At 41.0% G+C, this 67,342-nt stretch overlaps 14 protein-coding genes and 1 pseudogene across 22 annotated transcripts in view; 8 read left to right on the top strand and 7 right to left on the bottom strand.

Moving 5' to 3' along the window:
* The window catches only part of LOC103991548 (phospho-2-dehydro-3-deoxyheptonate aldolase 2, chloroplastic), a 2,222-nt gene extending 1,146 nt beyond the window's left edge, over positions 1-1,076 (top strand). The window contains exons 3-5 of the mRNA XM_009411043.3: positions 1-220; positions 312-557; positions 642-1,076. The exon at positions 1-220 is cut by the window's left edge and continues 57 nt beyond it. Coding sequence (XP_009409318.2) covers positions 1-220; positions 312-557; positions 642-923 — 748 coding nt within the window. The 3' untranslated portion in view covers positions 924-1,076. The remainder of the gene's footprint in view (positions 221-311; positions 558-641) is intronic.
* A 918-nt stretch (positions 1,077-1,994) lies between these two features.
* LOC103991558 (lysine-specific demethylase JMJ21) lies at positions 1,995-11,212 on the top strand. Its single transcript, XM_009411054.3, has 16 exons — positions 1,995-2,240; positions 2,614-2,721; positions 2,868-2,920; positions 3,022-3,164; positions 3,553-3,750; positions 3,830-4,029; positions 4,595-4,694; positions 4,774-5,364; positions 5,520-5,642; positions 5,948-6,028; positions 6,109-6,413; positions 6,549-6,782; positions 7,443-7,527; positions 7,617-7,839; positions 9,726-9,906; positions 10,724-11,212. The coding sequence occupies exons 1-16, from the start codon at positions 2,110-2,112 to the stop codon at positions 10,860-10,862; spliced, it is 2,895 nt and encodes a 964-aa protein (XP_009409329.2). The 5' UTR covers positions 1,995-2,109; the 3' UTR covers positions 10,863-11,212.
* A 984-nt stretch (positions 11,213-12,196) lies between these two features.
* On the bottom strand, positions 12,197-15,018 carry LOC135587066 (small ribosomal subunit protein eS6-like; annotated as a pseudogene).
* A 148-nt stretch (positions 15,019-15,166) lies between these two features.
* LOC135673388 (serine/threonine-protein kinase SAPK1-like) lies at positions 15,167-19,429 on the bottom strand. The gene is made up of 9 exons (XM_065182332.1): positions 19,124-19,429; positions 18,499-18,573; positions 17,223-17,324; positions 17,071-17,124; positions 16,875-16,967; positions 16,707-16,799; positions 16,448-16,552; positions 15,742-15,840; positions 15,167-15,632 (listed from the first exon to the last, which is right to left on the bottom strand). Exons 1-9 carry the CDS (start codon positions 19,241-19,243, stop codon positions 15,345-15,347), a joined length of 1,029 nt encoding a protein of 342 aa, XP_065038404.1. The 5' UTR covers positions 19,244-19,429; the 3' UTR covers positions 15,167-15,344.
* A 4,452-nt stretch (positions 19,430-23,881) lies between these two features.
* LOC135680620 (histone H3.3-like) lies at positions 23,882-24,577 on the top strand. Its single transcript, XM_065194673.1, has 4 exons — positions 23,882-23,953; positions 24,045-24,121; positions 24,208-24,298; positions 24,391-24,577. The coding sequence occupies exons 1-4, from the start codon at positions 23,882-23,884 to the stop codon at positions 24,559-24,561; spliced, it is 411 nt and encodes a 136-aa protein (XP_065050745.1). The 3' UTR covers positions 24,562-24,577.
* Positions 24,578-29,304: 4,727 nt separating this feature from the next.
* On the bottom strand, positions 29,305-34,425 carry LOC135673370 (homeobox-leucine zipper protein HOX13-like). 6 transcript variants are annotated; one of them, XM_065182288.1, is made up of 5 exons: positions 34,155-34,425; positions 33,874-34,060; positions 30,242-31,982; positions 29,779-30,158; positions 29,305-29,708 (listed from the first exon to the last, which is right to left on the bottom strand). In XM_065182288.1, the coding sequence occupies exons 3-5, from the start codon at positions 30,390-30,392 to the stop codon at positions 29,385-29,387; spliced, it is 855 nt and encodes a 284-aa protein (XP_065038360.1). In that variant the 5' UTR covers positions 30,393-31,982; positions 33,874-34,060; positions 34,155-34,425; the 3' UTR covers positions 29,305-29,384. The 6 variants fall into 6 exon arrangements, with proteins under 6 accessions (XP_065038360.1, XP_065038354.1, XP_065038363.1 ...); XM_065182282.1 differs by having other exon boundaries at positions 33,899-34,060; XM_065182291.1 differs by having other exon boundaries at positions 33,899-34,057.
* Positions 34,426-34,754: 329 nt separating this feature from the next.
* On the top strand, positions 34,755-35,222 carry LOC135679174 (lysine-rich arabinogalactan protein 19-like). The gene has a single exon (XM_065192651.1). It carries the CDS (start codon positions 34,755-34,757, stop codon positions 35,220-35,222), a length of 468 nt encoding a protein of 155 aa, XP_065048723.1.
* Positions 35,223-35,835: 613 nt separating this feature from the next.
* Positions 35,836-37,095, bottom strand: LOC135680617 (uncharacterized). Its single transcript, XM_065194664.1, has 4 exons — positions 36,745-37,095; positions 36,571-36,653; positions 36,287-36,489; positions 35,836-36,009 (listed from the first exon to the last, which is right to left on the bottom strand). The coding sequence occupies exons 1-4, from the start codon at positions 36,978-36,980 to the stop codon at positions 35,929-35,931; spliced, it is 603 nt and encodes a 200-aa protein (XP_065050736.1). The 5' UTR covers positions 36,981-37,095; the 3' UTR covers positions 35,836-35,928.
* A 1,647-nt stretch (positions 37,096-38,742) lies between these two features.
* On the top strand, positions 38,743-39,866 carry LOC135679171 (E3 ubiquitin-protein ligase ATL31-like). The gene has a single exon (XM_065192639.1). It carries the CDS (start codon positions 38,778-38,780, stop codon positions 39,864-39,866), a length of 1,089 nt encoding a protein of 362 aa, XP_065048711.1. The 5' UTR covers positions 38,743-38,777.
* Positions 39,867-42,089: 2,223 nt separating this feature from the next.
* On the top strand, positions 42,090-43,760 carry LOC135680613 (uncharacterized). Its single transcript, XM_065194657.1, has 2 exons — positions 42,090-43,177; positions 43,260-43,760. Exons 1-2 carry the CDS (start codon positions 42,113-42,115, stop codon positions 43,650-43,652), a joined length of 1,458 nt encoding a protein of 485 aa, XP_065050729.1. The 5' UTR covers positions 42,090-42,112; the 3' UTR covers positions 43,653-43,760.
* A 2,236-nt stretch (positions 43,761-45,996) lies between these two features.
* Positions 45,997-48,481, top strand: LOC103995091 (root phototropism protein 3-like). Its single transcript, XM_009415602.3, has 4 exons — positions 45,997-46,430; positions 46,501-46,570; positions 46,654-47,820; positions 47,892-48,481. Exons 1-4 carry the CDS (start codon positions 46,312-46,314, stop codon positions 48,357-48,359), a joined length of 1,824 nt encoding a protein of 607 aa, XP_009413877.3. The 5' UTR covers positions 45,997-46,311; the 3' UTR covers positions 48,360-48,481.
* On the bottom strand, positions 48,414-53,104 carry LOC135673356 (uncharacterized). Of its 4 annotated transcripts, none has more exons than XM_065182251.1 (6): positions 52,499-53,104; positions 50,729-50,819; positions 50,397-50,572; positions 50,055-50,097; positions 49,848-49,956; positions 48,414-48,761 (listed from the first exon to the last, which is right to left on the bottom strand). In XM_065182251.1, exons 1-6 carry the CDS (start codon positions 52,802-52,804, stop codon positions 48,680-48,682), a joined length of 807 nt encoding a protein of 268 aa, XP_065038323.1. In that variant the 5' UTR covers positions 52,805-53,104; the 3' UTR covers positions 48,414-48,679. The 4 variants fall into 4 exon arrangements, with proteins under 4 accessions (XP_065038323.1, XP_065038337.1, XP_065038332.1 ...); XM_065182265.1 differs by having other exon boundaries at positions 50,055-50,082; positions 52,499-52,915; XM_065182260.1 differs by having other exon boundaries at positions 50,397-50,569; positions 52,499-52,915.
* Positions 53,105-54,781: 1,677 nt separating this feature from the next.
* LOC103995101 (uncharacterized) lies at positions 54,782-56,226 on the top strand. The gene has a single exon (XM_009415614.3). The coding sequence runs from the start codon at positions 54,930-54,932 to the stop codon at positions 56,088-56,090; it is 1,161 nt and encodes a 386-aa protein (XP_009413889.2). The 5' UTR covers positions 54,782-54,929; the 3' UTR covers positions 56,091-56,226.
* Positions 56,227-56,936: 710 nt separating this feature from the next.
* LOC103991674 (dolichyl-diphosphooligosaccharide--protein glycosyltransferase subunit 4A) lies at positions 56,937-60,059 on the bottom strand. Its single transcript, XM_009411203.3, has 2 exons — positions 59,928-60,059; positions 56,937-57,221 (listed from the first exon to the last, which is right to left on the bottom strand). The coding sequence occupies exon 2, from the start codon at positions 57,219-57,221 to the stop codon at positions 57,108-57,110; it is 114 nt and encodes a 37-aa protein (XP_009409478.1). The 5' UTR covers positions 59,928-60,059; the 3' UTR covers positions 56,937-57,107.
* A 3,152-nt stretch (positions 60,060-63,211) lies between these two features.
* Positions 63,212-64,849, bottom strand: LOC103991684 (uncharacterized). Its single transcript, XM_009411212.3, has one exon. It carries the CDS (start codon positions 64,725-64,727, stop codon positions 63,450-63,452), a length of 1,278 nt encoding a protein of 425 aa, XP_009409487.2. The 5' UTR covers positions 64,728-64,849; the 3' UTR covers positions 63,212-63,449.
* Between the last annotated feature and the right edge of the window lie 2,493 nt (positions 64,850-67,342).

Below are 67,342 nucleotides of genomic sequence, written 5' to 3'. Positions count from 1 at the left end.
GTTGACGATGGACCACCCCATAATGACCACGACCGAGTTCTGGACCTCCCATGAGTGCCTTCTCCTTCCCTATGAGCAGGCTCTCACTCGACAGGACTCCACCTCTGGCCTCTATTACGACTGCTCCGCCCACTTCCTCTGGGTCGGCGAGCGGACCCGGCAGCTCGACGGTGCCCACGTCGAGTTCCTTCGTGGCGTTGCCAACCCGTTGGGCATCAAGGTAATTAGCAGTTCCTCTCTGCCTTTATCAGATTGGAAACTACGTCGAAGAGGCGAGGTGATGATTCATAAGCTAAGTTGGATGGATGTAGGTGAGCGACAAGATGAATCCTAAGGAGCTGGTGAAGTTGACAGAGATTCTGAATCCCCACAACAAACCTGGAAGGATCACCGTAATCGCACGGATGGGAGCAGAGAACATGAGGGTGAAGCTTCCTCACCTCATCAGGGCTGTTCGCTCTGCAGGTCAGATTGTGACTTGGGTGAGCGATCCCATGCACGGCAACACCATCAAGGCCCCGTGTGGCCTCAAAACTCGGCCTTTTGACGCCATCCGGGTGTGAATCCGTCCTCCGGTCATGTCTCCTACCGCATCGAACTTTGGAACCTCAACATTAACTGCCTTCCTTCTGTGTGGCCAGGCGGAGTTGCGAGCATTCTTCGACGTGCACGAGCAGGAGGGGAGCCACCCGGGCGGCGTGCATCTGGAGATGACGGGGCAGAACGTGACAGAGTGCATCGGCGGGTCTCGCGCCGTCACCTTCGACGACCTCAGCTCGCGGTACCACACCCACTGCGACCCCAGGCTCAACGCATCCCAGTCCCTGGAGCTGGCCTTCATCATCGCCGAGCGCTTGAGGAAGCGGCGCATCCAGTCGCTGCATCGGACCGGCCCGAGCTCTTCGCCACCCGAGCCATTCTGACGGAACGAAATCGGAATCTCTGCTCTCGACCTCAGATCTCCATGAATGTTCCTCCTACATTAAGCCACGAGAGCAGATATCTACTCTGTTTCATCCCTGCTGTGGACAACATGTCTTATGAATGTTACTTTATGGCACATCAACTTTGCCTCTCCTGTTCTCGCCGCCCTTGGTAGGTGTAGCCAGATGCAACGTCGCTTGCTCGACACCCCCTCCATTGACTGTGTTTACTGCTCCCTCGCCTTCTCATCCATGAACGCCGCAAACCTCCGTCGCGTCCACCGCGTTCTTCTCCTTTGTCTCCTCCGCAGCCCCTTTCAAAGAAACCTTCAAGGTCAGGACCGTCAAGGTGGTTGGGCTCCAGCAACCACTCGAATAGCTATTGTTGTTTCCATCGATGACCCTCGCAAGGGTCGTCCGCCCTCTGCAGTCGTCGCCCACGCATGCTCAGATCACTATCGACCGAATCGAAGAGGAGGAAGAACACGAAGTGAGCATTCATGTCCACTTTTAGAAATATTAAATTTTTTTTAATATTCCTAATTATAATCCCTCGATTACGAATAGATATTTTCTTAATAAAATTCAATTTTATTAAATATAAATACTCAATTATCGGTCATATTTTTATATTTTTTAATTAATTTAAAATATGATATCTTTCGGATTAATACCTAATTCCATCGTGATGAGAAAGATATTCCGATAATTAGGAGAAGAAAAGAAGAGTAAGAAGAACGGAAAGCAAAAAAATTGCACAGAAGGAATGGAAATAAGGATTAAAAAAATGCTAAAATTACCGAACTACCCTTCACTAGAATTCTTAATTTAGCTATATATTTGGGATTGAAATAGAAATGTATTTTGCGCGAAAAGTCCAAAACAGAAACATTTTTCTATCGGCAGCTTCCAGAAATGCTTTGCCCGTGCGAAATGTTACCCCCCATGTTTGTGCCAAGTGGCCACGTTGACATGGAATAAGACCGTGTGCGATTCGGCTTCCTACGTGGGGATGACAGCCGCGTGGCTTTCGCGTCGGGGTAACGCGGATAAGTAAACCAGCTTTTTAAATGCTTGCTCCCTTCCCCCAACGCGATCCCGTCACAGCCGCTTCGCAGCGAAAGCGGAGGGTAGAAATCCTCGCCCGTTCAGCCCCCGAGCGTTGATTCTCTACGTGTATCTTTCTATGGAGCCGATGATCGGAGATCGGAGGCCCGACGCCCTTGGCACCCTCCGTGTCCTTCCCGACGAGACCCTTTGCGCCATCCTCGATCTCCTCTCCCCGACCGATCTTGCCCTCCTCTCTTGCGTCAGCAGGTTTTCTTCCGCCTCCCCTCGATTCCTTCTCTTCCTCTTCACTTTTTCTTCTTGAATTCCAAACTTAATTTGTTGAAGATCGTGATATAGACATGTGATAATGGTGAGATTTAAGATTGTGGAAGAATATGGCTTCCATGGATAGGGGTTCTTGATGACCTAGGTCTCTCTTCTTTTATTGAATGAGAAGAATTATAGGTTGGTACTATTGTCAGTGTTATCTTGATTCTAAGAATTAACAAGTGTGAGTCCATGTTATTCCTGTGCGTTGGGGGGGATAGTATGAAGCTTAAATGCTCGATTGACATTCCATGTTTTTTATGCTCCTTTTTTAGTTTGAGTATTAGGTAATTTGACTTGTTGAATCTTATAGTGTTATGTATATACTCTGCAACGAGGAGCCACTGTGGATGAGTCAGTGTCTTAGAGATGGAGGTCTTGTTGAGTACAGAAGCAGTTGGAAGAAGACAACACTACACAGGCAAGTAGATTGGCTTTGTAGCCATGGTACGAACCACACCACCCCCCCCCCCCCCCCCCCTTTTTTTTTGCCTTTCTTGAAGAACTCAGAAACAGCCAAAAGACGCTGCTGACAAACTTTAGTTTTCTTCATTATATATGCTCCAGGCAAAACCTCTATACCAAATCTGAGATTTGTGAAAAACCTCGGCAATTTGATGGTACTAACATTTTCATTCGCAGCTCTTGTTGTTTTAAGCTAGCTATCTTATCAGACAAATAATAGTCATCCATAAATGAAGTGACTGTCCTGCTTCTGCAGGATTCATCTCTTGGTTTTTGTACAAAAGATGGTACAGATGTTTTACCACTTTGACTGCATACTCATTCGACGTTGGAGATATCGAAAGAAAGAAGAGTCTTACCTTGGAGGAGTTTCAGTCTGAGTACGATGGCAAAAGGCCAGTAAGTTTCAGAACAAGGCCTTTTTCAGTTTTGCAAAAATTATGTGTGTAAAATGCAGAGAAATTATTGTCATTTCCATGATTGATATGCAAATCTTGTAGATTCATTTTATGTCTTGAGAAAGTAACTCATAAGATGAGTCTCTAAGTGTAAAATCTTTATAGACAAGGCTTGTTTCTTTGGTCATGATAGTTGGCTAAATTATGTGCATGCACCATTTGATCATCATTTCTGCGTTGTGTAACTATATATGTATTTTTTAACCCTCCTGTATTCTCTCAAGACTGTATTTCGCCTTTCTCATATTTTGTCCATGCTAGCTTTTAACAGTTTTGAATTTTATGTCATTTTAGTTGATATGGGACTTCTAATTATACTTCCTTTTCAGGTTTTGCTTACTGAATTGGCCTATACTTGGCCAGCAAGAACTAAGTGGATGGTTGACCAGCTATCATTGAACTATGGGGATGTTGCATTTAGGATATCTCAAAGGAGTTCTAAGAAGATTACCATGAAATTCAGAGATTATATCTCATACATGGAAGTTCAGCATGATGAAGATCCCCTATACATTTTTGATGAGAAGGTAGCTCCATATTTCTCAGTCTTGTAAAGAGTGCTATGTGGTGCTGATTGAAATTTTTTAAATGACACTGTTTTTCCAGTTTGGGGAAGTTGCACCATCCCTCTTGGATGATTATAGCGTTCCCTATCTCTTCCAAGAAGATTTCTTTGATGTCTTAGATCCAGATAAACGACCTGCATTTAGATGGCTAATTATTGGGCCAGAAAGGTCTGGAGCATCTTGGCATGTTGATCCAGCTTTGACCAGTGCCTGGAACACACTTCTTGTTGGACGAAAAAGGTCAGTTTGCTTCTAGAATAATTTGGGTTATTGGCTTATCTATTGCTGTACTTAAATGCTACCTACTTTGAATATACTTTGAGGAGTTGTTTATAATTAGTAAATCATATACTTCGCTACACTGATTAGTCAACCATCTTATCATCAACTTTCAACCCCTAAAGAAATCATCATATCTTCACCAAAAAGAAAGAAAAATGAATCAATCATCTGGTAGTGTTCCTTCTTTGGTTGCATAATACTCCATGCTAGGTTGCAGGATATGTCAGTATTTTCTAAAAAAATATATTTATATGTAGTTGCACAGCTAACAGAGTATCATGTCTGTGTAGAAAGTTTTTGAAAATTTTGTCATGGCTACTAATGTCATGGACTTCCACAGCTGCATGATTTTAATGAATTTCTCCACATGATACTTCGAGATGTTGACTGATCTCACAGATTTAGTTCTTGGTAGGTGATTTTAGTATTATAGCTGTGCACTTGTACTTGTTTGCTTCAGCATGCTTTCGTCTCTTCTGATGAACTACTCATATATGACTAATACTACATTATTTCTTTACAGATGGGCACTTTATCCGCCAGGTAGAGTGCCTGCAGGTGTTACTGTACATGTGAATGAAGAAGATGGTGATATTAATATTGAAACCCCAACATCCTTGCAGGTAACTAGAATTATTGTCTGTGAAACCAGTATATTATAACCATGTTTCACTCATGTAAAAATAAGTTTGCATTCTGCAGTGGTGGCTGGATGTCTATCCTCAGCTTGCTGATCATGATAAGCCATTAGAATGTACTCAGTTGCCTGGTGAGACTATATTCTTGCCCAGTGGTTGGTGGCATTGCGTGCTAAATTTAGAAACAACTGTTGCTATCACACAAAACTTTGTGAATAAAACAAACTTCGAGTTTGTATGTCTGGATATGGCTCCTGGTCATCGTCATAAAGGAGTATGTCGTGCTGGATTTCTGGCTGTCGAAAATAATTTTCTTAGAAGTGTAGAAAGTGATGGGTTTCCTAAAACAAGTTCATTGGACGACCCTGATATGCCTAGGAAAGAAAAAAGACTCAAAGGTTCTGGTCTTGGGAGCAAACCATTTCAATTCAATGACAGTTGGCGTGCTGAAAATGCACTGTCCCCGCTCCATAGTAAGATCCAGAATGAGAGTTTCTCTTATGACATAAGCTTTTTATCTACATTTTTGGAGGAAAATAGAGACCACTATAATTCTGTTTGGAGCCCTAGCAACTCCATTGGGCAAAGAGAAATGCGAGAATGGTTATACAAGCTCTGGATTTCAAAACCAGCAATAAGAGAATTAATATGGAAGGTATTATTTATTGATATCTTTTTTGATATTGACAGAACAAAGTATATGGTGGAGAAAATGGAACTTCTATGGTTTATTTTTAAATTTGTGGATATTTAAATTGTCAACTTGTTCTCTCTCACAATTTTTAGAAATGTGTGTTCTGTTGCTTCTAGGGAGCACAAATAGCTTTAGACATCGACAAATGGTATGCACGCTTGATAGAAGTTTGTACATGCCATAATCTGCCCCCGCCTTTGGATGATGAGAAGTTTCCTGTTGGCACAGGTAGCAATCCTGTAAGTAGTTTCTTTATAATCTTTCTTGGAACATGCATAAACAAGCTTTATGGTAGTTTGCTTTTCCTGACAAGACTTTGCAACATATATTAGTATCAGATAGGTATCAGATTGATTCACTGAGTTCTTTGTTGCTTCTAGAAATTTTAGTTTATGAACATTTAGATTTGGTCCTGAACCTTTTAAATTTGGTAAATGTTTCAGGCTTGGGATATTATGTGAATCTGCTTTTTCTCTTGTTAATTTAGAATGATCCCAGGCGTAATCTGCTTTGTTTACATGGACAAATTATTCTGCTTTTGCAGGTTTATCTTGTTTCTGACTATGTAATAAAACTCTTTGCTGAAGGGGGTCTGAATTCTTCTATTCACAGTTTGGGCACTGAGGTATCACTTCTTGCATTGTTCTGTTATTATGCTACTCTTTTGTAATCTTTCGTCAATTTCTGTTTCTTCTGCTTTGCCAGCTTCAGTTCTACCATCTTCTTCAACATACCAACTCATCTCTGAAAGATCATGTTCCTGAAGTTTTTGCAAGTGGGCTTCTCTCCGAAGAAAATGGCTTTCTTAAAATATTTCCATGGGATGGAAAAGGGGTCCCTGATGTGATTGCCAATTGCAAACTTATAGGAGATTGCATGAAGGATAGTTTTCCCTTTGGTATATGGAGCAAGAAAAAGATCGAACTTGCTGATGCAGGATCCATTCCATGCACAAAGATGTGGCCTTACATAGTAACTAAAAGATGCAAAGGGGATATTTTTGCTAATTTGTAAGTTTTTCAATAGTCAGAAGTTTTAATAGGTGATCATTCTACTTACTAACTGCTGAATATATGCCTCTGCATTATCATGGAACATTGAGTATTTTAGCAATAAAGTGGATACTGATTCTCTTTCTGTTGCAGGCGGGATACACTCTCTAGGGATGATGCCTTACATTTGGCTTCATTTTTGGGAGAACAACTGCGAAATCTTCACCTCTTACCCTTACCTTACTTCCATTATAGAAACAAATTAAATGTCAATAATGCTTCAACACAAGTGACTTCTGAAGATAATAATATTCCACTGGACTGGGAACTTATTCTTATGGCTCTGAATAGAAGAACAAGGGATGTTCAAAAACGTCTCAGCGTGTGGTAAGTGATGTTTTGCTTTAGATGGTATAGCAATGCGAGGTACTTAATTTGGTTATGTTATCATAAATATTTTTGACCGGAGTAAATACTTGTTAAAGTCTGGTAGATGGTAGGGCCTGGGAGCAGGTTATAACTTGTAAGATAAACTCGTCCCAGTATTTGTTTGAAGGGCAACATAATTCATTCATATTCACTAATTATTATTCACTTTGTTAACTATATGACATCAGGTGGCCTAGCAAGGTCAATTCCTATTTTAATAATTACATCTATGCATTTGGAAATATGATATGGGTTGCCCTCAATTCTTTTAGTTAGGCTAGGGGAAAGTTTTTGATAGATAAATTTTGTTTACCTAATATCATTCTTCTTGATCATTGCATTCTTGTTTTAGTTATTTCTCATCTATTTTTTCCAAATGCTATACTATAACATCATCTATAAATCCTTAATTTCTCCACTCATATTTTGATTATCATGACCCCACCTGTGTTTTCCCTCCTCTGCAAGACTATTGCTTTCAGCTCCAATACTGATTCATGTTCATTAAATTATTGGAACACTTGAAGAATAAAGTCAAGCACCCTATGAATATATATGCTGTGTTTAGTGGTTTTGATTGAAACATGATGTCATATAACATTCTATTCAAATATTCAGGGGGGACCCTATACCAAGACATCTAATAGAGAAGGCTGATGCATATATTCCACATGACCTCACGATGTTGCTGGACTTAACAAAGGTCATTGTCTTGGTTCTCATTCTTTTCTTCCCTCATCTCTATGGTACAAGTATCCCCTTTTAGCTTATATGTCTTTTTGGATGAAGCAGGATGATAATGGCTTGTACAAGGTTGGTGTATCTCCTACTTGGATACATTCAGATATCATGGATGACAACATTCACATGGAACCATGCCAACCTATTCCTTGCTTTGAGCATTCTTCATGTTTAGCTCTAGCTGTTAATGGAGAATTGGATGCTCATGAAACAGAAGGAAGGCTAAGGAAATGGCAGCCAACTCACATTATTGATTTTAGTGACCTGTCAATAGGTCAGTAATTTTCTCATGAAAACCTATCTTTTATAATTTATGCTGTTGGGGGTCTCAGTTGCATGTAATGGATATTCGAAACTCAATTTTTAAATCATACTAGTATCATGTATGACATAATTGACAATAGCTTAAATAACCATAGTAGACACCAAAAAGAATAATGTATTACAAAAGATTGACCAAATTTTACATGGGAGAAAGAATGCTCTGAGTTTATCTTTGTACCAATCATCAACCTTCAAGATTTTCCTTTTTAGTCGGCAAATCCTATCTTCTTTTTGCCTCTTCTGGAGACCTATATTGAAGAGTCAACTTATTTAAAGAGGCATGTTAATGTCCATATATTCAAGCTGCTTAAAATGTGGTAAGAATCATCTCTATTCTATACACCTCTGGACTTGATATATGATACAAACAAAATTAACTGTTACAAACAGAATTAACTGTCTTGAATTTTTGTTAATCAAGATTAGTAGTCAAATTCTATTTTGTTCAGAATCCCTTTCTTTAATAACTTACTTGTACTGTGGTTAGTGATTGTTTGACCAAAAACCTTTTCCCCCCTTCTTCTATTATATTCTTCTTATTTGTGGCAACACTTCCACTTAAGCCCTTCTACAAGGTCGAGGAAAAAAACTTAACAAGATTTTCTATCACTTCGTTTCAGTAGTTGAAATTCTTTTTCCTCTTGATGACATGCACCTGGATATCTATGATTTTCTCAGAGAAATCTTCTAAAAGTTACTTTCTGTTCCAGTTAGTCAACCCAGTTCCATAGTCACATAAATTGAAATCTGTAGAAGTGTCAATCTGGAAAACTTTCAGTAGTATGTCACATTTGATTTTTAGTATCGACTATATAATACTTGTTCCACTGATATATGGAGATAAGTCAGAACATAAATTTCGTAGCGTGGGAAAGTACTAGCACATTTGGCTTTGGGATTTACAGCCTATGCCAAATATAAATTCTTCACTTGTTGGAAAGAATTATGTGAAGTGCCTACATAAGTACAGGCTGTAACTTGTTTTCATGTCGATCTTCTTACTTTTACCAGCATCTCTTTCATGTAACCTGTGCTTATATATGATTAGTAAGATAAAAGAACTTTTGTTTTAGGTGCGTTCCTATGCCATCTTAGCATTAGGATAACATCTCTCTGATTTCTACAGTTTGTTGTTCCCACTGCTTTCATATATGATATTTAAATAACAACTCTTTTGGTTTTTTGGTAATATTGAGAAGATGACTAATTGAGAGTATTGCTTCTGTGAGTATAGGAAGCAAACTTTCTTGTGTGTTCTTTATCTTACTAATCATATATAAGCAGAGGTTTCATGAAAGTTCTTTATCTTACTAATTAAATACAAGTTCTTTATCTTACTAAAGTTACTAATCATATATAAGCACAGGTTACATGAAAGAGAGACTAGTAAGGTAAGAAGATTGATTCCTATGCCATCTTAGCATTAAGATAACATCTGTCTGATTTCTAGATTTTGTTGTTCCCACCGCTTTCATATATGGGAAATAGATAGCAACTCTTTTGTTTTTTTGGTAATATTTGAAAACATGATTAATTGGGAGTATTGCTTCTGTGATTATAGTAAGCAAACTTTCATGTGTATTTCTGTGTTTCTATGAATTGCATATATACATATTCATACACATGCATACATTAATGGTTTTTAGTTAGTCCAGTGATGAACTAATTTACTGACAAATATGGTGATTTGGTATCCTAATTTCTGATATCATTTACTAGTTTAGTCCTTATGTAGACATTGAGAAAGCTATAATTGTTTTAGAGAAAAGAAACAGTTTTGCACCATTTGTTAATTTAATCGTTTGTGCATGCATAATCATTTTATTTGTTGTCCAGGTGATCCTTTATATGACTTGATTCCAATATATCTGGATGTTTTTAGAGGAGATGAAGTTCTTTTTAAACATCTTTTGAGAAGCTATAGACTTCCCTTGTCAAAAGCATCTATACAGGGTGCACACTCTTGCAAAGTACCAGAGAACGAGGCGAAGTTCAAAAGACTGTCATATCGTGCCATGTACGTACACTTTGTAACTTGGTTATATGGTTTTCTCAGATCCATTTATATTGTTGTTGTTGTGACCACTCATTACTTTTATCTTGTTGAGATATGCTAATTCACAACAGAAGGGCTGACAATAAATTGTCCTAGAACTAGGCTGCAAGTTGAGATGGTTAATCCGACCCCCTAACTCAATCCAATCAATGCATTTTCCTTTTCGGGGGCTTCGGTGAAGTTGAGAAATCTTAACCAGGAACCAACCTTGAGTTGATTGGGTTGAGCCAATATCCAAGCCTTGGCTGAACCTAAAGTAGTTTAACCAGTTCAAACTGAATCAAGCCCAACCCAAATAGCCTATATTGAAGAGTGGACTATTTGTAATTTAGAAGTATGTTTTCTATCACTAGCCCTTAGGTCAGAATAGCCTGAGTTGTGAAGAATTTGATTGTCAGGATGGATTGGTTTTGACCTAGATCAAACCATCTTATGAGGATAATTCATGGACATGACAAGAATTTCATAATGGAGAAGTATATGACAGACTAATCTTCAAAGGCTTTCATGTATATGTTTCTTGATCCAATGTCAGAGTCCTTACCCAATCGATTGTTACTTCCAAGTTGCATTGAATTGATTTTGATCACTCCATGTAGGCTGAATACTGCTTTTATTATTTTGCATCATGTATGGCAACACATGAATTTCTGATGGACCGAAGGTTTCTCTTTTCTTCTTGGGCTGTAATTGTTAAGGACATATTACATCAATTCAGTATTTTTCAGTTTCAAAAGACTAGCAGTGGCCACAAGTAATATCTTGTTTGTTTTATCAGGTGCTACTGTATCTTACATGAAGAGAATGTGCTGGGAGCTATATTTAGTTTATGGAAGGAATTAAGGACTGCAGCGTCTTGGGAGGAACTAGAAGAAACAGTTTGGGGGGAGTTGAATAATTATCAATGTTCTTATTGAGGAAACTTATCGGCAACTGAATCTGCCTGATCAATCTCGAATCTCCAGATTCTGGTTACATTGTCATACGATCAGGTTCATCAAATGAGAGACTCCGGTTACAGTGGCATACGCTGGGCTATATTATGTGAAAGATCCATATCATTTCTTTTTGTAACATATACTTTTTTTTTTTGTTTATTACACATGTTGAGTTACAGGATTAAGATGGCAAATCGGCTCCAAGGTGAAGTTCTGTGACTTCATCTCGTAGTTCTATTTGTGCAACTGAGTTATTTTGTATCTGGGTAGATACATTGTCATCATTGTTGTAGCTCCAAGTTTAAGGTGATTACATCAGTATTTTGCCAGGGACAGATTCTGTACCTCTTTCCATCTGCATTCGACACTGAAACAGGTGAAAGTGCAGATTCTGCAAATCAGGTGGTTCTCGTTTGACTGTAAGAAGTTGCCATCAGCAAATTAAGTTAGGAACTGTTCGGTGAGAATGTGATTTAGGTCTTCTGATGCCAGAGTAAGTTGCATTACTGATGTTACTGTTACATCCACGCAGGCAGTTAAAAAAAAAAGATTTGTTTCTTTATTTTACATATATTTTTTGTAATAAGAGAATTATATTGGTAACCCCCTATTTTAATAATTTTTCACATTCTGAGGATATCTTTTAATCTTCTCTTAGGAAGCTGCCAATAACAAGCTTCTTCAAATAGGGGATGCATTAAACATTTTCTTCACTTGTTTTGAAATTATTGGTATTGCCGTCAAAGGCTTTTAATAATGGGAGACAAAAGTTTGTCGGGATCAACTCCCGGATATTTTGGAGAATAACGACCAACTCGAGGCGGGGGTCAACCTATGCTTCCCTTGGTACATCAAATTTTCCTTCTAGCACAAAAATGAAAAGAAAAAATATTGTTAATGTCTTGGTCAACCCAGCATGCTTCCCTTGGTACATCAAATTTTCCTTCTAACACAAAAATGAAAAGAAAAAATATTGTTAATGTCTTGATCAACCCAGCATGATCCGAACCATGTGTGCTGTGTTGTTCGATATACCTCTGATGTGAAAATACTAAACTCTTGAGATGCTACCTGTATAAAGATCAAGATCAAGAGAGATTTTTTTATCCAATCCCTCTTATGCTCAAGTTAGTAACCTTAAATCTCTAAGTGTGAAGACTAAGGTCAGAAAAGATTTCTCGATCCGATCCCTCTTATGCTCAAGTTAGTAACTTAAAATCTCCGAGTGTAAACGCAAATGGTCAAAAAAAGATAAGTTCATCTCTCGTTGTGTTAAGGATATATTTTTATATCCGATTGTAAGGGACAGAATATTTTATGACAAGAGAGAATTCTATATTTTATGAAATATTATTTGGACTATTGTCCAAACATAGAGAATACTATATGAAATATTATTTGGGCTATTGTCTATACAAACAAACAGATGGAAGATGATTTCTTCTCTGCAATCCTGGCTCGCTTCCATTGCAGCGTTAAGGGAGTCACAAGCCTCTGAATCTTGGGTGCCTTGCTGCATTTCTTGCCTACAAAAAAGGGTAGAAGAACATCTCATGAGCATAATCACATCACACTTCATGTGAGCACTCCAAAACTGACTTCTCAAGTCACAAAACAAAAATGTAATGTTGCTTTGGACTACGTAATAGCCAACATGAGTCTATTATTTATTGACTGAAGAAAGCAACATAATCTTAGTTAACTTTTGCTGAACAAAGTTGCTCGCAAGCTGTATACAAGTTAATACTAGATGTGAGATCTCCAATCAGAAAATGATAGTTTTATCTTCTAGATTCAGTATTGAGAAAAGGATCCATTATCATACTCAGCAAATAAGCAAAAACTCTAGAAATATTTGAAGTAATAATGATCGTCTTGTAGAGCCAACTGGATTACAATCATACAATAAACCAGTGAATGTCCTCAGAGCGATTAAGAAGCATTCCTTTCTTTTTGTCAAATGACAAAGGACCATACCCAAACTACTATAAACCAACACCAAATCAATTATACAGTGATTTCATAAGATCATGAACTACATTTACTAGGTCACAAACTACGATACAAAACCAGTCTAACTGCAAATAGAATGACTTACCCGATTTGGTAGTAAAGGTTCTGCAGTAAGCGTTGACATACTTGCGGAGGACATCCTCCTTGGAGACGTTAAATAACTTCCTTATTTTGGAGGCCCTCTTTGGTCCCTCTCATTCTAGGCTTCTCAATGTCAGTTAAGCCGGGAAGATCATTCTCACCTTTCGTAACAATATCCAAATTCAAAACTGAAAGGTCAAGACTAACAATGCAACCACGAACAGACTTTCTCCTACGTTCTCCATTGCGCCTCCCAAAACCATGGAAGCAAGGTGTCCCTGCCACAAGATCCATAGCAGATGAGGATATAAACTTGGAAGAAAGGGTCACAAAGCGACAATCTCATTGCAATTGATTTTAGATATCATAAAGTTCAAGAAATCCAACCATGTGTCATAATTAAATCTGACTTTTGAGACAATCAAGTGATTAATATGTATCTTCCAATTTGTCATCTTATATAATCTTCTAACCAAAACTCAATCTTGTCATCCACTAAATAATATGAGACGAGGCACAGAATAGAGATACGCTTACCTCTATGCAAAAGCAGGCGAACATGGCCAGGCGTTAACACTCCTTGATTCATGGAGAAACCTTGTTTGTCACACCCTCCCATGATCTTGAAAACATAGCCCTTGAATTCCTGTAATGTATGCATGTTGAGGCCTTAATTCCAGGATGGTACTTCCAGAGCAAAGACTTGTTATTCTAGTTTACTGTGGGAGGCCCATACCTCACCAAGGCCATCTCCACTGACTTCCTGAGATATCCTCTTGTCGAAAAAAGAACAGATGCAAATGGCCAAGAAATTATAGTTAACCATGGATATATAAATTAAGTTACCAGACGAAAACCCAATCATATAGTTTTTCTTTTTTTTCCCCTTTCTCTAAAGTCAATGATGGATTCCCTATTGATTGACATATTCCCCTTCTCAAAGGAATGTAACACTTCATAATTTATCATAAAAATAAAATAAAATATGTTGATGAGGTAAAACAAAAGTTTGCTCTTCATCTTTCTCACATTTGTCATCAAATTCTTAGTACACATATATCATTCACAAAGTCAATAATTGATCAATTATTGACCTTGAAAAATATGCATTCTCAATTATTGACCTTGAGAAGGTGGAATGACGGAAAAGGCATAAAGATAGAGCAAGGTATGGAGCAAAAAAGATGGTGTTATGGTGGAAACAAAGAGGACATTCTTCACCAAGAATTTGAAGATTTTGACTAGAACATGCAAGTCTCAATCAGCTAGTCCAAAAGCCACTCGACAATCTTAACACCTCAAGCAACTGAATCAGCTAGATCACAAAGAAAGAAAACAACGCCTGTTACATTCTTCGGCATCGAATTATGATCTACAAACCGACTAACCAACAGCTACTTCGACGTTCCTTTCAAGCAAAACGGAAAACCAAAGAATTAATTTACGCAACGTTTGACTACAACATGTGCAACTATGGTTCCGAAGGCTCGATTAGAACTTACAGCTTCTGGTCGTCATCGATCTCGAGCATCTTCTGGCACCCAGTGGCCGGATTTGCAATATTAAACTGCAAAATATTACACAACATTGCATAACCGATTGCAAAATCTAACCTTCTTGGGCACAAAATAGTGTACAAAATGGCGTAAAAATGAAATAAACAAGATTAAAGCAACGTATCCGGTGCTAGAATTCGAAGATTAGGGTAAAATACCTTCATTGTGAATCGAAGGATCCCTTGGCGACGGCGAAGGGACGGAGGAGAACGCCCGATGGCCCGGCGCTTAGGGTTTACCTCTGAGGCTTTTCGATCGGCTTCCAAATGCCCGGTTTGTGTCGACTTCTTATGGACCGGAACGGTTCGAGCTGAACCGGTTCAATAATTCTTGACCCTATTTAATTTCTACTTGGTTTGAGTCGACTTCTTATGGACCGGACCGGTTGCAGATGAACCGGTTTAGTAGTTCCGCCCCCTCTTTAATCACTCCTTTAGTTTCGAGTTAACATATTGAATTTGTTTTCCGTTAATACACTCGTTGATCTTAAGGCCTCAATGGACGGACAAGATTGATGTCACGATCCAAAATTTTGGTTCGGTTTGACCGTTCTTTTATTGAGCATCTATCAATCATTCGACTTTGATGAGGAGAAATCTGCAACCATTTAGTGAAATCACAAAAAAGGAAATATCAGAGAAAGCCATTTGTAATCTGTAATCCACTGAACAACAAGAACAAGTAAAATTGTTACTGTTCCTCACAAAAGGAAGAAGAAAAGAGGAGCACATATCATACAGCATGCAGCTTCAGCCAAAAACACTGCCATATGCACACCAGGAGGGACCATGGCAACCCTTCTGATGAACTCTCAGAGAGCGCACACAAAATCCCCACTTGTTTCGATGTCATCAAGGTCCATGTCACCATCCATGTCATCAAGATCCATACTGCCACCTCCAATGAAGTGGCCATGGCCAAGCTTTGGAACCTCTCCTGGATTCTGTGCCTCTTGAATTATGGCCATGACCTCTTCGATGCTTTGAGTTGGAGCCATTGCGTCACCGGTCTCCAAACCATGTTGATACCCATCTGTTAGCTCCATGGGCAGATTCTTCAGAAACCAAGGATGGTTTTTGATCTCTGGAACTGTGATCCTCTGCGGGGTAAAAAATCGAATTAGCTTCTGCAGCTTTAAAGTTAAAAGGCGATTAGTTTCCCCTTTTCCTCCTCATTGTTGTCTCTTGATTGGATTAGTAAGGAGATACCTGCTCAGGGTTGGCTACAAATATCCGAGAAAGAAGATGCGCACAGTCTCTCGATACTCGAACATAATCCGGGATGCAGTACTGCACACTAAGTATCCGCTGCCAACAGAAATGTTTTTCGCTTTAGCAAATAGTGACAGTAAATGATAACCGATACATAAAGTAAACAAACTATTTGGAGTCAGCTACATGCTTCTTTTCTTACGATGATCTGTATTTTGGGCAAAGGCTATATCGCTATCACATATGTTCTTCACTTAAATATCTATTATTATTTTCTTTTTTTTTCCTGATCTCTTTATGATTAACAAACACTCTTTGATTGTAGTCTTAATAAATATAATATTGCCTAAACCTTCACTGTTTTTGCTCTATCTTTAGCAATTCAAATACTCATCCTTTTATCTCAACTTCAATACCTATCAGAGAAAACTATTCTGAACCTTGAACTAACCATACTTACAACTTTCTCTACCCTCTTTAATAGATAAAACACATCACATAGAATTTTCATTTTTCACTATTTCAACTTTTTGAAGCACATATATAGTGATTGCAACAAGGCAAATGAATTACTACTCAATTAGACCGAAAGGGCTGTCAAATTGTTTCTGTTTTTATCCAAGCTACAGTGGTACAAGAATTGGTATAAGCTAGGATGAAGAAAAAGAAAAATATTCAGCATTAACCAGTGAAATATACTTACACCAAGTGTCTTTCGGAAGTTCCTAGGATCCTCTGGGTCCTCAAAGGGATAAGATCCGACCAGCATTACGTACAGCGTTACTCCACATGACCAAACATCTGCAATCTAGATATATATATATATATATATATATATATATATATTTTGCAAAACAGATAGTTTATCAATAGCAGTGATTCAAGTTGATGAAAGATGGGCAACAAACCCACTTAATACCTCTGGAAAAAGGAAAAGCTACTGGAGGGTAAACATAACTCACCTTCCCGTCATATTCCCTTCTGGATAAAACCTCAGGAGCAATGTAAGCTGGTGTGCCAACAGTTGACTTTGGTTGAGAATGCAGGACTGAGGACTGGAAAATCAGAATAAACAGATTAAGTATTTATCACGGCTTATTAAATTTGAGCTTATGATAGTAGTCAAATACCTTGGAATAACCAAAATCACATATCTTAAGGCGGGGTGCCGGGCTACCATCCAAGAGTGTGTTTTCTAGCTTGAGATCTCGATGACATATTTGCTGCCATAAAAAATAATTATGACGTTGTTACCATGCTACAGGTTGAAGTTTTAACATTGTAGGAAAAACACAGAAGGGGAAAAATAAGGGAGAAAAAACATACATTGGAGTGGCAATAGCTCACACCTGATATAAGTTGTTGAAAGAAGAATCTTGCCTGTTTGATTTGGTAAGAGAATTGAATTCAATGATTAGAGCATGGCCTCTAGCAGTGAGGCAGCATTTACCAGCTTAGATGATAAGAGGAACTTATACCTCATCCTCACTGAATCTTCCAGCATTGCATATCCTCTCAAAAAGCTCGCCGCCAGCAGCATATTCCATAACAATGGCTAGATGCGTCGGGGTTAACAAGACCTGAAGGTAATTTAATTTCATAAAGAAGATGAATTTTCACTAACACAAGGTAGTATTAGATGCTTCTGCACATTCCTCCAGATTAGCAGGTCAGCTCCCGAAAGAAACAACTACGAGAAAGATTATGCGAGAGATAGGAATTTTCTCTCAAACTGATATCAACATCATCTATTTATGCAAAACGTCGTGTTTGAAGAAAATGATCTAGCTAAATAGTTTATTGAAAATGCAGAAATGCAGTGGATGTGGGTGACTATGTGTGTGCAAATCAAACAATAGAGCAAATTCAGTGTAAATGTTCTATAGTTACCAAATGATTCAAACATGATCAATCAGCAGATTTGCAGACTTGGTCATACATACAGCATACTTTTTAATCAGAACTTGAACCAAACAACATAGTACTTCCAAATTTAAGTATCTTATCAAGATTGTGTTGATTAGCCGGAGAAACCAGCTTGATCTTATCTCAACAGAGAACTATGTCGATATAGGATGGCTACAGTTTCTTGAAAGTTTCAGACCAACTATAGTACAATTAACCCACTTAATTTACAAGATTCATCAACCTTTAAACTTTAAAGTATAACAAGTTTCCAAAAACATGATGATACTGTTTGTTTATTGCTTGATCTCCATGACTAACAATGACCATGCAAATCTAACCATCCTCTGAATCAAAATTGCTATGTGAAACATGCAAGGTAAGCATGTTTGAAGGGCCATGGAATAACTTGACATTCTCACGAGATCAACTTGTAAAACATAAATGGAAATATAGATACCACACCAAAAGCCATATTAGCCGTTTCTACACTGTATGTTTTCACCAGCCATGCAAAATAGCTCCACTCATATCAGATACTACATCATTTGAGCCACTGATACAATGTGGAACAAGACAGTTAAAGCTTGTGATTAAGACAACCATTTTAACCTTCTTTGGTTGTAGGCTAGTTGTGGATATGATAGGTTGTAGCAATGAACTGATCCAGGTCTGCTCTTTTTGCAAGTAAATAAATCAATAAATTGATGGAAAGAACAAACAAACATAAACAGTCTTAATCAGCTTTGGCAATCTTTAAAAGCCAAGGAAGACAAACAAGAAATGTCACCAAAACAACTCAATATGCCACAAGAAATGTCATCTCAATATTAAAAGAGCACCGGCTACCTCCTTAAATCGAACTATATTTGGATGCCTCAGTGATCTGTGGTTCATGATTTCCCTCTGAACGTGCTCATCAATCTGCACAAGAAATCAAAAATGATAGATCAGCCAAAAAAGATGACAATTCGCAAAGGGATAAACGCATCACAGTCTAAAAACAATTGCAAACAAAAGAGGAGAAATCACATAGTGAAATATTAATATCTACAGGACATTCATAAATCGACAGTAATTTACCAAACTGGAAACAACTAATGTGTTGAAATTGGATTCCAAATCTGAATCTTATTCGAAGAATACAGAGATTAGGGGGAAAACACAGGTACAGAGTGGAAAGGGTCCTCCAGTGCAGAAGTCGCAAGAAAAAATAATATGGAAAGTCAACAAAAAAAATAAGAAATTGCCATTGACTTGGTAACTTAGCCAAGTCCCAGAGGGAGATTGAAAAGGTGAACTCTTTAATTTATGGATTAAAGGGACAACAAACCATGAATTTGAAATAATATCCTACATCGGCAAAGAAACAATCGAAGTGTGACAATAGAAACCAAGAATTGAAGAGGAACACTAAGAAACAAACACCGATCAAGATTGGATTTTGAAGCGGAGGGCCGAAGAAAGATGAGACCTTGTGTCCTCTCTCGATGAGCTTTATGGCAAAGAGCTCTTTGGTTCGCACATCCCTAACCAGCTTAGCCACGCCAAAGTTACCAGAACCAATGTCTCTCAGCACCTCGTACCGCTCCATTACGAATCAGATGAAAGCAAGGATCAAAGACAGACAGAAGAGCAGCCACTCCCTCCCCCTCTCTAGACTCTTGTACCGACAATGAAAACATAGGCGAAAACCAGAAAGCAAGGGCACAAGAGAGATAAACTACGAGCTATTGGCTCGGAAATTGCGAATATACGTGTCCATCTATCCATCCATTCCACGTCGAGTTTATTGCAGTATTGTCATTGTTGAACGTGGAGCTCAGCGGAAATAGATAAAACAAAAAAGGTAGACCAAAGAATCTTCCCTTCAGTGCTCCGTCGGAGTAGCTTAGTCCAGAGGTGGACTTGTCGTCGGGCGACATTCGACGATGTTTCGGGTGGGGCAAATCGGAGGCTGTCGTCACGTGTGGGCCGCTTCTTGCCGGTTAGACTTCCGCAGTCAAATCACTGAGCTGGATTGGTTTTGTGCCTTATCGGTAGTCCACTCTCCACGCGGAGCCACTTAGAAATGGGGCGGAGTTGTCGGTATGGTCGCCGGTCGGTGGTTCTACTGAAAACGATCTCCTTTGTCCTCTACGTTACCAGAAGAGGTTCTTTTCGATTGGCGTTCAGTATTAGAGCTTCATTTTGATCGAGTACTTTCTTCAGCTCTTTCTGTTCTAAAAAGGCTCCCTTTGTCTTCTCCTTTCGCATACCTTCGTTGCTCGACAAATTAAGCTATGCTGGTTCCTTCTTTTCGGTTCGGCTCGGGACATGAGAGGAGGGAGGAGCATGATAAGGTGAAACCATCCGCGGGTTCAAGTGCAACGAGTGTGATAAAGGAAGCCGTGGACTGCGCCTGGAGGGGCGCCGCGTGTCCACTTCACGACGGTCCTACGAGTTTCTGCTCGCTGGCGTGCTTCACGGGTGCGTCTCACCTTCGCATCTACCTGCCTGATGATTCGAAGAGAAACGCCGGGCCCAAGAGATCCGCCACAGGGACCGACACTCTTCCATGTGGGTTCTGTAGTCGGCTGAGTCACTCAGTTTTTATTTTGTTTCCGGGACGAGAGAGGTGGCCCCACGGGAGCAAAATATTCCATTCCATTCCCAAGATGCATCGTGGACACCGAGAGAACACGTGGCGTACTCGTACCGAACGCTTCACGTTTATATTATGAGGAATACTTTGCCCTCCCTCCCGTTCGTGGCTTACTCAGCATCCCTTCAGCCAACGGTACCGTGGGTGACGTTTTCCTGTCTCAGATCAGCCAGGGAACATGGAATGACACCGTAGTTGACCGTGGACCCGGCCCGGTTCACACCGAGAATCCTGTTTCGTGGATCGATCGAAACAGGCTAGCAGCGTTCACGTCACTGCTTACGTCACCTCTGGGCGCCGCATTCTCAGGTCGTGACCAAAGCTGTGCCTCAACCGGCGGCCGCGTTTTGTACTCGTCCTCCTTGGGGCGCGCGTGACGCTAAGAGAGCGGCCACGTGCGACGTGGGTACATATGTGGCACAATTATGTGTGTGCATGGCATTAAGCACCTGCGTGGGGCCGAGCGCCCGCGTTTGTGGCACCACGTCAGCGTGTCGACTGACACTACTGCGGTCCAGAAAATGTGCCGTCGTAAGTGCATTGGACATTTAACGAAAGCTTCCATCAGGAATAAATGCTTACGTGCATGCATGGAGTAAGCGTTGCGACTCGTACACTACTGCCGTAGGTGGCAGGATAGTGGTCACCCTACGCCTCACGTTACTTTATTTGTCCCTCTTGTCGTGTCTCATCCGGTCCTAATCGAATTATGTGAGACAGAAAGCGAGACAGCTCTCCGACGCACAAGCTTTGTGGTGAGAGAGGAAGATAGCATCCGCAGTGGTTCATGTTCATGTCACTTCACTTGTGTGTCCCACGCTCGCCTCCATTAATCTGGTCCTTCCACTTTATAATGGCCGATGTGTCTTGTCGACAGATGACAAGGCACCTACCTACCTACTAATCAGAAACATGAGTCCATTGTCGTCTCCTTGATATCTTAGACAATTTGTATGTTTAATTTGTATTTGAATTTATATAAAATCTCAAGTGTGCTGACGAGATCAGTGTTTTTTATTAAAAAATATATGTATTTATAAATAATTAGATATTAATTTACTAAAAAATAAGATTAAAAAAATAAATTATTAAAAATTATATAGGTATTTGCTTATGAGACAGAGATGATAATTATAAGAGTTAAAATGATTAATATTAATGATATAATAATAAATAAATAAATAAAATTTAAAAATAATAATTATTATTATAAATAAATATGTTAATATTTTAAACTAAACTAAATATATAATTTTTTTATCAATCTCAAATTATTATTATTATTATTTTATTATTATTATATAATATCACAAGCTCGGAATTGATTTTGTTTACATGAGTACTTTTGACAATGAAACATGTAAATAAGATACAAGTACACATAAAATACATCAAAGTATTATAATCACTTATCAAGTGTTAATTTTAAAATATTCTCTTGATAAATTGTATAAATAGAATATTAATCTAATGATGATATGTCAGACTTGCTTAGTAAATGTTTTGAATTCAAGACCCTATATAATAAATTTGAATGATTTTATTTAAACATAAATTTTTTTATAGACTCATACGCTTACATCATTAAATTTTAATATGACGATACATAAAATATTGATTTGATGATGGCTTAATCAATTCATTCACGTCTAAAACCTTTTATGATATTTTTCACCAAATGTCATTAACTTGAGACCTCATCCCATAAATATTTATACCTAAAATATCAAGATATATATATATATATATATATATATATATATATATATATATATATATATATATATATATGTGAATCAATTGAATAAATATTAAAAGATATTCATGTGTAAAGTAAATAGAGCAACTATTTCAAAATCAGACAATATATTTTACAAGTTTAAACTTGAGCTAAATTTGGTGGCTATTTAATTAAAATTTGATAATTAGATCCGAAGAAAATATGAAGTCAATGCAGAAAATATGGTAATATGATATGCTCTCCGATCTCAATTATTCCGAATTCTTCTTTATATCCGTGTCGCCTATTTACAATTATAACTGATATAATAATATATCGCTTGCTATTTTTAATTATTTTTTGTATTTTTTTAATTAAGGAGGATTCAGATAGGCCTCAAGTTGACGGCCCAAACAAGAGGGCCCAAACAAACTATGATATTATTTGGGCTCAATAGGCCCACTAATTGGGATTCGTTGGTTAGTGGTGGGGTGGGACATTCTAAAGGCTGTCCCGATGCCAAAACGACGCCTCTTAAGGTGGTGTTTCTCCACGTCGAGAAATCACCATACAATCTTTGCGTCTTGATCTTTTTGAGATGCGTGATAAGTCTCTGATTAGAGTTCTCACGAATCTTTGCGATCTTTAGGTGATGTTTCTCCACGTTGTCGAATCGTCATATAATTTTTGCGACGTGAACTCTTTAAGATGCGTGTTAACTGTATGATTTCCCGAGTTCCTACTACGCTTGTGGATAAATAAATGTTGACTAATGGCCGACTTTGGCTGATTCGGACACGCATCAAAAGAAAAAGGATCTTGACCGTTAAACTCGTTTCACACGAGAATCTCTACCGTCCGATCGTAATAGACAACACTGGCTACGACATCCATCTCCCCTATAAATAGGGCTTCGCCTCACCCTCCGCAGAAGTTTCCCATCTCTCATCGGCCGGAGTCTGAGTCGTCTTCGAGCTCAAGAGAGAGAGAGAGAGAGAGAGAGAGAGAGAGAGAGAGAGAGAGAGAGAGAGAGAGGGGTAAACCTTTCTTAGATTCTTCTTGATCTCGTATTGGATTAGTTTCGAGTTCTGCATTCAAGTTGAATTTGCCTCCATCTGGTTTATGGATCTTGATAGAATCGCATGAGATTAGCGCTAGGGTTTATGGTTTCTGCTGTGCAGCTTATGATGTCGGTTTACGTTTCTTGACATTGTTCTTGTTTCTTTAATTTTGTTTTGCTTGGGATTGATACTTCGTATTGCTTTTGCTCTGATGAATGGTATCTTTCTTGTTCATGGAGATTTAGATTGTTTGCAAGTATCAGATCCTTAGTTCTCTTTTTAATTTATCTTTCGTTTTTGGATTCTTTGTTCTGATGAAGATGTTTTTTCTTCTTCTTTTTTTCCTTCTAAAATAATCTATGATTTAAAATGGTGATTATTGGCGTCTTCTTCTGTACTACTAGGCGCCATGTAGAACGTAATCTGATTTGATTTATTCGATTTATTACGTTCTGATGTCAAAGAATGAAGAACCCATGAGTTAATTTTGGTGTCATTTGTTGGTTCTTGAACTTGTTTGTTAGCTACAAAGGGTTTTGTTGTTTCAACAGAAAGAATAAATATGATTTTGATTTCATACACCCCTCAAAGCAACAGATAGTTGTGATTCTAATGTAAACAATAGATGTTGAGATTATCTTGTGGTACTTGGAAGGGATTTGGGTGGAAATAATTGCGATGATCATATATTTTTTAATCTCTGATAGCCTTAGTTCACTTTAATTTATACAATCCACTTAGATATCTGGTGAATTTATGTAGTAGTTCATGGTACTTGGAACTAATATAATGATAATTGTTCCTCAGATGGCTCGAACTAAGCAAACAGCACGCAAGTCTACTGGTGGGAAGGCTCCTAGGAAGCAACTTGCAACAAAGGTTTTGTGATCCTTGGCAAGTCTTACTAATCTGACGTGATGATGACCTATCCTTTGAGACTGATAATTATTTTGTGTTCTTATGCGTTAAGGCCGCCGGCAAATCTATAGCTGGGAATGGCGGCGTGAAGAGGCCACATCGATTCCGCCCCGGCACCGTTGCCCTTCGGTACGTGTGTCGTGTAAAATTCTTCCTAGGTCTTTCTTTTTCCTCATGCTCAAATTACAGATCTCATGAATGCTTGGTATTGACAGTGAGATCAGGAAGTACCAGAAGAGCACTGAGCTTCTAATCAGGAAGCTGCCTTTCCAGAGGCTCGTGAAGGAAATTGCTCAGGACTTTAGGGTGATTCTTGATGGTTTATAATTTGATGTTCATGCAAACAGATGATCTAATTGTTTCCACATGGTTTTCGGTTGTGTTCAATGATTTTGCAGACTGATCTGCGATTTCAGAGCCATGCAGTGCTCGCATTGCAGGAGGCAGCAGAGGCATATCTGGTGGGGCTGTTCGAGGACACTAACCTCTGTGCCATTCACGCAAAGCGAATAACCATTATGCCGAGGGACATCCAGTTGGCGAGGAGGATCCGTGGCGAGAGGGCTTGAATCAGATTATACGAAGAAGAACGTGTATAGTTCGGTTTAATCCTGATAACATTGTAAAACTCAGATTATACGTAGAACATATAGAGTTTGGTTGGATTCTGACAGTGATAATATGGCAAACAACCATGATGCTCAGGAAATTTCATTCTTTTAGTTTTGTTGTTGCGAGTATTGGCTGGTTTAGTTGGATGCATATATATTGTGCGTCTTTTGTGGTAAATTGTGCCATATATTGGTTTGGGGTTGTCTCTATGGATAATGATGATGATGTGAAGCTCACTATGGAGCTGAAGTAAGTTTATTGTGAATCCGATTTGTGGAATCGAGCATTACGCTGAACTAATTTTTAGTAAGACATGATTGAAGCCAAGTGAAAGTGGGTTGTAATGTTGGCATATTTTGGAAGTTTAAATGTGTAGATCAAAGAAGTTGTAGGTGGTCTTGACTTGGGCTCATTTGTCGGCCTTCAAAGACTGATTTGCACAATCATGATGGATGAAATAAATTAGAAACCTTGGATCAAAAAATTTGCAGGTGGCCTTTGTAAATTGCCTTCTTCGTCGTCACTCATTTCTACTTAGGATGTCGAACTTTAAAGATTTTATATCTTTTTTTTGGCATACCATCTGGTATACACTTGCATACCGCTCGATACCTTATACTGTATCAAGATACGTTGGTTTGGTACGAAATTAAAAACTTTGGATAAAAAAAATTACGACTTTGGGTCAAAAAAAAGTTACAGGTGGTCTTAGGACTCATTTACGGGCCTTCAAAATGAATGAAATAAATGAATGATGATGATGAATCACCTGATGAGGAGGAGGAGGAAGTGATACGCTGTTGAAATGCTTTTCGAGTTAAAATCCAAATGCCATTCATCATCATGGTAGAGATAGATGATGATCAAAATAATATCTCTAGAAAGCTAGGCGAAACACAAAATGATGAACACGCTGCAGAACTCTAGTGTTGGTTGCATCATGGCTTAGTGGAAAATTGGTGAATACAAAGGGAACGAAATGCAGAGGAAGAAGAAAAGAGTGGGTGTCGTCCACCGTATCAGTTAAATCACCGAGGTTCTTAGATCGCCACGAGGACAACCAACCATTCAACCGACATGTTGGCCCATTTCTGGGACTACAAACTTTCTTTTCCTACTCTTTTTGTTTACAGGTATCAGAAAAGGACGTGGCAGCTACTCCCAATGCATATCCCGAGCAACAGCAGCAGCGTACTTGCCAAAATAGGACTAGTAACTCTCTCAGAAAGGAGAAGAATTAGCTTAACAAAAACTAATGTATCCATCATCATGTTCACTTGCAAGGCTGCATGATGATCATAGTACATACAACAACAAAAAATCTGATTACAATTATTTCAAATTAGAGTTACTTAGTAAGCACACCAAATATTTCAAATTGCTATCTATATACGGTTGCTTGTTATATATATGCTCGTCCTTCGTAAGGGGACTGATGAGCTCAAGTGATGTTCGATAATAAATATTTAAAGTTAAAAAAATATTTTTTTTTAATAAAAAATAAGTGATGAAAATGAGATTTGAACCTCAAACCTTAAAATATATCATTATGATCCCTATCAACTAAGCTACTTTAGTAGTACCTTCTATTATAATAATTATTATTATATTTAATATATTTCATTAGACTAAATAAATAATTTACTTCTTTCATATCAAATAAATGACCTACTTGATCAATAATAATAATAATAATAATAATAAAAATAATAGATCTATGGATAATAATAATAATAATAATAATAGTCTTTGAAAGTATAGATCTATCCCTAATCCAAAGACCTATCATATCATGCTATTACTCAAAGAATTTTAAACTCATAACCAATTGAGTAGGAAAATATTCTCAAAAACTAATACCAAATGGGCAATTAATAAGTGCCTACAAGACATTTACTATAAATGGCCATCATGTCCTACACCAAAGGAAGTTAACTTTGAGGTAAAATAGGATGCTACCAATGTCATTGCCACCCATCCCAAACTTGATTACAAGAATCGATAAGCCAATTTTGCATGATGCAACGCTATATACATCATATCTCTAAAACCCATCATCATTATAAAAGGAATTAAAAATATCAATTCTATAAATTCTATCAACAAGTGATGTTTCATTCAAAATAAAATCTAAAACTAGTGAAGAAAAATTTAATAAATCAACATTAAAAAATATTAGCTTAGCATAAAGAGGCATATTACAAACACTCAAACATAGTGCTAATAGAATAATCTTAGCAAAACCATCTTGTAAAGGAAAAGTTACGCTAAAAAAAATACCAACTCCAACTAATATTTTCATTAATTTTCAAATTCCATAAATCAATGTTCCCATGAATCTAAAAAGTATGCTCATTCATAAGATATATTATATCTTATGATTTCTTTGTTGTCGAAAGGAAAATATGGTTGGATAGAACTATTGTTAGGTTAAGACCTAAGACAGAAAGCTTTCATGTAAAGAAAAAAAAAAAAAAGACGAGAAGACAAAAAATAATGAATATAAAGGGACGATAAGTAAAAGAAAGTAAGGATGGATGAGCAAAAGAAAGAGACATTGGCAATGCAGACCTTCTCATCGGATGATTTCAAGAGGACACCGTAGCCAAGAATTTTGTGTATGCTTCATCAACTTCTCATCTGTACGATGCATATAGTTACATAGTTTGCAAGGTAGTAAGCCCAAAAAGCTCCGAGAGTATGTGACCCCTTCCTCTTCACTTCCTCGTGGCTCTACAGAAGTCATATCTCCTTATTAATGAATTGGCCCTATAAGGAGGCAGACATATACCAAACCAGATGTAATTTATAGATGGAAAGGGATACGATGAGCTTGACACCTAAAGCAAGGATTTCTTGCATTGCATTATTCCTCTTGGAAAATATACCAAGGCGATGTTCCAAAAATGGAAAGCCATGGCCACTGTTCTTGAGACCCCAACTTGTTCCAAAAGATGAGTGAGTGCTGTGCCACTTGAGCCTCTCTCAAACCTGCTTTTTGTTTCTCTAATGAGAAAAGTGGGGTTCCATCAGCAAACCAAAGTTAGGGTTGTTGGATGTATGACCATTAAGAGGACTTGGCCTTAATGGATGTATAACCATTATTAACTTAGCCTTATATATTTTTAGGTTCATAATCCATGCTCAATATAATCACAAGTCAGTTATTCCATAGTTCAAAGGTGAGTATCAAAACCTACTCAAAACTGTTATATCTTGAAATCAAAGTACTTATAGAAAGCATCTAAATTTCACATTCATTTGTTATCTTCAATTTATTTATTTAAAATACATCCACTCTTTCATTCTTTTTTTTTTTTCTTTGCCTCTCTCATTCTTTCGAATATGCTGGTGAAGATGGAACCTGCCACCCCCACTACCTTTGGGGGCTGTCTCAAAGATTCCTGTAAGCAAAGGAGGGAATATAATATATGATGATTTTTTTTTGGTGAAAAAGTTTAAATTTTTTTTTAAAGCATCTCAATCTTAAAAAACTTTCAGATAACATTTCTAAAATAATTGTTTTATCTCTACCTTCGTCGAAACCACCGTCACCTTCTCCTCCCTACGTCGTCTTCGTTGGACCTGACGGGGTTAACTTGTGCGGAGAGACGCAAGTGATCAAGAGAGAGAGGAGACGGTGGCCAATTTAGCCTACTCGTCCATATGTAGAGGGGACTAACATGTACACAAACACAAGCGATCAAGGGAAAAGAGAGTGATAGCTGATGGAGCCCATCCACACATGGGCGGAGAGGGCAACCAAGGAGATTAGTCACGCAAAGTGGAGTGACACACATAAGGATAGAATGGTTGTTTTAGAAAATATTATTTATTTAAAAAAAACACTTAAGTATTTTTTTTTCCAGAAATTCATTCTATAATATAACACAAAGCCACCAGTTTTATCATATTAAACAACCACCATCTTCTTCACTGTGTGATGAATCGATCCCCACTCTATGAGAACTGCACCTCCCTCATCTACAGTGATCGATGGGTCTCTATCTGAGAGGCCTGTGTGTTTGGTTCATCGAAACACCCAATTGTTCTCCCCTTTTTTTCTTCTGCCGCTAAACTTTATGATGCCTTTGCGAAAAAAAAAGGAAGAGCAGAGCGGAAAAGAATTCGAAAGAATACGGCAAAGATGTCTGACGAGCTGTGCTGTGTTCTCGACGAAATCAAAAGCATCCAAACGATATGCTTTTCTTTCTCTCCCAAACGATCAGCTCTTTCTCCCCCCCCCCCCCCGCTTACAGTGTTATGCTCCCTCCTTTTGTCGAGAGTCGACACTGTATGCCAACGCCTTCACTGCTCTCTCTCTCTCTCTGTCTCTGACTTTCTCTGATTCTTTTGGCAATTTAGTCTCCTCAAGAAGCGAAAAAGTCATGAGCTGCACTAAAATTCAATCGGGTACAAAGAGACTCCTCACAATGAACAATGTTCTTCCTTTTATACCTACTAAAAAATATATTTTTATGATTGGAATCCTAATCACCCTTCTCACAAAGAATAATTTATACTAACTTTGAAAAATACTCCAAACAATCTATTCATTTGCCACATTAACTTGATGTCGTTCTCTATTAAAAGAAGAAACTTTATGTTGTTATTTTGCTTCCTCCAATCAGACCGATTCCTCTACCGAGAGAGATTGAGAGAGAGAGAGAGAGAGAGAGAACAGAGTTCTCACGACATCATAGTAAATCTAGTTCCATTTACATTTCCATTTTAACATAAGTACGACACAGTAACATCAGTGCTGTGCTGCTTCAAGGACTCAGTCCCATCCTTCGGAGCAGTACCAAGAGAAGACGCTTGGTGCGTCTTCCTCCGATAACAAGCTACTGCAAGGCATCTCCCCGTACGGGAACCCCATCTCATCTTGAGCTGTGCTCTCGAACAAGAAGGAAGAGCAGCGAGACCCCAGTCCGATGAGGCTGTGTTGGTCCAATACCACACCAGAATAAGGACTGGCTTCGTCAAGGAACGCCACGCTTGAATCAGTGTCCGATGTGCCATCTTTGTAGACAATAGCTAGCCTCTTCTCTTTCTCAGCAGCCACTGCCGACCTCGCTGCTAACGCGGCCTTCAGCTCTCTCACCTGCACCACCAGTGATCATCGCAATCATGCAGAGTTCATCATCTATGACAATCCAATGTTCAGTACTCACGTTCGCTTCGAGGGCCTCCTTGTCGCGGCGGAGGCCGTCGTGGTCGAGCTTGAGAGCGTCGTGCCGGGCTTTCAGAGCGCTGTAGTCGCGCTCGAGCTGCTTCGTCTTCCACCGGGCGCGGCGGTTCTGGAACCAGATGGCCACTTGACGTGGCCGGAGGCCGATTTCTTGTGCCAGTCTCACCTTACTCTCTGGGTCTAATTTGTTCTCCACCTCAAAGTTCTTCTCCAGAGCTTTAACTTGATCTAAGCTGAGCCGGCGCTTCTTCTCTCCAACTGACGACTGCCCGTGGGAGCATAGCTCCTCATCCTCCTCTACCTCCTCTATTCTATCAGAAAGAAGAGATTGGAATCTTTGTTCACGCTTCCCCTTCGTTTCCTCTACAAAGTAACACAAACAAAGCGTTACAAGTTACAAGAATGTTGAGGTTAGCATGAAAGAAGAGCGACTCGCATGTACTAACCTGAAGTAGGGATGGCGATGGCACCAACATCTTCTCCTTCTAGTCCTTCAAAGGAGCCTGAACCGCTGAACCTCTCCATTGGGTTTCGGTGCTTTCTTTCTCTGTTGATTGGCTTCAGAGGTGGTATGAAGGGAGATGAAGTCGGTAGCATATGACAAGGTTTCTTTTTGCAAGGGTTGAGGGAGTGAAGGGCAGGGGGGTGAGATAAACAAGGAGTCGAGGAGTTACTTTGTTTTATGGTACCTCTCCTTTGTCCTTGTTTAGGCCCATAGCATCTGCCTCTGAGCTCTCTTTACAGGATACAGAGCTTTCTTTGTGAATCTTCTCTATGTACATCTCTAAGTTTGCTAAGAGCCTAAACAAAGATTTCAGAGAAACAGAACAGGAAGCTGCTGCAGGAATCCATCAGCCTATACATAAAAAAACAGCTGAATTCTGATGGTGGTAGGTTTAGAGGATTGAGAGGCTGATCTTAGTAATGAGTGGTGAGAACAAATCCAATGACACCTAAATGAAATGAAAGCTACACTCAGAGTTGGCTTTGCTTATGGGTAGCTAATGCCAGTTTATATAGTATTATGTGGAAGAGTGGAGGATGAGAGATTTTTATTAATAGTTTTCACCTGTAGGCCCTAAGAAAGCTTTACTTATGTAGCTAAACCTATCATTTCCTTGCGTAAACATCAGGTGCATTATGCTGATGAGATAGGGAAGACACAAAACCGTGGCACACAACATTATGCTGATATTCCCACAACATACAATTTCTGAAGATAAATTTACAGATCTGCATAGTGTATTTGCTTTTGGTATGTCAATGGTTCACCTTCTCCAGCTTTTAACTGTGTTAGCTGTTAAAGCATACTAAGGATTCTAAAATGTTTTGGGTAAACTGTCATATCCTAAAGTCACTCTACATTTTGTTTAATCAATAAAAATAATGATTTGTGTTAACTGCATGAATTCGAAATACAACATTTCGATAAACAAAATAAGATTCTAACAGGAGTTCAGAGTCTATTGAATAATACAGACAATGATGAATTTAAACCATAATTTTTCTTTACATCTGTCATACAGCTTCTCATAAATGCAAGTTATGTCGAGCATCATTATTACCATAAAAAAAATTACATCTTGATCATTGAGAATATCATGTTCTGTGATAAAAATCTGTGATGCATGTATAAAAAAGAATATCATGTTCTGTGATGCATGTATAAAAAGATTGGTATGAGCTGGGATAAAAATCTGTTCCCATTATCTGAAGCAAAGTATATATTTTGTGAGTTGATAAGTACCTAATGTTTCAGTCCAAAGTCCCATCCAATTTGATGTCAGATTTATCTAGTCTTTGCCCTGGCATAATACCTGTGGATAACATTGTTTTGCAAGTGTGCAGTCGCATCATCGCTATGTTGGTTTTGATGGTTAAAGATTTTCCAAAGTAAAATTGGCTGATTAAAGTTTTTTTGTTTACTCCCACCCCCCAAAACAAACAGTGAATCCATTTCAAGCACCAAATCAGCAATTCATAGTTTCCAGTTTCCAAGGAAAACTTTGGTCCATTAGTACCTATCTATCATATAACAAAAATCTACTGAATTCAACTAAATGATGGATCTCAACTTATCTGGGTTTTCTGCTTCTTTTTCTTGTTGATTGTCAGATGCTCACATGATCTGGTACAGTGCCGGAGTAATGATGCACATGGTCCAGTCCCTCGATCCAAAATCATCAGCTGTATTCAATTCAAATTACTGAGATTCTTCTTTTTCTTAAATCACATAGAGATCTTAATAAAAAAGCTAGCTACTGTATTTTCTATAGCTTTTTGTAGCTGAAAAAGTTTCATAAATTCCCGAGGCATAAGATCTAAGCTGATAGTTCCAACTTTTCATGGCATGCACAAATGAAGGTTGATTTCTTGCATTTGTATCCAAGAAACATTTAGTGAATAACCATGTAGAACACATACAGCCACTTCAAACTTATTTGCAGGGAACAGAGAGTCATGTATTAGGTCTGGGATTGTGGCTTTCCCTCAAAACTAAAATTTGAGGGTGGCTGACTTGTGCTATGAAACACAAAATTTCTACCTCCCTTCTTTCTATCAGTTGAATCTCTGATCCATGTCTCCTAAATTTCCTACTAATGAGATTCTTATGGAAAAGGACAATACTTGAGACCATATATCCGTAATGAGATTACGATTTGGATCGACACAGCCGATGCCTAAACATACGTATCAGCAACTAATATCAGGTTTGTCCCACAATGCAGCTACCATTGAGCTATTTAAATGAGTCTTATGATATATTTGCCGGCAATTCAATACTGTAGGTACATAACATTCAATATGCTTAAAAGAGGCTATCCTATCTTGTTGGTTTAGCTATGTCATCAAGCTTAACATAACTAGCCAGAAAAAAAGCAAACATCTTCTTCCCATGCTATCAATATCTGGTGAAATTTGTTTAAATCATAAGGTGATAATTGACAGCCAATGGTTGATTTGAAACACAGAAATGCTTAAAGACCATAATTATAATTTATCTTTGAAGATAGTAAACAGTATATGCTCTTTTATTTTGACATGTATTAACCAAAACCTTGGCTGTTTAAATACTACCAAAGTAGCAGCAGCAATAACAGTAGTTTAGCAGCAAACAAGATCAGATATATATGAAGGCAAATGCTCTAGCATGTTCTATCAGGGAACAAGCAAAATTTAGCAATCATCACAATCAAATGCAATAGCTTAAGAAGCTAAATTAGACTGACAAATAAACTGATTTTGTTGAAATTGAGCACCTACACAATCAATAGCCACAATCTAACAAGGATCGTCTCCCTCAGCCGCAACTATCATTTTCTCCCATCTCCTTCTTCTTCCCTTCCAAGTCGGCAAAGCAATCCCAAGTGCAGAAGAAAGCAGAACAAGGACCCTTTTTGGTTCACAATGTCGCAACAACCAATTGCTGCATAAACTTGGAACTACGTGCAGTGCACCAACCATTGACTCTAGTGGTCTAGGAAGGTGATAGATGGGTCTTTCAGCTACATGTCATCGTCATGTTGGCCCCAGGAATCCCACACAGTAGAAAGGCAAAAGCAGTGGTGGGGAGAGGTGCACAATGCCTATGATGAGCCTAAGGACATCTATACATTTGTTCCTTTATATTTTTTTACATTGTAGCCTATCATAAGAAGATTTCCAATCTTTTATGATGTGGCAGTGCATGATAAAAAGCTCTTTCAGTGCTGAAAGAGAGAGATGGGTTTGCAGAGACTCCATATAGGGCTGTGTTTAGAATTACTAAACTGGTTTCAATTTTGCAGGAAAAATTTATATCACATTCCCTCATATATTTCTCAACCTCACTGAACATGAATCAGAAAACATGGAGATGTTGAAGGACATTGTCGAAGATATGCACACACCCTGAGGATCAAACTCTTTAAGCCCAATAATGGCCCATCTATTATGGCCCAATGGGCTACGTATCATTCTCCACTTCTGGTGAATGGAGAGAGAAGGTTCCTTTATTCTGCCTAATTAAACATTATGCGAAACTAAATTAAAATTCAATAAAAACATTCTATCATTAGATTATAAACTTGAAACTTACACAAAGCGACGCAAGTATCTATCACCTGCAAAAAGCATGCATTGGTCCGGGAATCGTTCCCCATATCATCACGACACCCCGATCACAGCCGTCCGGTTCGCCGCGGACGCGTGCCAACTCGCCACAGCGCGGTACAGCCATCTCACAACTGTGTGCCAACCTCCCACGTGCTTCTCCAGCTGTCCTACTAAGAAAAGATCGATCGAATCATGTTACCGATCTGTAAATTAAACCTGCATGCCATCTGTCGCCCGTTTGATGATTTAACTTAAACTCACTACCTCCTTCACCCGGGCCCGCAAGTGGATCCCTTCAGCTCCGCCTCCAATCAGAAGCCAGGTAATTTGTAGGGTAACGTCGTTGTGGTACGAATGATCGATCATTTGCTTTCTTTTTTCGATTACTTCAAACGGCTAGTTGGACTTCCTCGCAGCTTCTTCGTGTTCCCCCAACGTTCACATTCTCTGGCAACGTTCGACCGTTCCATCGCGATGGATCTCCGCGTATTAGGCACGGCGACAGGCGGGTGGGTGAATGACTGACTTCGTCCACCAAAAGAAACGCGGAAACCGATGCTTGACGGAATCCGGTAGAGTTGGACGCGCGGACCCGATCGGTCGCCGTCCGCTATTCATCAGATGGCCACCAGAAGCGAAACGGTCTCCCCTCCTTGAACAGCTCGAAACAGACTCCCCCACCAAACCGCCACCGTCATCACCGTCTTAAGGTAAGGAATTAAAATAAAAGGAAATATAATTATATCGAAGCTTCCTTTCCTCTTTATATACCCCTCGCACCACCACGTCTCTCGTCACAGTGGAAACCCTCATCCCGACCTCCCTTGATCTCGATCTGTCTCTCGCCTCTTCCCTGATCTCGAAATGGCGGTCGCTTCCATCCGCTTCTCCGTGCTCGCGCTCGCCCTGATGTCGCTCGCCGTGGTTTCCTTCGCCCAGGGGCCGGCCGCCGCCCCATCGAAGCCTCCCGCCACGGCCCCAGTGAAGCCCCCTGCTCCGGCTCCTTTGACGCCTCCCGCCGCCGCCCCATCGAAGCCTCCCGCCACGGCCCCCGTGAAGCCCCCCGCCGCCGCCCCCGTCAAACCCCCGGCCACCTCCCCCGTCTCCACTCCGCCGTCACCCGCTCCCTCAGCGAAGACCCCTGCCGCATCCCCTCCCGGCCCGCCGACCTCCGCGAGCCCCTCCGAGTCGCCCGCGTCCACACCGGCGTCGGTGTCAACCCCCCCTGCGACTGCTCCCACCACGCCAGCAGGGGATAGTGGCGCCTTCGCCCTTCCCGTCAGCTGGACCGCTGTTGTGGCCGCCGCAGCTGCGGTGGCCCTCGCGCTGTAGATCCGTGGCGGTTCCCCCTCGCGACGTCCCCACTGAACTCTATTTATTGTCTCTATATTAATATTATTAGTATTATCATTATTTGTCCTTGGAGTGGAGCGGTCCTTATCATTGACATTTGATGTACGGTCGGACATGAGCCAGTGATTCATTCTTTCATAAGTTTTACCATTATGCCATTGTCTGCATGTGCTATGATTCATTCTTTCGAGAGTTTTACCATTATGCCATTGTCTGCATGTGCTATGATTCGATCCGCGAGTCGAATAGTAGGAATGGAATTTGTTATTGGTCATGTGTGGTAAAGATCCAGCTGTGGTGCAGATTGCAAGAAATTGTTTGCAATGCGTGTGGATGAAACCGATGCGCACATGGGGCGATCGCACGCGTACACGAGCAAAAATTGGGGGAAAAAACATCGATTAATAATAGTAATTATAATATATGTAAATTATTTTGATTTTATAGCCGAAAAATGAAGCTAAGTTGACGATAATTATAATACATGTAAATTATTATAATAGTAATTATAATATCTGTTCAATCATATTATAATTTGGAAAAAAATATTGAATAAGTGATCCAAAATGCTGTTGGATTCCAATTAGACAATTTCAATTTCCTCCATAAAATATTAAATATTTAACATTCAATTTCCTCCATAAGAGCCACCTTTTCGTTCTTGCATTATTCCTCTACCTCACATCTATTTCTTTCCATCTACCTTCTTCCCTGCGTCGACGACGGACTCCAAGAGCAACTCCACCTCCTGTTTCACTTCATCCAACTGCACATTGCCATGAATGAACATTGTCAAACTGGAGATTGCCTTTAGAGCATTTAAATGGCAGAAAGGAAAAGGTCACACTCCTCAACTGCTTAGTCCAATTGCTTGTACTTGTGCGTGAAGCAAGCATAAATGGACATAGCAAACCTAAACAGATAGATCTCATGAAGTGACTAGGAAGGAGGCGGCTCAACATGCATGTCAACTTCATCTTCTTCCATGTCTTTTCTGATTCAGTAAAAGGAGGAGAAAGTAATTGGTGTGTGGGCGAAGTCACCTTATGAATGATGTCCTTTGCAAGGTGAGCATCTTCTGCAGCTTCTCGCGATACATGCTCGACTGATAACACTGCATCTTTTAGCTTCCCCTCCTCAGGAAGCCTCTCTGCCACCTCCGATGAGACCTTCTCCACAACAGTTGCCACCTTCTCCACCACCTCGAACACTTCTTCCACTGCGTCTGTGACCATCTCCACCTCACCTAATAAAATGAAATAGGTTAAGACCACGTTTCACGGCCTGACGATTGTTCCGAATGCGATCAGAGATAGGATTCCTGTACCTTCTATTCTCAATAAGGTCCTCCATTTCTTTTCCCAGAATGGCAGTATCAGAGTTAGCATAGACCCGAGAACCCATCTTGCCCTGCGACATTGCAATGGTTGAAAGAGGCTTAAAGTCCATGGAGGGTTTTTGCATCATGGTGGGCATGTAAAGAGGAGATGATGATAGATACCAAGTCGAGAGGGGCGATCGAGGTGGAGGCCTGTGCGAAGATGGTTGTCTGACATCAGCGTCAGTGCTCGATTCACTGTGTACATACATCTTTGTGCAATGATTACGTCTCTCTCGATTCAGCGTAGCCGGGCCTTGGGTATGCCGCACGATGATGCCGTGAGAACGAGGTCCATGCTGACCAAGGAGATAAACCTTACGACGGTAGAAGGAAGCCAATGATCTGATCATGGACATGTTGGATGAGCCGCACACAGGAGGACCTCTTCGATGAGAGGAGAGAGGAGACTCTTGCTGATGCTTTTTATGGGTGTTCTAGAGCAGTTCATATGATGCATTGCGTGCTTGGTGACACCAACAGGCTATGCTCCGACTTCGCCACATTACACCACTTTCAAGGGATTTAGCGTGATGGCAACGGTGAGATGGATGAAGACGCCAAAAACTTCTGGAGAGGAGTATGGATTGGTCATTGGAGTCTTGCAAGGAACAAGGCTGGTGGAATGATAGAGAGATGGATAGATACAGGTGGCTTTTTTTGGGCTTTTCTTGCAGGAAATTTTCCCTTGAAGCAATAAATTGCAGAGTGTCTCGAGATTGTTTTAGTATATCTTATCTTCTTAGGAAAGGCAGGTGACTGCTAAGCTCCATTTCTTGTTCCAGGCAGCAGCAGAAGTATACAGGGAAGGAAGTTGGAGATGTGTTTCTGAACTCTTATTAGCCTTTCTTCTCACAATGATACATCTATCATAGTTGACAGTAGAAATGGCTCCACTGGCTCATGATGCATGTAATCGATGGGGACTTGATCTACACAGTCCCACCATGTGCACATTATTATCATTATTTAGTGTCTGTAATCTGACAACAAAGGTAGAAAATTCCAAACTGGTTTTGTATAGAACAAGTAGGTGTACAATCTCCTTCATGGATGAGCTCTAAACTGGTTTTATAATGATCCTCTCAACATATAGTTAGAAATTTTTGCCTGACAAGAAAGCAGTATTCAATCACAAAGTCAGATCGAGCATTTCTGCTCTTTTGCGTTGCAGATTTGAGCAGACATTTTGCAGCATAAATTAATGTGGCCACTCTTCTTTGATCCAGAAGAAATTAACAGGGAACTACTCTGTGTCAACTGCATCATAATCTTGAGCACTGACATTTGATGCTCCAGCCATTATTAAGGCAAGTGCAGGCCTTCAACATCTTTCTCGGAAACTGGTGCTCGCCCATGGTAAAGGACAAAGCTCCTTCTTTTCCAATTTGGCTATGTTAATTATACTGGAAGACAACAGAAGTGGTCTGCAATTACAGAGTAAAACATTGTGGCTTCTCACACACTACAGAGGATGTCAGCAGTTTCTGAAAGCTAAAACAGAGCAATAAAGGAAATAAGCCTCTGTCTTATGCATTAAATGAAACCTCTCTCTCTCCCTCTCTCTCTCTCTCTCTCTCTCTCTCGAAAGAGCAACAAGGAAGGGGAACGTATGCTTTAATGTGTGTCAAGCTCGTCAAAGAGTACATATCGCAAGGAACTCTATTTTTGGGCTCGTATTTTTCTACTTGATCAATGCGAAGGTTGGAGTTGCGCGGCAAAGGCGCGGTCTGCGAGTCACCGTCAAATCTTTCGATCGCTGTGGCGTTAAACATACTCTGTTTTGTTGGCACACTCGACAGGACTCTTCCCTCTGCGTCTCCGCCCCCGCATGCGAAGACAAAAACGCTCTGTTACCTCGGTCCAAACAGGGTTCAGCAAAACCCACCGCAACAAGCAAAGCAATCCAAATAGAAGGCAAGGTGGTGGAAGTGTTTCCTGTACTCGGGCCTTGGTTTGATAGCTGACTCGCGTCCACGGTGAGAGGTGGGGCTTTCATCACGACCGCGCGCATACGTTCGCCGATCTACATTAAAAGTCAAAGTTCAACCATTGACTTCCCTCCCTCTAACTTCACGCCCACGGCAAACCGGCATCTTATAATTATTGCCGCTCCCCATCGGCGCCACCGATCGAACACCTCCCTGATTCCAACTATGGCGACGGCAAACCACCGCCCGACCCCAGCACTCGCCCATGGGACGGCGTCGCTTCCGCTCTTAGTGCTCACTCTGGTTCTCGTCACTCCCCGCTGTGTCGACGCTCAGGCCTCTCAAACGCCCTTCGGCGACAGCCCCTACAGCGGCTACAACGTCAAGATCAACCCCACTATCGCCGCCCTCATCATCGCCTTCATCTGTGGCTTCTTCTTCCTTGGATTCTTCTCCGTCTACCTGCGGCAGTGCAGCTCCGGCAGTTCCAGCGGGACTCGACCCTCCGGGGTCGTGGAGTCCGGCGCGGTCTCCCGTCGCACCGTGCGGCGGGGAATCGACCCGGAGGTGCTCGCTTCGTTCCCTACCATGGCGTATTCCGAGGCGAAGGAGCACAAAAAAGGGAACGATACGCTGGAGTGCGCTGTGTGCCTTTCCGAGTTCGCCGACGAAGACACCCTCCGGTTGCTCCCCAGGTGCTCTCACGTGTTCCACGTCGACTGCATCGATATCTGGCTCGACACCCACGTCACCTGCCCTGTTTGCCGTGCCAACCTCGCCGAGCCGGCGGCCGCCGACTCCATCGCCGCCGCCTGCGAGTCCACGCCTGCGGAGGAGTCCGGAGCGATGGAGGAAGGAGATCTGGAAGCGGGGCGGCCGTCGGTGGGGTACCGGAGGTGGCACTCCACGGGGCACGAGGGGGAGGAGGTAGACCGGTACACGCTGCGGCTTCCGGAGGACATAAGAAGGGAGATCTTCACGGCAGCAGGGCTCCGGCGGGCGGCGAGTGTGGCGGAGCCACGGGTCCGCGGGGTGGCAAGCGGGAGCAGGGGGTATCGACGGGGGTGGAGCGGGCGGTGGGGATTCCTGCTGCGGACGTTCTCGGTGAGGCGGCGAGCGGATGGGACGGCCGTGGAGGGGTCGAGTAAGAGGGTCTACCCGTCCGTCGAAGCTCCCCTTGACCTTGCTCTTGGAGAAGGAGGGGGGAAGTCCGAACCCATGAAGGAAGGAACAAAGGAGAAGGAGGCGGTGGTAACCGAGTCGCCGTCGTCGTCGTCGTCATCTGCTACCTCCTCAGCGATGGAACGCGTTTAGAGTACATTGTACCCAAAGCCCACATGGTATCGTATTGGTGACAAGATCTTTCTTTGGATTTCATCCTGAGACCTGTCCATAGACCAAGATGATGTGTTGTGGTTGCCATCGGTGTGAATTTTTTTGTGCCAAAAGCCAAATTGTTTGGAAGAAATAGTTTCTAGTGGTTTCATATTATTTGTGGTGGAAGATAGGAAGGTCAGAAGAATCCAAAGAAAAAAAGTTGCTGAGAGTTGTGAGGAGCTCAGTATATGCCTTTCATCTTATAACTTGAAGAAAAATGCATTTGAGGATCAGTGGTGACTACAAAAAGTCTTGAGAAATGAACTCAAAATACAGAATATGTGTCATCAGAAAAAAAAGTATCAATCCAGGAAACCAAAACTGATGAGTTGATGTATCTGTCCTATTTCTTCCCCTGGAATGGAAATATGATAGAGCTACCATACTACGCAACAGGACAGAAATGAACTTTCTGTGCAGTGTGGTAACTCCCTTACTGCATTTTATGCCCTGCATTATAGCTTGGATAATGACAAGCAAGACATAAATGAAGGAAGCAAGGCTGTATCCAACATTAAGGCCATTAGCAGAAGCTTTTAATCAGTCACAAGGTTTTCTTCTGCTGCTACAGTAGTGCCAGCACATCATTTCCAATCATAAGTCTCAGATGCTCCTTTGGACTTGCTTAAGTGCACTGTCATGTCATGCATATTTACCTAATACACATTTCATCCATACCAACAACTCTAGTGCAATTTTGCCACACCACTCAACAACTCACTAACACTCGAGTAGTGGACACCACCTTGTCTTCCTGATCTCCTTCCATGGTAATTGATGTACAGTCTAGCAAGAAGTAGTAGTTCATCAACTACTTATGGTTGCTTAGTTCTTCCCTCTCTTCAGTGCTTGGCCTCATGTGTTCTTAATTATTCAGAGCCAAAGCCTTTATCTTTCTTGTACATATGAGAAATCCTGTAGTGAAGGTGTCAAGATTCAAACCACCAATCAAGATTGTTTGAATCCCATAACGCTTGCCAACACATCTAATTTGCATTCTGAAACATCTATAATCCCATTTGGATCTGTGTTAAATATAAGTACAAGTCAACGATTCTCTAGAATCTGTATTATAACAAAACCCAACTAATCTTGGATCTCTCCAAACTCCAAAAGCAAAATAATTGTGGTGCTCATTCATAGCAGATAAGATTTTCCTAATTATATGAGGAAATCTCTATTCTGTTGAGGAAAATCTTCTCTCCTAATCTGTATAAATAGAAGAGGAATGGGGTGTGCTCCACATTGTCACTAAGTTAATTCAAACTCTAACACCTCATAAACATGGATTCAGCTCCCAACCAACCATGCTTCTATTGTTAGGATGATTCGACATCGTGTGTCGAATTTTGATTGATCCAAAATAACAATAATATCAAAAAAATTAAATTTTATTTTGGATGGTAATTGAGGATGAAGACTCCATCAAGATTTTTCCTTATCTGTTGGTTATGTTTGAATTTTATTTTTTTCTCTAGAAAATTCAACATATATAAAAAAAAAGATACCATTGCATATAAATATATTAAGTCCTTTTCCTTTTTTAAATTATTTTTCTTGTATATTGAGATACAGAATCTTTTTCTTTTCTTTTGACTCAATCAAAAGTAAGTCATGAATTCAAATCTTGCGTTTGTCCCTCTTGATCTTACTCTATATTTTAATCAAATATATCTACACAATACCAGTTAATATTGAAGGATACAAAGGCCAATGCATTGGATCAACATTGCTCATTCCGCAAGTGAGTGAGTTCATTGTGCTTCTTTCTTTCTCCTCGCCTCTTTTTCCTTTCCAAGGAATCGTCGTGCTCCTTTCTAGAAAAAGTCAAAATCCATTCCCCGATCCGGTTGACTTAAATTGCGGCTCACATTGGAGGAGATGTGGTTAATGTTGCACCGTTAGCTCTCGTGGATGGGGATGGGCTCGTGGAAGTTGGACGTGATTCCAAGTCATTGGTTGACTGCTTGATTCCAAAGGATCTCAATGTGGCCTTTGCTTCGTTTGGCCTCGCAGTAATTACAAGTCAGCAGTGGCCACACAATCCAAGACGGAATCTTAAAGAGACGAGCGATGTCAACCCCGAATCCGTCGTTGCTCACACCATATATAGAGAGAGGTAAATCTGCATCTTTGGTCTCCATTCTGTACGTTCTAGTATTTGGGGAGAACTCTGCTCGTCCATGATGCCTTCTCCTTCATCTCATGATCACGTCCTCCGCAGATCTTTCTCCAAGCAAAGGAGCTTCCCTCGCTCCTGTAACCACTCATACAGATTCTACATCAACCTACTCATCACCCTCTTCTGCGTCTTCCTCACCCTTCTCCAGATCCAGACTGTGATCAGAACATCGACGGCTCCCTTCACGTTCCCCTCCTCCTACTCCGCATGGCCACTGCTGGCTCACCATGTTCATAACCTAATCGGCGAGCTCGAGCTGAGTCAGAGGTCGACAGACGAGCCACGGGGCAATGTCACGTTCCTCCCCCTCAAGGACCTTCGATTCGCCGAGACCGCCATGGTAGGCAACACTTGGTTCATGAGCTCCGTAAATGACACCAAGGAGAAAGGCGAGGCTGAATACCTCTACTTCCCATCGAAGGAGATGGACGGCAAGCTGCTGTGCTTGGGTGGTGGTAGCGCTTCCAACGGCACCATGAATTCGTATGCTTTGGCACCAGCGGAAGCTCTTCCGCCGAACGCCAAGCTGCTTTCAGGGCTGACCTTCGTGTCGGACACCTACTACAGCTACGATAACATATTCCATGGGATATCAGCGTTGGCGCCCTTCGTAGCATGGCACGAGAGGAAGGCCTGCGTCATGCCGGCCAGGTGGGTGCTGTACCAGCAAGGGGAGATAAGAAGAAACCTAAAGATCCCGTGGATTCGGACCTTGATGGAGGCCACCTTCGGTCCGAGCATGGAGATCGAGCAGTTCCGCAAGAGCGACGAGGGACCGAGCTGCTTCGAGCAGGCGGTGGTGTTCCGCCATAACCAAGGAACCATGGGTAGGGAGAGGAAGGAGAAGCTCTACGACTTGCTGAGGTGCAATGCTCGAGCTTACTGTAACATCACCAGGGAAGAAGATGATCTCAAGGCCATAAGGCTCACGCTGCTGCTGAGGGTGGGTGCGAGGTCGTTCAAGGATGACGACGCCGTGATCCACATCTTTCGGAGGGAATGCAGGAAGGTGGAAGGTTGCAGGCTCAAGGTTGCCAACCCAAACAATCTAACCTTCTGCGATCAGGTTGGCATCTGTTCTCTCGCATCTTCCGGTTATCGCGTTAACTAGAGAACAGCTTCACCTATCATTGTCTTGATCGATCCAGGTGAAGCTGATGAGCGGAACAGACATCCTGGCGACGCCACACGGAGCCCAGCTGACCAACATGTTCTTCATGGACAAGAACAGCAGCGTGATGGAGTTCTTCCCCAAGGGGTGGCTGGAGCTCGCGGGAGTTGGCCAGTACGTGTACCGCTGGTTGGCCGACTGGTCCGGAATGCGGCACCAGGGCGCATGGAACGACCCCCACGGCGAGCCATGCCCTCCCGGCCTCACCACCTCGTGCTTCTCCTTCCTCAAGAACCAGCAGTTGGGACACGACGAGGCCTTCTTCTCCAACTGGACCGCGCGAGTCCTGGGCGAGACGAGGAGATACAAGCTGCAGAAGCCATCCACGGAAGCAGCTCAAGAACGTGAAGTCCACTGCAAGTGTGGCTAATCCGCTCACCTTCAAACGGTGATCGGGTAGAAGATGCAATATGACGCAAGAGTTGATAGATGATAAGATTTTCCCGGAAATTTTTATTGTGTCGAGGAAAATCCTCTATTTGTTGAGAGAAATCATTTCTCCTAATTTGTATAAATAGGAGAACATATTAATGTACGAAGCATTTTTCATTTATTCAATAAAGTTTCTTCACTTCTTCAATAAAGCTTCTTCAATAATTGTTGACCAACGTCATTGAGAAAAGCGCAGCTTCGCCCTTGTCTTCGGCCAACCACCAACGCCGCTGCAGCTATATTTCTAAGAGGTTCCATGGCCAATCCTCATTTTCCTCATCAGTCGGTGGACTTAAGGAGAACGAAGAGAACGCCTGTGCTCTCATAGCAACAGCAATCGTAACAATAGCAGCGATCTTAAAATATAAGATTTTTCCAACTATATAAGGAAATCTCTTTATTCTGTTGAGGAAAATCCTTTATTTTGTTGAGGAAAATTCTTTCTCCTAATTTGTATAAATAGAAGAGGAAACATATATTAAAGTATTTTTCATTTCTTCGGCTTCTTTAATAATTGTTCTTTTATCTTCTATTCTATTCTTTTCTTCTAAAACTATTGTGGTGAACAGATGAGGGTGTACTTCGTCCTCTTGCCTTCAATGCTGGAAAGCCTAATTCCAAGTTCCCTTTGTTGATGCTCTTCACACACACATGGGCAAAAGGTCAAACCCTCCACATCTTAGTTCTGTGGCAGGCAACTCATAAATTACTGGCATTTTGATCAGAAGGTGGTTTAAAAGATGTGTGCACACTCCAAGATTGTCGTCCAGATCCTTCCTTTAGCACGATTGCTTGCTTCAAGAATCCACATGAGTTACAATAGCAAGGTCAAAGCAGCACATTAAAATCTGAAACTGCCAAAAAAAGATGCTTTCTTCTTCATCCTCCTCATGGAATAATAATACCTCAGCTCTGTTTCGACTTTTCTACTACTTCTTTCTTCTTCTTCAACTGCGTTAAGAATACACAACATCTGGAACTGTTAGAAATGGTGGAAAACTATCTCTGATTGATAACCAGGGATCATGTGATAAGTGAGCATGCTGCACTCGTTCCTAGAAAGTCAACCCTCCTTCCCTCTTGTTCCAGTTTACTTCGTTTCAGCTGGATCACATGGAGTGTAAGGCTCATGAACCGCATGGTGTCAGACCACGCTTCATTACTCCATTGCTTTTAGGTCTCGTTGCAGCAGCTCATTGGTGTCAGTGGCTCGGATTCCATTTTGCATGACATGTAGTGTAATGTATTTGAGATCACAGAATGAGGTACTCCATAGACAAGAATAGAAAAAGTAGTGTAAATGCATGAGATCACAGAGTCGTGGTAAGAACCCGAAACAGAGCAAACTTGCTCGATGCTCTTCCTGATGAGTAGGTCAATCCTAATTTTCCATGTATAACACGTGAGATGACAAGCAGCTGCTGCTTCAGGTCAAGATCAGGGTGAATAATTTAGTGTCGGATCAGTAGACTTGCATATCCATCTTGTTTTTATCTGTCAAAGATTCGAGCAGCAGTAAAATAGCTGTCTCTTGAACTTGGAGCCCATCTCATGGTTGGATTCTCTGATCCTCGCCAAAGTTGAAAGAGAAATCACATTGATCTCTCTTACTGTAATGCTCTTCCTCTTTCCAGATGATGAATTCTGTTTCTTTGTTCGAAGGTCATTACTGGAATCTTAGACAGGGACTGAGGGTACTTACCGTATGTCGAGTGAGATTGAACTGTTGATCCACACAATGGGAATGTGTCTGCAAACCAATCAAACTTGGCAGTGTATCCCATTATTTGCAGCCCATGCTTTGGTGGGGATGACGGTGCCCACTTGGAGGAAACATGAGTCGCCATCCTTTGGGCAGAGCATCTCTGTCTGACCAAGTTGCAATGCATGGGCTGGGCTGCACCCTTCTCACAGTGCCACCATTCATGGCAGATCCCTTGATCAATCGGTATCCAAGGGTGTTGTGCTCTTGCATTATGGATCAAGTGTGAGATGGATGGAGGGAAGAGAGAGAAGAAATACCTTGTTCATTCACCATATATGCCAGCAAATGATTGGTTGCAGACTGGATATAGCATGAGAAAGAGACTGGTCTGCAGCAGAAACAAACAATGATCCTACAGTGGATGACAGCATATATATCATCAAGCCTTCCTCCAAACAAATACAACAAGTGAAACATTAAGTGCAAGAAGAGAGGGATCAGAAGCATCCCATGATCCTGCAGCCTGTGAGGTCATGAGATATGACGACCCTACAGCTACAGCCCATGTGATTGTTTCCTAATTCCCTTATATTAATATGGACCCAGAAATCTACAATTAATTCTGTCCTCCTCACTCTTCCTCTGCATCTGCTCCGATGTCTTCTTCCTCCCCAGCATCATAACTGCGTTTGCCTCCACAGCATGTGATCCTTGTGTTTAGTTGCTCTACAGTTTCATCAACTGCATCTCACAGCTACTAAGATGAATACCAGATTGCTTGGAACTCATTTCCTATCACAAACAGCTGCAAGTGCTTCATGTCCTTTAATCAAACTAGTTTCTTTCTAGTTCCATATTTCCTATACTGGTGCAATTCCTTTGCACATTTACAATGTGGGATCCCAAAGTTGAGTCATGCAGTGAAGACAGAGCTTCCTATGAAGAATCCTTCGACTGCGACGAGGTTGATGATCTCAAGATGGATGGATTCTTTCTAATAGATGACTCCTGGTATGTATTCCTACCTCATAAGCATACTGTTTTCCGTGATGGCAGGAAAGCTAATGTATTGCAGCTTCAGGTATGTCACCGATGACACCCCCAGCGATCTGCTTATTAGGGTGGGAGGCACCAATTTCCATCTGCATCAGGTTTGTGATGCTTCACACAAACCTACTGTTTTGTTTCTCCTCAAGATCTTGAGTTGCACTGTGCTTCTTGTTTTCATTTCAAGAATCCTATGGTCTCGAGGAGCGGAACGGTGAAAGGGATCATAGAGGATTCTTCAGGAGGCTCGGAGTTGAGAATGATCGAGCTTGATGACATCCCCGGTGGCCCTGACGCGTTCATGCTGGCTGCAAAGTTCTGCTACGGCTTCGCCATCGATCTGACGCCTTCGAACATCGCCGGCCTACGGTGCGCGTTGGAGTACTTGGACATGACGGAGGACCTGCAGGAGGGGAACTTGGCGGTGAAGACAGAAGCTTTCCTCAGCTACGTGGTGTTCTCGTCCTGGAAGAACGCGGTTGCGGTCCTCAAGAGCTGCGAGAGCCTGTCTCCATGGGCTGAGAACCTGCAGATAGTGCGGCGGTGCAGCGAGTCCATCGCATGGAAAGCTTGTGCCAGGCCGAAGGAGATGAAGAGAAGCAGCTCAACGTGGAGCAGCAGCTCTGAGGAGAGAAGCCCAAGAAGCGATCTTCTGCAAGCTCCCACACACTGGTGGTTCGAAGACGTATCGACGCTGAGAGATGATCACTTTGCGAAGGTCGTGACCGCCATGGAACTTAAAGGCATGAGGTCGGACTTGATCGGCGCAGCGATCATGAACTACGCTTCAACTTGCCTCCCTGACCTCTGCAAAAGAGCAACAACTGATGCTGATGGCAATCCAAATGCTCAAAGTCGAGATCGACGGCTCATTGTCGAGAGCCTAGTCGCCATGATTCCTGCTACCAAGAATTGCGTCCCTTGTACCTTTCTGCTCCAGCTTCTTCGAACGGCGAAAACGTTGCAGGTGGAACCTGCAGCGATCATGGAGCTGGAGAAGCGCGTCGGAATGCATCTGGAGCAGGCCAACCTGCCTGACCTGCTCCTTCCTTCCGATCACGAGAGCGAGGCGTTGTACGATATCGATCTGATGCAAAGATTAGTGGAGCATTTCGTGGATCAAGAGAGAACAGAGATGTCAGTCTCAGAGAAGCATGGATATGGAGTTTGCTCCGGTCCCATCCGGACCAGCTCGAAGGCGAAGGTGGCCGAGCTCCTGGATGGTTACCTAGCAGAAGTGTCAACGGACAGGAACCTGCCGCTGGCCAAGTTCAAGGTGTTGGCTCGAGCATTGCCGGAATCGGCGAGGACCTGTGACGATGATCTCTACAGAGCAGTTGATTCATACCTCAAGGTAATAGCTCGAACTCTGATGGCTGTTCTTGAATCAGACATCTCATGCCATCGAACCCGATCATGAAGCAGGTTCATCCAGCGCTCGCCGCCCACGAACGCATGCGGCTCTGCCAGGTGATGGACTGCCGGAAGCTCTCCGTCGACGCCTGCGCGCACGCAGTGAAGAACGAGCGCCTCCCGATCCGATTCGCCATCCAACTGCTCTTCTCGAAGCAGGTCACGATGACCGACTCCATTGCTGGCTCCTGGATCGAAGGAGCACATTCCATGATTCCTACGAAGCAGCGGCTCCTCCTCCAGAGAGATCCACGTACCCAGTGCTCGCAGGAGGGTTCGGTGGCAGCGGAGGAGGTCAATAAACTTAGTTTTGAGTTGGAGAACATGAAAGCCAAGCACTCCGAGCTCCGACGGGACATGGATGGGTTGCACAGGGCGTTGGAGGAGATGTCTTCGTCATCGTCGAAGCCCACAACGCACTCATCCGTGTGGGCTCGGGTGGGTAGAAAACTAGGCAAGATGAAGATGAGTAGAACATGAGGAGCATATGGGACTCTCGAGTATGTAGCAGCACAGAGAGGTAACATGGAAGTGTAAGATGATCGTAATGCAAGTTGCTAATCTTGATGATCAATCAAGGGAAATATGTACATTGAGCTGCAATGTGAATAGACAACTAACTAGTTTATATCCATATTTACAATGTCATAAATCTGGAGAAATGGCCTCCCTTCTTGCAGGAGGAGATCTTCTTTCAAGTCACTAATTACACAGTATTAAGAATTTTTAGCTTGTTTGATGCCCACAAAAAAGCCTACTCTTTTATGTTCTTCCAATGGCACATCATTCAGGTAGAGTCATCAAAACAACTTTGATATAACGCGACAAGAGGACCAGAAGGCTACAGATGCTGCCCTGATTATTGCTGGATTCTGGTATATCCTGAAAGGTGAATAGAAACAATTAGCAATTAGCATAAAGCAAAGAGAAAATGTTAATGTGACTTTGTTCATAAAAGAAAATGCAGTACATTATTAATACAAGTGAACTCCACCAAAGGTTGCAACAAATTACCAAATAGAGTATTTTGTGTTTTAACTACGTTGAAAAAGGAAAAACATGGTGATAACTTAAAACAATTTGCATAATAAGGCCACCCTCTCCTACAAAGCTTCTTAAATGTCAACATTTTAATAAGACAATATATTAGAGAAAAAGAATTCTATATGAAGCTGCTTATAGAGAATTAAGGTAGTGGTTTGATACTGACACATACATTCACATTTCAGTCCCACCCATCTCACCCAGAAAATTGAGGTGGTGTTTTAAGAATGCCACATACCTCCACATTTCAATCCCACCCATCTCCTAAATGGGTTGCACTAAATGAGGCAGTCAGACTCATCTTCCAAAAACTTTTACATCAATGGTGTGGATGCTTTAGCTATAGCCAAATAGAAACTACCCACACCATCTATAATTTTCTCCGAACAACTACTCATTGAAAGTGTATTCTCCTACGAGCACACATCAAAATAGGTAAGCTTCAAGCTTTTAGAAAATAGAAGTTAATATTTGGAAATAAGCACCAAAAAGCTGAAACAATCAACAGAGAATGGAGCAAGACATCAGCTGATTTCCCAAAGATAACCACTATCACCAATACCAATGGATAATTATTTTTCCAAGAAAAAGGAAAGATTCGCTTAATAATAATATACAGCTGTCCTGGACAAAATGATTCTATGCTATATTTCAACATTTTTCTTTGCAATATCATGATCTAAAAAGACCAATGAGAGCATATGCTTTTACCCCACAGAGCTAGGAACATATGTTTGTGAACCATTTACAATGGGCAGAGAGGCAAATGCAACTGATACCAGCTTTCCAGGTAAAAGAGCACGTCTATTCAAACGATGGAATTTATGGTTTCAAAGCAAGGTTACTAAGAAACTACTCATATAGTAAGTGTTATTAAAGCAGTGACTCGAACCTTCAAATAGTTGCAAAAAAGAAGCCACCTACCCAATAGCAGTTGCACCCCAAGAAGCAACATTGTAAATGACTTTGCTTCCATCCCATGCCTTCTGAAGTTTACTCTTCTTCTTCTTTCCAGAAAATGTTTTGCATAGGGCTGAAGATCCACAAGAAGAGACAACAAGCATCATAAGCAATGGTTTATTACCCTCTTGTAGTCCATACAGAGAGAAATGCACATTTCAAATAGCTCACCATCTTGAAGCTGATTTGGAGTTAATTCCTGCAAAATAAAATCCTAGCAATGAATAAACAGGCAAAGAGTTAAGACAATTACTTTGACAAAATCAAGAAAGATTAAAGCATCCACAATGGACAAATTAGACTAACCATGGCCACAACATTTCCAATTTACGCAACTGTATATGCATTCATAAGAAGTTTTAGCTAAGTAATTATATACAAAAATTTTCCACACATGATCTTAAAATCATGCTTTTTCATAACACGAAGATGTACAAACAGAGAAAAAAAAAGACAAATATTGCAAAGCAAATACGCAGGGGACAGTCTTTTATAAGATGGCAATCTACGTACTTTAGTTTGCTTTAGTGCTAGTAGGTAGGCAGCCATGAAGGATGCTATGCCATCCACAATGTCCTCTTGCCTGACAAGAACATAATCATCTTGGTCTGAGTCGTTCCCTCCATCAACAGGCCTATCTTCCCACAAGTCTGCGGCGGTAATCACATCCCAAGATGAATCATCATCTGCTATAAAGAGAAGATATCTTTTGGCATCATTCATAGGTACTGGCATGAACAAAATAAATTTTGTTCCCTTAGGAGAGGAATCTTTCAGGATGCCAGATGTAGAAACTTATAAGCTAGAAATTCACTGAAAGCACAGATCAATACAAGATAGCTCACCATGAACATTATTGCAAATAGATGTCTGGATGCTTCCAAGCTTTTCAAGGAAATCTGGTGATTCAACTTTCAACTTGAGAAGTGCACATAGCTGCAAGACAAAAGACAAACTACCAAAATTACACTCATTAAATCACTATAAAAATAAAGCTATCAGATTGCACTTGGCAGTCAAAAGCTGCAGAGTAAATGAAAACAGCCACATCAATTGTTCACCAGACAGTGACATGTTAAGAACATTCTACATGCTCTCAATTGCCAGTGCCACTTAAAATAACAGCAACATTATGGTATCATGGACAGCAATAAATCACCACAAAGGCCATAATCCCTCAGAGTCCTTAAAAGTTCATATTCAAACTTTGATGCAGTAACAATATTTTTTATCAGTGACAGTAATCAATAAAGTTCCTTTACTGGTATCTCACAAATTCATGTTCTTGCACTTTGGCAAAATAGGGTGATGGATTCATCCCAGCATTCTTTTTCATAGACAAAAATGATGAAACAATAAAGAACACTATCATTATAAGAGCACATAACTTGCATCATACATATGGTATGAAAGATGAGTCAATACTTAGACATTCACCATACCCGTGGGAATTTATTTTTATTTTTCCCAACTGTACATTGATTACTGCCAAAAAATTGTTAACACAACACATTGGCAAAGAACATAAGATCACATAAAGATACAATGTACTACAAACTGGCACCTGCAAAGCACATACTAACAAATCATCAAATTACAAAGTTGTCTTGTCATAGTTGCATAGTTGTTTCTCCATATATTAGATAAACGGCACACATTTAAAGTTTGTAACACCTTATTATCATTTATTCGGCATCAGAAAAGGGAATCATGTAACTTTTCATGGTGGGTGATTTTGCAAACCACCGAAGAGTTGAATTTATCAAATTAACCAACAAAATAAGGGATCAATGGTGTGTAGGCATGTAATCATGCAAACATGGCATCAAACTGATATACAAATACCCATCTAAAATAAAACTAACTAGATAACACAAGCTTTTGTGGATCAAATAAGATTATATAAAAAAGTCTACCTCTATAAGTAAACAGACTGTGACATCATTCTGTCACCATTATATATGAGCATCGAGGACATGTAAAGAACAAAATGGTCTAAGATATCTCATGTTTTTCTCTTGGGAAAAAAAAAAACCTAATGTTTATGTAACATCCCAAGTTGCAGAGCAAGCATCAACAAAGAACCACAGAAGATTAAAAGCTGATTTTGTGCTCTTGGCTTTTAAAGTTCAAGCAATGCCTTCGACAGGACTATAGAAATGATCCCATTTCAAAATTAATAGATTGGCCATATACAAAGAAGATGAACATGCTTGTGCACGTTTCCCTCATAACAAGTCAGTTAAATTAGCAAAGTCGCCTAAAACTTATGAACTTTGATCGACAAGCTCCAAATTCTCCAGTGTTATTTTGTATGAATCCCAACTTTATATTCGTCAGTGGACACACAAATCTAACGAACGGTAACCCACTGCAGCAGTAAGTGCAAGCACGATGACGAACAATAAATTGACATCATTCCTATATACAAAAGAAGTGATTAGACATTCAACACAAAATGAAAAAGAAATTTCGCCATCATTGTGCAAAATTTACAATCTAAACAGCTAAGATTACACCAGCATTCCCCTATTCGATCGTCCATCTCAACAACTATGATTTATAAACAGGATCCAATCAAAAGCCAGTAAGAATCCGAACAGGTCCACCCGTACCTCATCATCATCGGCATAGGCATAGGCATAGGCATAGGCATTGGCATCGGGATCTGCTGCAGATTGAGATCGCGGTGGCGATCCCTCCACCTCACCAGCCGCTACCGCCGCCTCCCGTGCTTCGCCCTCGTCGTTGGGATCGCAATCAGGGGCCGCGTTCTCCAACAATTCCATCGCTCTCTTGCAGTTCTCGAGTACCACCTCGAGGGCCCGCCGCTTCACGCGGACCTGGTCCTCGTCCGTGGCCTGCACGCGGGGGCACCTCAGCCTCGCCGGAGCGGTGGAAGAGGTGGCCTCGGCCTCCATCTTGCCCTAGTAAAGTTTAATGGGGAGAGAATTAATGTCTTTCACGTCTCTATGCCCTCCTAAATTTGCTCATCATCGCAGGGGTTGGTTTTATTTATCATTATTATGGAAAACATAATTTTCCCCGGGAAGTCTTACACGAACACGTCTCCGCACGTGCCACCCACGTTACTTCTCTAATAGTTTTGAGTGAAAATTAAGGCGTGGAATAATTATTGCTCAGAAGTGATGAACATGCTTTTCCTACCAAGACCCCTGCGTATTGATAGGACTACCCAAGGCATGGGTCCCCGAAGACCGTCCCCATTGCCAGTCTCCTGGCAGGTAGAACAATCGGGTAGACTGCCCTAGGAATCGTATAGGTTTTTTGGCGCAACCTGGAAAATTGGTCTCATCCCTAAGCCTAAACAAATATAAACAAATTCTCCATCGAACTTTAAAATACTTTTATGATTTATACGAGTTCTTTTATGAAGTTAGATTTTGAACATGTGAACTGTATGCAATTGTTTCCCACCATCTTTACTGATAACGAATTTGACAGACATCCAACTCAACTTTTACGCATCAAAAAGTCTCCAATTGGAAAAAATTTCCCATCTCGATCTCATGAAATAATTTATTTATTATATACACTATTAAAAGATATATTATTCTAATTAATAAGATCATTTAATCCCAAATTGATTAAGGAATATGAGAACTAATAACTCATAAGCTGGGTCTCTCTTACCCTTATACTTTTTGAAACTCACATGTTTCGAAAGAATAAAATTATAAACTTCAAATCCGATGTGATAACACACACGTGGTGGGCAACATATCTATCCATTCTCTTCATCATTTTTTGGAGTGTTTTTTAAAGCATCAATTCTAAAAGAAATTAATAATCACAATAACTCATCAAAGGCATTTTAGCAATTACATTAGCGTAAGTTAAAAGAATAATAATATAACATGAACTTAATGTTCAAAAATCTATAGTCCATTTTTTCTATAAATTTCAGAAATAAACCCTCTTGTCCACTGCCATTAGGATTCAGTATCCTCGTAGATTAATTCCCATCAAGTGGATGGACGACTCCAATTCAGTATTTGGTTGGGCTTTATTAGGTTAGGCCCTACCCAACATTGAACCTTATTAAGCCAAGAGAGCCCAAATCGAACATGCATAAAGTCCATTGAGATTGGCTCATCAATGTAGCAATCTTACATTGATGAGCTAAGATATTATTAAGATATATAAACAACTGTCGATGTTTGTTAACTATGTTTTATGATATTATTTCAACTAATATTTCGAAAAGGTAAAAAGTCATTACGAAACTTACCTTCTAAAAAGTTTATATATATATATATATATATATATATATATATATATATATATATATATATATATATGATAAAAGAACTAATATTATTTATATATAATTTTTACTGATTAGTTGTCACCCGATCTCATAAGATTAGCGAATTAGACACGCATTAGACGCTATTAATTTGTTACTGTCCAACCTGTCTTAACAGGCTTACCGTAACAAACGATCCTTAAACCCTTCTAAAAATAATCTCCCAAAACCATACTGTTCTTATATGCACATAACAACAATCTTCTAAAAATAATATATTATACCAACGAAACTAATATAGTATCTTCGTTCCACTATATTTAAGAACGCATGCATCTCTCATACCACTCTATCTCCGCCCTCTTCCATCGTTCTGCATTCTCTCTACCCCTCGGAAGCTCCCAATTACTTGCATGAGCAATTCTTAAGGGTTTTGGGTTGGAAACATTACCTTCTGGGTTTGGTCCACCGGGGAGGCCGAGACGTTGAGCTGATCGCTGGCATCTCCACCGTCCATCTGTTCGAACGGCACAAACACATGATGGAATCGCTACGCTCCAAGAACCTTTTGCTCCTCTGCCTCCGATCTCAAAGCACGCGTGTTGCTCTTGTGGGTGGTAACCACACCGCTGCCCGCTTCTGCACCCGCTAACCCACCCCTGCCCTTCTCTCTCTTTCTCTCCTCTCTCTCTCTCTCTCCTCTCTCCTCTCTCTAGCTCCTTGCAGCCCATTTCTCCAAGTGGAATCCCGTAACCCTCAAGACGGAAAGGTCTCCGATGAAGAAGCCGAGCGGTATCCGACGCCTCGAACTCGGCAGCGCCATCGAAATCGGAGGCGACCGCCTCGTGATCCGCCTGCCGGAGCCCCGCCTTCTCCGCCTGGTCGCCCGATCGGTGCTTCTTGCCGCCGCCGTCTTCTCCTTCACCTGGCTCCGAGCCGCCATCCTCCGCCTCGGCGACGTTGGTGGGGTCGCGGTAGGCCAGCGGGCCCTCGACAGCGACGCTACCTTCCTCCCTAGTCTCCTCGGCGATCTGAGGCGCCGTGGCCTGCTTCGCCCCGAGGACAACGCCGTCCTTCTCAACGATCCGATCGCTGGCGATCGAGGGATCGAGGTTCCGGACGGCTCCGCTGACTTTGTGTTCGGAGCCTCTACCGGCGATTTCGAACAAATCGATCGGATCCTCAAGATCGGCGGCGTCGTGGCTGTCAGATTGAGCCCTGATTCATCGGATTCCTTCATCCCGCCGGCGAACTACCGCATGGCTTACGTCGGCTGCATTGGTTCCGCCACCATGGTGGCGATGAGGAAGTCCTCCGCGAGTGGTGAAGGGCTGAAAATGCGGCGGCTGCTATCGCTGCCGGAGGCGAAGAAGAAAGCGCTGAGAGGGCTGGAAGATGCGCTGTTGGAGCCGCCGAGACCGGGGCAACAGGGGCGGCAGCGAAGGGCGAGATACTTGCCGGAGCTTACGGGGGACGAGCTGGATGGGTACCCACGGCGGGTATTCGTGGAAATGGTAGCGGCGGGGGAGGCGGGCAGCGGTGAGTCGTGGTTCAAGCGGAACTACCCAAGAAAGGGCCGGGCCTTCGACGTCATCCGACTGGAGATGAAAGACGACGAAGATGAGGCCGTGAAGGCGGAGGAGGGGGCGACGGCATCGCTGGCGGAGTGGCTTGAAAGGAACGTGAAGGAGGAGGAGTACGTGGTGGTGAAGGCGGAGGCGACGGCTGTGGAGGAGGCGATGGCGGAGGGGGCGATCGGGCTGGTGGACGAGCTCTTCCTGGAGTGCGATCACCAGTCGTGGGAGGCCGATGAGATGAGGGAGAAGGTGAAGAAGAGGGCGACGAGGGGCGGGCAGCGGGCTTACTGGCAGTGCCTCGCCCTCTACGGGAAGCTGAGGGACGCGGGCGTGGCAGTTCACCAGTGGTGGAGCTTCTAAAACAAGATGAAGAGAAGAAAAGAGAAAGAGAGGAGAGAAGAGGACAGAGTGAGAGGGAGCGGAAGGGAAGGGAAGGGTTGCGGAGTGGTTGTGTTGGAGGGGAAGGAGTATGTCTTGTGACAGTGATTATATATGGATGGAACGAACTGAAGGGTCTGAATTGGGGAGGTTGGTGCGCGTGAAAGGGATTTAAATAATTTGAAATCTGTCGGGAGGGAGGCGCGGAAGAAGTCTCCTCTTCGTCTTCTACATTGCGTAATCCTTTAAACTGACTGTGTCTGTACGTACAGATGTATGTATCCGTGTGTATAAAATGGTACGAGGATTCATGGCATTACTATCTACTTTTGTTTGAGTTACTCGGCTTTTCTCCGTAGCGATAAGATTCCTATTCTACCAGTAATGTCCTTCTATATGGGTAATTAGACACTAATGCGATGAAAGCTAATGTTCTTGGCCTCCACAATCAATCAGCAAGAAATCTTGGATAAGTGGCCTTAAAAGAAGAATGAATAAATGATGCCCAAAAACAGGCCATCAAATGCTGATTCTTATTTTGAAACTTGGTGCTGTAACCTAATCAATATAAAGAAAGATGCATGCATGATCATGTATTACCACCAGATAGACAAAAACCATGGGTATGCTAAGTGATCGGATTGGGGTCAACAAACCAGGCTTAATTGGTACCTTGTCCAACGAGTCCTGCACCAGTAGAATGGTTGGGTGTTGTAGATCATGAAGCACATGGAGCAATAATAGGTGAAGAAAGATTTGCCTAAATCAATCGAGCAAAATGATCAATTATTTCGGGTCATGCTATATATTCATCAAAAGGGGCAATGATGAAGTTCAAAGCTGAAAGTTTCTCATTTGTGAAGCAATTGTATAGTTCTTACAAGTTTCTGGCATAAAAGTTCTTCTATATACCCGAGTAGCAATAGAAACCATGAAGACTCATTCAGGCATGATCCATAAAAGTCATATTTCCTGCCCACAAAGCCACTATCTCAAGCATTAGTTACCTTCGTACTTTGGGTCTGCCATCACATAATGATAAGCAATTACCAAAATGAAGATAAATATGCCAAGAAAATTAGCAAAGAATCCCAAGTCTTGATCGTCGATCATCTGCAAGAAAAAGCAAACACAAAGGTCAAATCTATACCCAGTTGGTAAGCATGATATGAACATCAAATTATTTTTTTCTTCGGTGAACAAAATTAGAGAAAGTTATGACACAATAAACAAGTTTTGACCACAATCATATGCATTGACTTTATTAGTCTGCCATTGAGACCAAAATCAAAAGATTTGAACATAAATCCACAAAAGTTGCTTTGTTCCCATCTGCATCTCCAGAAAGGATGCTTGGTTTAAAATCAAGCAGATATAGCATTTTTTCCATCGATGTGATGACCGATGCAACGTCATGCTACCTTTTCTTATCTTTTTTGCAGTTCCCTTAATGTGAATTAGATAGCTTGGTCAAAACAATCGATCAAGGCAGGAGTAGAAGTTCTGTCTACTAATGTTTAAAATAAACCTATACCAGTCACAGTAATAAAGATCAAACAGTATCTGTACATGTACATGTTTAAGCAACTAATGTGAATTCCACACAGAAATGGAAGACAAATTGCAGAAAATCCAGCTTGATTATTGTTTATGTATATCTTGTTTAACCTGCTCCATGGCATGGTGAGTCAGAATGTTCTACTTCAGGGACAGAAAATGCCAAAAAAAATACAAAGGCAACCCAGTGAAATGACATGCACACGCCCAAAAGCAGAAATTCCTCTCTTGATTCAGACCTATGAGTTTAGGAGATATGAAGCAACATGGTCACTGCACAAAGGTCAATTCTCTATGATGCAACATTAATTTCTTAATAAAAATATTGATACAATTACTTTAGTTCTCTTTGTTTCAAAGAAGATTCTGAACCAAAAGCCTAACTGAATTTGGCATACTAAACATTGTAAACATTTTTGTACGAACACAAATCGTTGAATAAAAGCATCAGAGGAGAGATAAAACAGCTATGAGCCCAATTTAGTAACAGCTTTCCTAAGGGCACTATTGATCTCATGCAAACCCATGTTTCTAAGTTGAAATCTGCATAAAAATGTTGGACCAATTACATGAAGAATTTAACGAGATTAAATTACAATTAGCCTTATGAATGCTGATTACAATATCCAGAGTATATTCCACCCAAATCTGGTTCAACAAGAAGCAAGGCCCATAACTGAGACCAAATAGATAATTTTTTTGGTCCACTATGTTTAGTGGTTTTTGTTATTGTGCTACTTGAGTCAAGTTTATAACCTCTTCCTTCCTTTTCAGTATATGAGCCAGGTTTAGTGAAATAAGACAATCTTTAATCCTGCATTTGTTAGGTTAAGCAGTGATTGGAAAGACTTTTAGAATGACCACAGTCCCCTGTGTGGCTCTACCTCGGTTAACCCAAACGTTGTCGGCTGACAAAACCAAGAAGGTGCAAGTATTATAATCTAAATTTGATTTTGTTGAAGAACTAAATCTGAACATGCCTGGAGAAGGTAAAAGAGAATTTTAGCTACATTGCTACATTACCCATAGATATGATATATGGAAATTCTACTGAGAGTCAAATTATTTTATAAGGAGTGCAACAGGCAGCCATCTGTAATTTACTTTGAGCAATAAAAAATATTATCAGCTGCATTAGCTTCATCTCACTGACACACCCTCAATTGTTAGGCGCCTATCTTTCCACAACATAATTTTTCAATCAAGGTATCATTCATGAGGTTTTCAAGAATGCGATCCACAATTGCCCTTGTGCGGAATTCCGTGGAACCAAAGTTTCACTTCATGCCTAAGGTCTACTGCTCCTAAAGATAACATTTTGATCCTGAGGTTTAGAATGGTTTCTTATGTTTCATAACAATCACCCAGTCATTCACTTAACTTGCTAGAATTAAACATAATACATATAATAAAAGAAAATTAAGCATAAAATACAGTCAAAAAAAGGGTTTTTAGTTTTGATTAACCAGCACTTCTGTTCTAAATATAATGATCAATATGAATACACTGATTAACACAAAAAATAAGTTCATCATAAGTTCTAGTATTCCCTATTTGAAGACATTATCTTGCTTTCCAAACTTTGCTGCTTGTAGATCTTTTCATAGGATGAAGAACATAGAAAAATACCCACATGGATGAGCAACCATGGAGATACCGACATGGGATATTAATATTACATGATATGGATATCTAATCTTACGGATATTTATGTAAATCAAGCGAAAAGATGAAATGTGTTAGTAGATATATATTCACAACAATGTTATTCTCCATACAATAGTAAACAATATGGTCCATATAAAAAGATTTACCCTTCAATATGTACAATGCCCAACAAACATTGGATTAGTTGTTACCACAAATTACTTGAACAAAGTATCTGACACTAATCCAGCAGTATTCAACAACTAGTAGTACTCGTTACAGGCACACCATTCAGTTTGATCCCCTAACAATCCAGCCGATCTAGGCTGGGATCGGCAGGGGCGACCTAATTCCATCACATTTACGGCTAGATCAACAGATCACCACCGATATCGAGGTGCGAGCGGCAGAACATGGGGGTTTCACGCAGATCAAAACATCATATATGTATAACGATGCATCTAGAAAACAGATCGAAAGAAATCACAAAAATAAGCGATCCCGCGAAAAGAAGCATCCTATTATCGATTGTTATGAAATCAAATCGATCTGAGGTTGCAAAAGCAGATGATGAAACATAACGTTCGAACGATCGACGAAACCCTAGAGTCTCACCTTCGCCTTCGCTTCCTCCCTCTGCGAACCACAGATCTCGGTGTTCGCGCTTCTTCTCGCCTCGCCTCGACTTCGACTCGGCCGATCGCTGGACCACGAAAAGTCCACCACATAAAATAACCTAACGGGTAAGTCCGCACGGGTGGGAGACCGATCTAGATCCGAACCCGAGCTTGTATATTTTACGGAAAGATGGGTCTCAAAACAGTGGGTCCACGCAGAGCGGTGGGGTAAGGGATGGCCCCACGTGGACCCCCCGGTTCCACATGGACAAAGCTTTATCTAATGACACCGTTAAACACCAAAAGATCTTATGCCTCCACTTTATAAGCTCGAAACTAAGGGTAATTAAACAGATCACTTTGGCTAATATATAGTGACAGTAAACGCTAATGATATGCTTCAAGTCACCAGCATGTATCTGCATTGATTGCAACGGATTTATCATAATTACAACTTAAATCTCTTAATGTCCAATCTAAGATTCAAGAAGATAGAGAAGTTGGAGAATATATACTCAATGCATTCCTCTGAAGCTGCAAGTTGGAAAGGTAGATGGTGTTGTGGATGACAGGGTTGGGGACAAGAACAGAGAGCAGTACTGTTTGTATGATGGAGGCTCTGCCTCTTTGATTTCTGACAATTAGTAGTAGTAGAGACTGATTCTATACTTTACAATATACAGTATTAGGAACTAAGTAAAAAACTACAGTGAATACTCAAGTAAACTTCTTCCTGACAGTCCAAAATCTGAAGGAACAAAGTAAATACCCCAAGAAGTAATGCTTGCTGTATCAAAATTCCTTTCACTATGATATGCAGCAAAAGAGTATCTTCAGAAGGTATGCAATTGAATCCATCAGATCTCTAAAAGATTCCAGATTTTTTAGGAAAAGAAGGCTCATCTATATGATTAAAATTGAGCAAGTAAGATCCATGCAAGCTACCATCTTAGAAAGAGTGTCTTCAGAAATGGTGGTGCAAAGGGAGATGTAAAGAGTGCCTTCAGAAAGTATGCAATTGAATCCATCAGATCTCTAAAAGATTCCAAATTTTTGAGGAAAAGAAGGCTCATCCATATGATTAAAATTGGGCAAGTAATATCCATGTAAGCTACCATTTTACATCTCCCTTTGCACAACCATTCAGACCATGAATCTCTCATTATGGATCTTGGGATCTTGAAAAGTTTGCTGCTCATGCATCTAGTCGCACTAAATTTAACCAAAAGTTGCAGGACCAATATTACCACTGCTTTCTCAATTAATTATTCCACTAATTATCTTAGAGACTATGATACCGGGAGGATAAAAATACAGAATGGATTTCGAAAGAACACCGATAGAACAATTGTTCAGATAGAAAATATCACAGAAGGTAAGAAACGAACTCTTGAAGAAACTTTGATAAAAATGAAAAATAGCTCATCATCAAGTTTAAAATCAAAAGGGATACGGAAAGATCACCACCCTAATGATAATAAACAATGATATAGAACTGAAAGCAAAATACTCACCACTCAAGGACGCATCCAAGAGATACAGAGTTCAAAAAAGCACTCCAAGAGAGCTTCTGCCAATATCATCAGTTTTCTAAAGTCCTTCTTAAGCCTTAAACACCAAAATAAATACTAATGCGTGAAACAACCCTTCATGCATAGATAATTTCGAAATTAAGTGTTTTATAGCTGCCAACCAACTCCATCAATGTATTCCTTAGCCATGAAGAAAAGTACCATGATACAATTTTACCTTTGTGTAGGAAATATGCTGATGAGCTGTCTTATCTGAGTAGGCTGAGTTGAAGATTATGAGGCAATATTGTTGGTTGAAAAAAATATCGTATTATCAGCATGATCCATATGAACAAATTGTAGCAAATTAGACACTCCCGTGCCAGACTACAATGTAAACCATAATCGTTTATTTGAATCCAGATTTATTGTCGAAATTTCTAAAGATAAAGCTTTACATGAATTTAATTGTCTATAGACCAAAGAAATACTAAACCATAAGCTAAAACTTCCACATATCTATCTTCACTTTTTTTTTTTCCTCTTTTTCTTTCATGATAGACCCATTAAATAAGGCAATACAACACTGCAGAACCACTTTATCATAAACGGGGAGTTGGAGCAGAGCCTTGTTTCTAAAAGCTAGTCAATTACATGTCTACACCGGCAAACATGATAAGTTGAACTGCATAAAATTAACAACAAGAAGCACATGATTTACTTATTATGTTTCATGATCCTGACAAGAAATTTTCATAAAGCCTTCTGTTCAAATCTGTAAAGTTAGTCCCCTAGTCTACTATAAATATGCTAGAAATAGCTCCATGAGATGCATCATCTTCATCTCTATATGAGCTGGTGCATCCAAATTGTGCAGAAGTTTTGGCGACAACTTACACACAATGATTCCCGTGTATATTGGCAGGAGGCCTCCTAAAAGCCAATTTTGATAATGTCAGAAAATTGACAATTAAACACAGAGTATATTCAAGAATGCTTCCAAGTTCCTACTATGATCCAAGCACAAGGAAGAACAGAAAACACTTGGAATCAAATTTATTGTCGAAGCAACAGTAGAAGACATTCAGTTGATCATAACCCGAAACCTACCTGGTAATAGGATAGAGTACTAACCTTCATAACAATTTCCATCTTGATGAAGTGGTGTTTATGCCCAAACAAAACAATGTATACCAGTGATCAGTATGTCAAATGTGTTAGCTACAAAGCTATGAGTCGACAGACAGTTATAAGGAACCACTATGGTCATCGAGAAGAAAACATAGATTTCCAAACACAAACTTTTAGATAGTGATTGGACCATAAATGATACTCACATTGATTCCCCATCTCATTACACTGGTTACCAGCTGAGGTTGTCAACATGAGCTGGATCTCTTACATGTTGATCATAACCCGAAACCTACCTGATAATAGGATAAAGTACTAACCTTCATAACAATTTCCATCTTGATGAAGTGGTGTTTATGCCCAAACAAAACAATGTATACCAGTGATCAGTATGTCAAATGTGTTAGCTACAAAGCTACGAGTCGACAGACAGTTATAAGGAACCACTATGGTCATCAAGAAGAAAACATAGATTTCCAAACACAAACTTTTAGATAGTGATTGGACCATAAATGATACTCACATTGATTCCCCATCTCATTACACTGGTTACCAGCTGAGGTTGTCAACATGAGCTGGGTCTCTTACATGGAGCCTCCTCAGTGCTGAAACATCATGGATAATTAATTTCTCTGGCCCAGCTAAGCAGTAAAGCCTGATTTCAAGACTTCACGAGAAATCCATACAAGTTAAAAAGTATCGCAAAACTACCATCATGATCCAGTAACATGAGAGAAGGAAATTACATACTAGCAAAACATACAGTCTGAAAGATAGTTAAGGATCAGTCTCCACTACAACAGTGCTAAACCCACATTGATATGTTAATGGCTGCACAATACTTTCTTCATCCTTCTCATGTAACAACAATTACAACACTATGGCGTCCGCAACGGAATATCATCTTCCTTTAGGAATGGAAGGTTGTGCAGATTGCCCAGAATGTCATTAGTAGCATCCACATCTATATGAAAGCTCAATGAGTCATTAGAATCTTCATGGACGCCATCTAAGCTCTTGTATTCTTCGTTGATATTGATTCCTCTAACAACCTCTTCCTCCTCTTCTGCTTCTTTTACGTCTACTGCTTCAAGATTAATAGGCTTCATTCCACTTCCTAACCGTGCCACAGGACCAGAGATACTTATCCCACTGCTTCCCGTCCACTTTCCACTGTTCCTACCACCCAAAGGTCTCTTCTTTAGGCCTACCTCGACCTTCTTCTCTGCCATAGTCTTCTTGTTCATGGCTGGCATCGCCCACTGTGGTTCATTAATATTTTCCTTCTTCCCATTGTTCTGCCAATCCCGGTGCCGGTCCGGCGGATGCATGGATGCTCCCGGCTGCTGATGGGGCGGCTGCGGGTTGGTGTTGTTACCCCAGTTGGGAAACATCGGGTAGAACGGTTTCCATTCGCTATCAAGATCTGAAGGAGCAATGCCACCACCGCCGTAGAAGCACGGACCTCCAGGGAACCCCAGAGGGAAGAAACCCCAGGAGCAGTAGTACATGTCGGTCCCAGGGACGACAGGGGGCGGGGAAGATAACTCGGTGGCGAGAAACGGCTGGCGGCAAGTGGAGCAGCGAAGGGAGAGGTTCAGGTACTCCCCGGCGAACATGTGCACGTTGCAGCAGGTGGGGCATTTCGTCCAGAAGGGTTCAGCGGTGACTGGGGACGGAGAGGGGGAAGGCTTGGAGGCGGCTGCGGCGGCGGCAGAGGCAGCAATGCGAATCTCGGCGTCGAAGAGGCTCTTCTTGTCAGGGTTGGAGAGGACGGCGAAGGCGTCGGCTACGAGTCTGAACGCGGCGTCGGCGCCAGGAGACCTGTTGCGGTCGTGGTGGAGAAGGAGAGCAAGGCGGCGGTACTGACGCCTGATGTCCGCGGCATCGGAGCCATCGGAGGAGGCAGAGGGGGGCAGGAGCTGGAGGACGGCGTACCAGTCGACGTGGTTGTTGATGCGGCGCTGGCCGGCCAGGAGAACGTCGGCGACGGCGAGGACCTGATCGACGCCGTCGAGGAGGGGCTCCGCCTCCATGGCGCGCTCCGCGAACCGCTTGCTACCGACGAGGTCCCGAGCACCGAGAAGCCTCTCGGCGATCTCTAGCCACCGCGAACCGCTTCCTCCTCTTCCGCCGCCGTGGCCGTCGATGCCCATTTGCGAACTCCAATCGATCTCCGGTGGGCGGTGGTGGTGGTGCTGAACTGCCGAACACAGGACCGGCGCTATAGAGCTTTACGGCGATAAGCCAATTTGTTAGGGTCTATTTTGTCTTTTTAAACCTGACGGATCGGGTGTTGAATCTACTGTATAATGGAAATACTTGACCATCTCAAAAGATGCCACGTCATAAGTAATTAACGGGCCCCGCTGGTTGGACCGTAGAATCGAATTCACCGGTCACGAGGAGTAACTATTGACATCATTTCGTGGACGACGATCACCATCTGATCCTTCTGCGACGGGACTTCCAACGTTCCGACTCCCGACGTCACTTGTCACCTTGTGTGCTTTTCTTCGTGGATCGGGTATTCGATTTGCGGGTCGGGTATGAAATTTCTAGTTCTTCGGAATATGATGGTTGTTTCTTCCTCACTATCTTTGGAGAAAAGATAAATTTTAAATTTAAAACAAGGTAAATCCGAATTAATTACTTTTATATTATTTTTATCCACTCTAATTAATATTCTAATATCTTTCTCATCAATATTTAGAGATAGATAAATGATATATTTATAAAATAAAGATTTTCCTTTTTTTTTAGGTAGAAGTCTTTTTATACTTGAATTTTATTTGCTTTTGTTGAACACATTACAGACAATAATAAAACAAAAAAAAAACACTTATTGATCCTAATATTATATAAAACAGATAAGTATTCTGAGGTAAAGGATTTCTAAACAGTGTGGGGGGGAAAGAGAGTATCCCAAAATCTATTTTTGATCCCAAAATCTATTACATTGTTACTATTAATCTTCTAGTTATATATAGCTTTATTTGAGTTAAGTCATTAATCAAAATATTATCGAGCTTTAACATAATACATATGAGGTATAATAATCTGATGAATCCTTTGACTCTGTCTTAGCTCTAATATCAAATGTCATTATTTTAATTTGATAGACTAACTAATAGTAAAATATTTTAATTTTATTGAGTATAAATCACTAAAATTAATAATTATATATTTATTATTTTTTATCATTTAATTAGGATGTTTCAAAAAATTTATATTATATATACAAGAAATTTATCCAAAAAGATTGAACGGAAGAAACTCATGATTTTTTTTTCTTGAAAGTATGAAAATGAATGAACTCATGAACTAAAGCTCCCTGAACTAAAGATCCTATTGTAGTTGATTGTGACTTCATAGATCCACAACAAAAGACAGAGACATAGAAACACTTGTTACCCTTAATTATACAGTGTATGGGGCCAAGAAAGCCTTTTTAGCTAGAAACAAATATCAAATCCATCAGTCAAAGACTTGCCGAAATCATGGACTGAGTAGTTGTACTCCCGGGAGAAAAAGGGATGAGCATTTGTCCTGTGATCATCTCTCCAGAATTGCCTTGAGGAATCACATGAAATGATTGCCTGTTCTCGTAACACTGCTCTATGAGACAAGCTTACAGCATAATGATCACAGAATTTGCAGTGGAGAACCCACCCAACAGCACTCATCATCAAGCTCTGCTCCATTGTCTCGGTGGTGGCGAGTGAGGGAATCACCAGCGATTGCCTCCCAACCATCCTACATATTCCTCCACATCCTTTGACTACCTTTTTGGATTCAAAGGAAGCTGAGCCGCATTTGAAATCACCCATGTTGGATGTTGCTACGATGATTGCTTGGTTGACTTCTTTTTCCTCTGATAGATAGAGAACTGATTCATCCTCCCTATCGACTGTGCAGATTCATCATTCATCGAACTGGCTAGCCTCTAAATTTATCGTAGTAGCCATCAAGAAGTGATGTTCATATATGATTAGAGTGCCACCATTGCTGTGTTTCAGGTTCATCAAGTTGACTTTCTGGTCAATTCAGATGCATTGGTCAACAAGTTATGCCATCCAGTGGCAAGTACTGGAGCTTTGATCATGATGTCCATCGATTGCCAAGCCTAGTTGAGAAGTCAACCCGTGGATGCCATCAAGTAACACCGACTTGATCATGCTCTGAAAAGGAGTGTTGTGTGCAGAGATCTGCTGCTTCTCTCCCCCCAGAGAATGATCCCCAGTCTTCTGCCTTCATCATCTTTGTCGACTGCACTTCTTCCCCAGGTCGTAAGCAGCAGTGATAGATTGCCTAAGCCTTTATATCCCATCCCGGATTAAATTAAGGTCTTCTCCAACCAAGATTCTCAAATAGAATTAGTTCTGAAAGTTTCAGCTCAAGTCCAAACTCATTAGAATTCTGCAATATAGATGATGTAACTGTGTGTGCACTATTCTGCAATTAACATTCTGATATCCATGAGAGAGAGAGAGAGATCAAAAAAGCATTTTTAATTTGGAGCCCTTTAATCACCTTCTTCGATCCACCAATTCACATTCTTTTTGCTTCCATGATCAATGAACTGTTCACAATCACTCAGAACTTTAATCAGTAAGATCAAGTTCTTTCTCATACAGATGTTGAGAGAGAGGCATTTAGTTTGTTCAGAAATCCTAGAACAGATGGTGAGCTGATGCTTTTGACGCTCAGAATCATGATTTATTGTCTTACAAGTCTGATTTGTAGAAACACTTGTGCAAGAACAAAAAAA

Source organism: Musa acuminata, chromosome BXJ1-1, assembly GCF_036884655.1.
Source record: "Musa acuminata AAA Group cultivar baxijiao chromosome BXJ1-1, Cavendish_Baxijiao_AAA, whole genome shotgun sequence".
Taxonomy (NCBI): Eukaryota; Viridiplantae; Streptophyta; class Magnoliopsida; order Zingiberales; family Musaceae; genus Musa; species Musa acuminata.
This window is presented reverse-complemented; position numbering and strand designations above follow the sequence as displayed.

Coding starts and splice junctions, on each gene's coding strand:
- LOC103991558 (XM_009411054.3), top strand. CDS start 2,110: ATGGAGCCGATGATCGGAGATCGGAGGCCCGACGCCCTTGGCACCCTC. Junction 6,783..7,442: donor CAAAAACGTCTCAGCGTGTG/GTAAGTGATGTT, acceptor TCAAATATTCAG/GGGGGACCCTATACCAAGAC. Junction 7,840..9,725: donor TTTTAGTGACCTGTCAATAG/GTCAGTAATTTT, acceptor TTTGTTGTCCAG/GTGATCCTTTATATGACTTG.
- LOC135673388 (XM_065182332.1), bottom strand. CDS start 19,243: ATGGAGCGGTACGAGGTGCTGAGAGACATTGGTTCTGGTAACTTTGGC. Junction 17,325..18,498: donor ATATAGTTCGATTTAAGGAG/GTAGCCGGTGCT, acceptor AATTACCTTCAG/GTCTTGTTAACCCCGACGCA. Junction 16,968..17,070: donor TGAGCTATTGCCACTCCAAT/GTATGTTTTTTC, acceptor TTTTTATGGCAG/CAAATATGTCATCGAGATCT.
- LOC135680620 (XM_065194673.1), top strand. CDS start 23,882: ATGGCTCGAACTAAGCAAACAGCACGCAAGTCTACTGGTGGGAAGGCT. Junction 23,954..24,044: donor GGAAGCAACTTGCAACAAAG/GTTTTGTGATCC, acceptor TTATGCGTTAAG/GCCGCCGGCAAATCTATAGC. Junction 24,299..24,390: donor AAATTGCTCAGGACTTTAGG/GTGATTCTTGAT, acceptor ATGATTTTGCAG/ACTGATCTGCGATTTCAGAG.
- LOC135673370 (XM_065182288.1), bottom strand. CDS start 30,392: ATGCTACCGACTTCATCTCCCTTCATACCACCTCTGAAGCCAATCAAC. Junction 30,159..30,241: donor CATCGCCATCCCTACTTCAG/GTTAGTACATGC, acceptor GTTACTTTGTAG/AGGAAACGAAGGGGAAGCGT. Junction 29,709..29,778: donor AGGAGGCCCTCGAAGCGAAC/GTGAGTACTGAA, acceptor CTGGTGGTGCAG/GTGAGAGAGCTGAAGGCCGC.
- LOC135679174 (XM_065192651.1), top strand. CDS start 34,755: ATGGCGGTCGCTTCCATCCGCTTCTCCGTGCTCGCGCTCGCCCTGATG.
- LOC135680617 (XM_065194664.1), bottom strand. CDS start 36,980: ATGTCCATGATCAGATCATTGGCTTCCTTCTACCGTCGTAAGGTTTAT. Junction 36,654..36,744: donor CGATCGCCCCTCTCGACTTG/GTATCTATCATC, acceptor GCAATGTCGCAG/GGCAAGATGGGTTCTCGGGT. Junction 36,490..36,570: donor GACCTTATTGAGAATAGAAG/GTACAGGAATCC, acceptor TCATTTTATTAG/GTGAGGTGGAGATGGTCACA.
- LOC135679171 (XM_065192639.1), top strand. CDS start 38,778: ATGGCGACGGCAAACCACCGCCCGACCCCAGCACTCGCCCATGGGACG.
- LOC135680613 (XM_065194657.1), top strand. CDS start 42,113: ATGATGCCTTCTCCTTCATCTCATGATCACGTCCTCCGCAGATCTTTC. Junction 43,178..43,259: donor ATCTAACCTTCTGCGATCAG/GTTGGCATCTGT, acceptor TGATCGATCCAG/GTGAAGCTGATGAGCGGAAC.
- LOC103995091 (XM_009415602.3), top strand. CDS start 46,312: ATGTGGGATCCCAAAGTTGAGTCATGCAGTGAAGACAGAGCTTCCTAT. Junction 46,571..46,653: donor CCAATTTCCATCTGCATCAG/GTTTGTGATGCT, acceptor TTTCATTTCAAG/AATCCTATGGTCTCGAGGAG. Junction 47,821..47,891: donor CAGTTGATTCATACCTCAAG/GTAATAGCTCGA, acceptor ATCATGAAGCAG/GTTCATCCAGCGCTCGCCGC.
- LOC135673356 (XM_065182251.1), bottom strand. CDS start 52,804: ATGGAGGCCGAGGCCACCTCTTCCACCGCTCCGGCGAGGCTGAGGTGC. Junction 50,573..50,728: donor TATTTGCAATAATGTTCATG/GTGAGCTATCTT, acceptor TTCTCTTTATAG/CAGATGATGATTCATCTTGG. Junction 49,957..50,054: donor TCCAAATCAGCTTCAAGATG/GTGAGCTATTTG, acceptor GTGGATCTTCAG/CCCTATGCAAAACATTTTCT.
- LOC103995101 (XM_009415614.3), top strand. CDS start 54,930: ATGAAGAAGCCGAGCGGTATCCGACGCCTCGAACTCGGCAGCGCCATC.
- LOC103991674 (XM_009411203.3), bottom strand. CDS start 57,221: ATGATCGACGATCAAGACTTGGGATTCTTTGCTAATTTTCTTGGCATA.
- LOC103991684 (XM_009411212.3), bottom strand. CDS start 64,727: ATGGGCATCGACGGCCACGGCGGCGGAAGAGGAGGAAGCGGTTCGCGG.